Source organism: Maniola hyperantus, chromosome 18 (genome assembly GCF_902806685.2).
Source record: "Maniola hyperantus chromosome 18, iAphHyp1.2, whole genome shotgun sequence".
Taxonomy (NCBI): domain Eukaryota; kingdom Metazoa; phylum Arthropoda; class Insecta; order Lepidoptera; family Nymphalidae; genus Maniola; species Maniola hyperantus.
Genome location: NC_048553.1, coordinates 10,842,436 through 10,914,524, shown reverse-complemented (window position 1 = coordinate 10,914,524; position 72,089 = coordinate 10,842,436). Strand labels below are relative to the sequence as shown.

The 72,089-nt window shown below is 36.8% G+C and overlaps 1 protein-coding gene and 1 long non-coding RNA gene across 3 annotated transcripts in view; one reads left to right on the top strand and one right to left on the bottom strand.

The window, feature by feature from the left end:
* The window catches only part of l(3)L1231 (lethal (3) L1231), a 20,407-nt gene extending 14,978 nt beyond the window's left edge, over window positions 1-5,429 (top strand). For both annotated transcript variants that reach the window (XM_034977801.2, XM_069504781.1), the window contains one exon: window positions 57-5,429. In XM_034977801.2, coding sequence (XP_034833692.1) covers window positions 57-110 — 54 coding nt within the window. In that variant the 3' untranslated portion in view covers window positions 111-5,429. The remainder of the gene's footprint in view (window positions 1-56) is intronic.
* Window positions 5,430-14,501: 9,072 nt separating this feature from the next.
* Window positions 14,502-69,616, bottom strand: LOC138403565 (uncharacterized). Its single transcript, XR_011237825.1, has 3 exons — window positions 69,343-69,616; window positions 52,460-52,495; window positions 14,502-15,807 (listed from the first exon to the last, which is right to left on the bottom strand). It is a non-coding gene; the product is annotated as an uncharacterized lncRNA (long non-coding RNA).
* Between the last annotated feature and the right edge of the window lie 2,473 nt (window positions 69,617-72,089).

The window sequence follows — 72,089 nt, the reverse complement described above, 5'->3', positions numbered from 1 at the left end:
ACGTTGGGAAACTTTTTTTTTTTTAAGTGGAACATGAAGTTTTTATCCCTTCACAGATGCAGGTACCGGCCGCGGTCACTATGGAGATATCCTCGAGCGCGCCTTCATAACATAATAACTCATACATCTTATGCTAAGCTAAAACAAACCTTATGTACTATATACTTAGGAACAAATTCGTTAATCGTAGTCTCAAGTTTCTTCATGCTTTAAGTTCTCGTGTGTATGTCTAGTGAATAGGATTTTGGTGAGTGAAGTTTCAAAAGTCGAGTGTTTTACCGCCGCACTCAGAGTCGCTAATCGTTACTTAAGATTGAGTTAAAACGAGACAGATTTATGTGAAAGATATAGCTCTGTCTCGTTTAGTAACGGTTAAGCTAATCTGAGTACGGCAGTTAGTATGAAATTGTAGATAAGGGAGCCCCGATAAATTATTTTGGAAAATAATATCGATTTTATTTTATTTATATGAAATCCATGAATCAATGTGTTAGATTTTTAGATTAATTTTTAAAGGTAAAATTTAATTGGCATTTAAATTAATGTTAGTTTTTGAATAAGTAATTACGTCAGTATTAATAATAATTATTACTATTTTTTTATTAATACTATACTGAGCACGCGTCATTTTGCAGCCTTGCATAACAACTGCAATACTCTATCTGCGGAGACGAGTAAGTATAGCGCTCTCTCTAATACGTTATCCCATACAAAATAAATGATAGAGGCATAAAAAACCCATTTTGATTCACCAACCAACCACAAACGAATCTGTTTTTTTTAATTGAATTACGAAATACATTTTCGAATTGAATTTTGAATGTTTATTGAAAACATTTTCAAGTTGGATTTCGAATGTTTATTGAAAACATGTGTGTGATCGTTGGTGCCTCAAAATGGTTAATGCCCACTAAGATTTTTGGTTCTGTCATTTGTATGGGATCACGTACAACTTCTTTCCGCGGATAGGGTTATATTCCTTTATGAATGTTATGTAAACAATAAAAAAAATACTCTGTTTTTAAATTGTAATTTCTTAATAGATTTGTCGGTTCTCACTTATTCTAGTTAGCTAAAGTCTAAATGAGCTTGTGCACAATATATATAATATTTTAATTTTCCTAAACGCATGGTATTTGAGAAGTAGAAATTTTCTTTTCAAAATTAACTAAAGACTAAAAACAATTTAATTTTACTAACGGTTCAATTCCCATGCAATAATTTTTGGCATTAATTTCAAATCATGGCTATAGATACAATATTAATGAACAGTATAAGTCCCGCAAATTGCTATTGCGCTGGAACCATGTCACATTAACATCGAAATGACATCATTTTGGCGTCAGCCAAAATAAAAATATACCATCGGCCCGAAACTTCAGTCTAGTGCTGACGTCACTGTAATGGTGGCCAAGCGCATTAGCAATTTGCGTGACGTTTATCCGCATTAAGCGTGTCAAGGTAGTGTAATTCTGTGATTGCAATACATTTAATAAGATAACGGAACTGCTTGCTTTAGACTGTTCTCAAGGTGTGACTGGTGTTTGATGAATGATTATGGTGTTGAAATATTCCAGCAATTCTAAGTTAATACATGTATGTAGGCGCCTTAAGGGTGAGATCTATAGAGCGCACTCTGACTTAGCTTAAGAGAGACAAAACAAGACAGAGCTATATTTCTCGCATAAATCTGTCTCGTTTTAACACAATCTTAAGTCTGAGCAAAGTCAAAGTTTTTCCCCAAAGGCGCCATTATGTAATTAATTTTAAAACTCCATTTTTATTTATAAACATTTTAATATTATTGATTTCATGTTGTAAAATATATTCGTAGACTAACACTACTCATATGAAATAGAAATACCCGCTTCTTTATTATAATTTAAAACATTCTATAAACCTGTTGAATGTAGAAAAAAAATTGTTTTGCTCTGTCATAAGACAGAAACGCATATATAGTTAGTGCTACGTTACAAAAAGAGATAGAAATAACCCATAATATTTTCCGTTGGGCCCGGGTTAGTAAATTATAAATCAGATTTAGATAATTACTTAATTTGAACCCTATGTCTCTTATAATAAAGCTTATCTGGATGTACCTAATAATTCATGTATCCACATTTGATAGTTTTGTCCTGTTTTGTCGTGTGTTATTTTAAACCAGTGCGAGCTAGACAAAACATTGTTACTGTCGCAGGTTTATAGAACGTTTTTAATATTAATGAATGAAGGCAATAGTGTATAAACAAAAACCAAATGAATGAAATGAAATACATATTTTTGTAAAAATGTTTATGTTCCTATAATAGTAGTCGTTCACGCGATTTGTCGGTAGTATTAAATTTTAATTGGTAATTTCTTTTTTTTTAATTGGATGGCTAAATGCAAAAAAGGCACATGTCACTTCATACCCAAATAATTTTATCATTTTTAATCGCTATTTCTATGTTTGGTGTAAGATAGGCACATTCTCGTTTCCATACATTTACGAGATTGTCAAAACATGGTTTAGTGCAAAAAAGGCACTTGTCACTGTCGATTAAAGTGTTGCTAAGCGATTAAATATTCATCATCATCATCATCATCATCATCATCATCATCATCATCAGCCTGTGGACGTCCACTGTCGGACATAAGCCTTCCCTAAACTGCGCCACCACACTCGGTCCTCAGCCTTCCGCATCCAGTCACATCAGGCGTCCCCACACTACACTTATTTATATGCGGTCTCCACTCAAGGATTTTCCGGCTCCAACGGCCATCGCCTCTACGATAGGCATGACCTGCCCACAGCCACTTCAGCTTGCTAATAGTTTGGAATATATCAGTGACCTTAGTTTTCCTGCGGATCTCCTCATTTTGCATTTTGGAGTAAATAATATGTAAAAATATTTAGGTAAAAAAGACAAATTCCCTTTTTGTATTTAGCCATTCGTTTAATCTTGTAATGCCGCGTTGACATGGTAGAGAATGAAACTCAATGAGGAGGTTTCCAGGCAACGTTCTAGAAAATTTTCATAGATGGCGCTGAATATATTACCACCGCTAAAGACGAAAAATTTTACCTGTAATTTATATTATTTAAATTTATATATGATTTATGCTTTAGGTCGTGTCAATCAATGACATAAAAATATGAAGAATTAAGAGTAACTATTTAACCTATGGACATATGCTTATGTCAGTCTTAGATCTGTGGCATAGATAGTATAATTCCTCTTTCGTGGCGACCTATGCGAAATATACAAGAGACATCTATGAAAATTTTATTGAAGCTGTCCCTGAAACTTCCTCATTACCGTGATCACCATAAGATTTATCATAGTAGGTAGATGACAAGTCACGAACAAAATGTCATTGATCAAGTGGTCCCGTTTGCACACATATACATAAAAAAGTCGCTGAGACTCTGCGACTTCACACCACTCTTTGTTTATACTGGGGGGGGGGGGGGGGGGGCGATTCTCGTGTACACAATCTCTAAACTAAACTAAATTAACAGGTCTAAATTTAGTGCTATCCTTTTCCGCATGCAACATTATGAAAGGGATAGCAATAGATTAGAGATTGTGTACAACGGAATTAGCCTCATTGTTTATAAATTTCTTAAAAAATCTTTGTATTGATTCACAAAAAAATGTCTCTATCTGCATAATTTTTCGGTCTCGTAATTAGAGTTAAAAAAAATCTCCGAACTAACCGTGTCAACGCGTGTTTGGGAAACTGGACATTGGGAAGTACATAATAATATAATAAACATAGGGAATTTGCATGCCTTTGTATTGTATGAACAATATAAATACTAAATACTGAGCTCTATAAAGCGTACTTTGACTTTGCTCAGAATTAAGTTTAAGTTAAAACGAGACAGATTTATGCCAGTGTGATATTACGCTATCTCGTTTTAATAATGTCTTAAGTCTGAGCGAAGTCAAAGTGGACTCTATATAGATCTCATCCTAAATGAATTCTGAGTACGCTCAAAGTCAAAGTACGCTGTATAGATCTCAGCCTTAGATATTCACCCACGTCCACGTTATCATAGTTTTATTTATTTAATACCGGATACGCTTAATTCTCCGTAAGCTGTACCTGCACTTTCGTTTGTAACAATATACAGATAGCAATAGTGTTAGAAAACGTGTATAATTAATACCGACAGTATAAGTTTAGATATCGATAAATCTTGATTCTTAGATTATGCTATTTTTAAGACTTACCATACTGCTATAGTTCATTTCTTGGAGCCCGCATGAGATGCGATGCACCAATTTTAAGAGTATTTTATATCCTCCCCGTACAACTTCAAATCGCCCCATTAATCACTTTAAATGCCCACTACTGGAGCTTATACTGTGATTGCATAACTAGTAGTGCTATTTGAGCACGAGACATATGACTGTGCAATGTACAAAACACATTTCAGTGGGGTGTGTGATGTAGTATGATGTAGATGTATCGCAGACCGCGATGTTGCAACTTCAATTCATTGGACTACTTGTTTTGCGATCACTGTAACTTCCCTTCGAGGATAAATCACTCCCAGATTATCCATTTACCCATTTAAACAAATGTTTGAAATTCGCCGGTACCTATTTTTTCCAAATAAAGTAAAAACCAAGTAATCCATTAAAACACAGGCTAAATTGATTTATATACGCACCTTTTTACTGTACATTTTTGTTGAGAGTGTTATCTATTCTATTATCTTACCTTCCAATATTTTGAAAATTTGTGAATACAACAATTGTCTATTTAGTAATTTTTTCTGTTAGATAATAATAATTAATCGTTTGCCCTAGACTATTCAATATAATATACCCCTCTAGGTATATATCAGTGTCAAAACATTTACTGTCGGTTAGTATGTTAACTTGCTAGTTATTTATTTTGTTTGTACTTTTGTAGATGAATTCGAACTGACTGCGTTGAATAGGGAGATCGACATAAAATAATAGTTTAAGTGAACATTGTGCACCCTTAGCTTTATAAGGTTTATAAGTAGAAAATGGTCATGTTATGTAGTTTTCACAGACGATTCAATTTGATTGGAGCCGAATAGCCCGACCAGGTAACGGTCTGGAATTGAAGTCGAGTATCATTACGTAAATAATGATTAGGTTGGGTCTAATAAACGTTTAGAAATTAACAAAATTGGTCTGCCGAACTAAATTGAAGTCGAAATGATTGATATATTTCTATAAACATACTCATGCTCAGATATTTGGAAATGTTTATCAGCCTAATCACAACGCTCCCAAGTTCCGACCTAGTTGTTCCAACCACGTCGGCAGCAATGAGATCGGGTCGTCTGTTAATACTAATAGCGGAGTCCGAGAATGAAACGCGTAAAATCTCATTTTAATGTTGTCTATAGTTAAAATGGGTCGTAAAATTAAAACATTACTTTATTAAATCTTTAGTTTTTTTTTCGTTTTTTGTATTTTTGGTTTCCTATCCTCTTAGCCTAGTATAGTTTAACAGACTTTAGTGTAAATTTTCAAGTAAACAATAATAAAGCTAATCCTGAGATCTATAGAGCGTTCTTTGACTTACTCGTAGCTCAGACTTAAGTTTCAGTTAAAATGACACGGATTCACGTCTATGTGATAGATTTTTCTCATTTTAATTGTAAGCAAAATCTGAACAAAGTCAAAGAACGTTCTACAGATCTCAGCTTAAGGGTGAAATCATAGAACGCACTCTGACTTTACTCAGACTTAAGTCACAGTTAAAACGAGACACTTATGCAGATATAGAAGTCTATCTCGTTTTAACACTGTCTTAAGTCTGAGGGTGAGTTCTATAGAGCGCAGTCTGACTTTGCTTAGACTTGAGACAGAGGTATATCTCTCACATAAATCTGTCTCGTTTTAACTAAATCTTAAGTCAGAGGGCTTATCAATAATCAATCAATAGTCAATCTTAAATAAAGTGCGCTTAATAGATTTGAGCATTAGTGTCTAAGCACTAGCAATTAAACTTACTGAAGTCGGCCGTCATGAATTAATTTCTACAAGTTTAACTACTAAAAGTAAAATGACTTGCTGCGGGCGTTTACATATGCAATTGACTTGCCGGAGCTGATTTCTGTAAGTTTCGTGGCTAGATTGACGTAACACAAGGTTTTTTGTTACTAGAAATCTTACACTCAAGGCTTCTAAACAATATCATTTTCTGTACACGCTAATTAAGCTCGAACTGTAAGAAAAACGTGATATTTTCTTAAGTAAAATTTGCGAAAACTAAATATTCCATACAATTCGGTCTCGTGTTTTTTTTTGCTTAACTTTAGTTTGAATAAGCGTGTATGGAAAAGCATATTTTTGCTTTAAATTGACTGGGCGTAAATACGTCACTTGAAAGAAAGAAAACCGGGATTTGAAATATCCATTCTCCATATCAGTATGGCGAATGGATATTTCGCTATTTCGAGAATGGATATTTATTTACGCTCAGTTATCGTTAACGTGAGAAGTTATACCTACTCATAGCTCTGAATGAAACCCTAACGATTAAGTAGCTTCCTTACTTTATTTGAAATATTTTAACATCACTTTCTGAAGTTCTTTTTTTGTTTTTCAGTATTCTTCCATCTAAATCTCATCAAAGCTCATAACATTTAGGTACTACCTATTTTCAGAATCATTTTAATCATAACGTCATAAAAATCATTAGTCTAATACGCGACAGGACACTAAGCAATCGGGGACGGAACGCACCGCGCTAACCCGGTGCAGGCGCGGGTGACGTGGGACGTCCCTCCGCCTCATACCCCGATTGCCATCTCGACCTGTCGCGAGCTATAAGTACCGGTTTGCGGTTTTGTCGTGGGCTCTTTGAATATGATTGTATTTGTAAAATATTAAAAACAGTGTAATATCGGTGTATTAGAAATGTGTGAGATAGGTAGGTACATGTAAAATAGTACCTTTAATATAAATCAAGCTGCGTTATTACTTTTCAGTATTTGGATGCACACACCACACAACACACTATTGATATTTGCCGCATTTGGTGTGTAAAATCCAATTTATTGTTAAATATTATATTAGATAAGATAGATTTTTTTAAATAATTTATATTATTTGCTACAATTTTAATTGTTGTAATTGGTTCAATTTATGGTATTCTTGCTGCGACTGAGTATTTTACGGTCGATATTATTTATAATCGATCTATTCGTATCTCGATGATCTGTCGATACTCAGCAAAGTTACTTAGGCTGAGATCTACAGGCTGTAACCAGAACGCTAGCAAAATCTTAGCGTTATTGTTATACTATCTAAACACTATCCAGTATCAATAACCATTTGTCTCATTTTGTAGTTTTAGTGATTTAGTATTTTACAAACCCGCAATGTATAGCGTACAAAACTCGGGTCAATGCCCCGACTACGACGCGGCATTGACTCCGAGTGGCCTATTTACGCAACGTTCGTTGACCTCTAGCGTCTGTCAGATGTTTTATTTGCAATACCTATATCGTAAACTTTTACAAAATTATAGGATTTTTAATATTTTTTTTGTAGTCAATAATCATCAGTGCTATCTATCACCTGTCTTCGTTTTTGCCGGCGTTCAACCTGTATAGAGCGCACTTTGACTTTGCTCAGACTGAAGACATTAAAAAGAGACAGCGTTGTACCTACTTATATCGCTGCCATAAATCTGTCTCGTTTTAACTGAAACTTAAGTCAGAGCAAACTATAAAGTACCTACGCTCTATAGTCACAGCCTTAATCACGACTGATTATGAGATTTACTTAGATGCTAAACGACAGTATAAGTACAATACTATAGTAGCCAATGGAGTGCGTAGATATCTAGTATTTTTTATTGGACAGCTAAACCTGAGTTTAGCAATTCAATAAAAAATACAATTTAAACAATTTGAGAAAACATTGAAATTGCTCTGCCGTGTGTCTAGCGTCTGGGAGATTATAGTTGACGCATTTTAACTGAGTCGTCGAGTTATGTATCTGTTTCACTCGCACTTACCTACGACCTGTAAGTGCGAGCGAAACAGACATATAACTCAACGACTCAGTTTAAAATGCGTCTATAGTGTATGTAGGCACCAATTTTATTTTTTTATTTCCCACCAAAGACTGAAAAGTAATAAATAAAAGTTGGAAGATTAATATAGAAAACTGCTACCTCTTTAAATGCCTGATATATTTGTTGACGGTCTTGTCCAATGCGTGTCCTCTGTGAAGTGATGTTGAAATGTGAAATAAACAAAAAATGTTACTCATGAAACGTTCGATTTTTCCATTTTAATGTCTCAAGAAATCCTTCCAAGAAAAGTTTGTAACCTTACCTACCACCTCCTTATCTAATAAGGTTTGTCGCATACTTACCGGCTCTTCTCAATAGAATTTGCTTTCCGAACCGTCATGACGTAGTATTAATAGGAGTCACAACTTGACCTACGGAGTTTGAGTTTGCATACAGACGGAGGGGAGCGCCGAGTGGATCCAAGTATTTTGATGACAACTTAAACTCAGCTTTAGACATAAGTATTAGTGTTTAAACACACTATACCGAAAATACGCAACCGAAGTTCGGCGTGACTACGCCTGCAATCAGTACCTCAGTACCCTTATTATAAATGCGAAAGTGTGTTTGTTTGTTGGTTTGTCCTTCAATCACGTCGCAACGGTGCAACGGATTGAGATTTTTTGCATGGGTATAGATGAAGACCTGGAGAGTGACATAGGCTACTTTTTATTATCCCGGAAAATCAAAGAGTTCCCATGGGATTTTTAAAAACCTAATTCCACGCGGACGAAGTCACGGGCATCAGCTAGTGTATTATAAAATATTACTGACTAGCGACCCGCCCCGGCTTCGCATGGGTGCAGTGTAGATACTAATGTGGTGTCAGTGAGATTTCAATTTTCCTAGGGATCTCTAATTTTTTGAGACTTAAACTATACCTATAAACCTTCCTCTTGAATCACTTTATCTATTGGTGAAAACCGCATTAAAATCCGTTGCGTAGTTTAAAAGATCTACGCGTTCATACATACAAACAGCGGGAAGCGACTTTATTTTATACTATGTAAAGATGACACACAAAACCGAAATTACGTCGCATTATTTCTCTATTAAAATCAGCCACGGAACTTCGGTCGCGTATTTTCGGCATGGTGTGTTAAAACACTTAGGTACTGAAATTGGTACCTACTTATGGGTACTAACCTACACATTGGTTCCACTTCGCCCTACTATACTAAGGCCATTACGAACGTGCGAACTGGGTCATAAATCATTTTTATCAGACCTCTCACTTGCTCGAACCTGATCCTCTGGTGTTGTGTGTAATAGTATAAAATCGATTGGTTGATAGTCGATAGCATGTAATATAAAGCGCCCATACTTTTTACCTGGCCTACTACCTGCATCCGAACGGCATCCTTTTATCGATAACGCTTTCGCACAACCCTATACTCGTAATGATTTATGACCCCGTTCGCACGTTCGTAACGGCCTTGGTATAGTGTGTGTGTTACGCCTAACGCTGCCTGGCCATACACGATCAAGTTTGCAGCGGACTTGAAGTGACACGCTACTTGACGATGTTTGGCTATCAGTGTGCTTGATGTCATGCACACTTGCCGGTGTGTGGCTATCAGTTGACTGAACGTTGTGACGTTAACGCCAGCAACGTGGTGATCTCATACACTGTAGACAATCTTCCATCAACAATAACTTCAGAATAAAATGTACTTTTCTTCTCTATGTTCTTCCCTGCCTGTCTGAATACTTACTATTTTACAACTGCTTTGTTTTTTCAGTAGATTATGCAGGTCAGATGGCAATAGTCTATCAAATGGTGACTGAATTTTTTTTTTTTGTAATGGTGTCAATAAAACACAATTTTTACAGCACTTTACTTTTATTTTTTTTTAATTAACAGCATAGTAAAAATTATCAGGTGTAGAATAGCTGAGAACCTATTATTATAATCTAGATTAAAAATGCTTAATATACCTGATGAAATAGGTAGGTACCTACCTATATTACCGTTCTTGAAAAATATTAAATAGGTACCTACTTAATGGTAAAAACATTATTTTCCTAACGACTTAGGGATGATTTATGCTAACACGTGGCGGGCACGAGCCGTGCCACGTACGAGGCGTGGACGAGGTACGAATCCAAAACATCACGAACATTTTATACATATAAAGCAATAATTATGCTTCACCGCGTGGCGTCCGTGTCTCAGCAACACGGACGCCACTGTGAAGCATAAACTGCTTCATGTAAAATGTTCGTGATTTTTTGAATCCGTGCCTCGTACGTGGCACGGCTCGTGCCCGCCACGTTTCAGCATAAATCATCCCTATGTCGTTAGGAAAATAATGTTTTTATCATTAAGTAGGTACCTCTGAACGCATACGCGACTAGAAATCAAGAACGTATTTTTCAGTACCTACTGAAAATACGAGCATATTATAATGGTTGGTTGGTTGGTTTCCACCGCATTTTAAGAGTATTTTAGGTAAGTACCTAACTACATACCTACTGAAAATTTTGCGTGTGTTATAATGTGCGTTCTGCTTTCTATTTTAACCTGAGTATTTAGCAAAATTTTCTCTAGCAAATATCTCGATTACTTATAGGTACATTTAATTTTCTGAGAAGAAAACTTTGGTCTCATAAGTAATGTACTACCTACACCTAACATAAGTTAGAATCGTCTATAGTTACTCAATACAATATTTTTATAACTTAACTAGATTTTAGTTTTCCTACCCCTATTACCTACTTTCTAAGTTTTGTATAGTAAGTAGGTATGTACTTATACGGTACGCGGCAGAAAGTAATGAACATCGACCTTTAGAAGGAGATAGCAGATTTGTAGAGCATTGTCTCAGTCGTTGAGATCGACAAAACGACATATAGGTATGAGTGCCAGAGACAACGATCTACAAAGCCGAAATGTCATTCTAAAGGCCGATGTCACGATGTACTTAGATTAGGTACTTTCTGCCGCGTATTGTACCTACCTACCTACTAATTTTATTAAGGGAACATAATTTTTTTATTGTAACTTATGTGTAGTGAAATAAAATGATCAATTTACTGTATTGTTGATTTTAATCTTTTTCTTTCCCCGGTTTCCCCATGTTAAGATTCCGTAGACACCGATCGATGGTCCGACCACGAAGGTATCTGAAGATCACAACACATCGACTGTGAGCCTGCGGCCCCAGGTGGGAGCAGGTGCATCCTGAGGGGCGGGCAGCCTGCGCGATGCAGTGCCATACATTCCATGCCCTCCCTGGCGCAGTGGTGAGCGCTGTGGTCTTAATAGTGGGAGGTCCCGGGTTCGATTCCTGGCAGGTGTTTGGAATTTTATAATTTCTAAATTTCTGGTCTGGTCTGGTGGGAGGCTTCGGCCGTGGCTAGTTACCACCCTACCGGCAAAGCCGTGCCGCCAAGCGATTTAGCGTTCCGGTACGATTCCGTGTAGAAACCAAAGGGGTATGGGTTTAGTAAAAAACTGCCATACCCCTTCCAGGTTAGCCCGCTATCATCTTAGACTGCATCATCACTTACCACCAGGTGAGATTGCAGTCAAGGGCTATCTTGTATCTGAATAAATAAATAAATAAATGCCGCGCGGCACCTGCGGGGTGATTGCCTACGTATCTCGCGACAGGCGTAAATCTCGCGATCATTGCTGTCAAACGTCCGACTAGAGAGAGACAGCAATAGCCACAAAGCAAAATAAGAAGAAGAAGAAGAGAGACAGTAAATGGACTGTCGCATTGCTACTGCTGTCGCTACTGCAACGTTTTACGTAATCACCCCTGCTCTGGATTAGGACACGTCCACGCGTCTATCTTACAATTTCTTGTAAATATGTATTAAGTTTGTTTTGTATTAAATTTGTTCTACATATTGGCCGCCCCGTAGGACGAACGCCCTATTCTAACATTTATTCTAAATTTATCAATACGAGTAATTTATTACCTATTTTGAATAAATCATTTGACTTTGACTTTGACTTTAACTTATCAAAATCTGTCTAAGTGAATGCATGGTATGCGTCACGAGTCACGACACCCCATAAATTACATCAACAATAGGATATCGCATAGATTTTCATACTACAATGTATGTATGTATATTCTTTATTGCACTATAAAACAAAAATGACAGGTTGTACCTACTTACAGGTACAAAAGGCGGCCTTATCGCTAAATAGCGATCTCTTCCAGACAACCATGGGAGGTGGTGTATATAATAAACCTAAATACCAATATAATTAATAATACAATGTGCTAATATGGAACAGTACCACAGTCAAGACAGCGCATAAATAAGGATGTCTCTAATTAAAATAGTCGCACGTGTGAGCGGAACGTTTTGGCGAGCGGTCCACTAATGCGCGACTCGCTGCACCTGAAGGCACAGTACCCGGCAGGAAATATTGGCACAGACACCCCTGCCATCGCGCCCTGCTCTGTACCACCGAAACAATCATAGTCTTTCTTGTTTCCAATACCATTGTACTACTCTAAAGTGTATCATGGGTTGCGTAACGACACCCCATAAAATATTACATCAACACTAGGATATTGCATACATTTTCATACTACACTGTGCTAATATGGAACAGTATAGTGCATTAAATATTACCTGGCGTGTTTCCACTTGAGACCGTAATTAGCAATAACAATAGGATTGCATTCGACATGCCACGTAAACAATAGGTGTAATAAACCAAACACTCATGGAGCCCATTCATTTTTAAGGGAGCCGGTTCAACCTTATATATTTTGTTGCAAACCAACCAGTGTTGATACTTTTGAATTCACCCGCCACGACTATTCCTAATGACGGTCTCAAGTGGATACACCCCAGTTAATATTGAATGCACTTATACCAGAGTCAAGACAGCGTATATACTATAAGGATGTCTCTAATTAAAATAGTCGCACGTGTGAGCGGCACGCTTTGGCGAGCGGCCCACTAATGCGATGCGCGACTTGCTGCACCTGAAGGTAATGCGTTTATTTCAGTGCATCACTGGTCGTCAGTGTTACGTGCGACTATTACTCTATTTTCGTTATATCTATTTCTAGGTTATTAGGTGTACCATGTAATAAGTACGGGATGTCTCATAGATTTTTTGATTTTATTTTATTTTATTGGTTTGCCAACAAATACACATCAGTTCCCTTATTATAAATGCGAAAGTGTGTTTGTTGGTTTGTCCTTGAAGGACGTCGCAACGGATTGACGTGATTTTTGCATGGGTATAGATAAAGACCTGCAGAGTGACATGGGCATTTTTTATCCCGGAAAATCAAAAAGTTTCCCACGGAATTTTCCCTGGGATGTAAGCTAACTCTGTACCAAAATTCATCAAAATCGGTTAAACTGGTGGGCTGTGAAAAGCTAGCAGACAGACAGACACACTTTCGCATTTATATTAGTATAATATTAATATGGATATGGATTCTTCTATCTGGATTTGGGTTCGCCCGAATCTCCTTGTCTTCTTTTCTAAGCACAAGTATTTTAATAGGTTACAGTCTACAAGTTTATAAATAAACTTAGTGTTTTTTTTAAATTCATTATACTTAGGTATACGCTTGACCACAATCACACCTGATGGTGATGATGTGGCCTAAGATGGGACGCGTTTACCTAGAAGATGCCTATATTCACTCTTGTTTTAAAGATACCCGGGTTGTAGTTGGTAGGAAACACATATCGTGGAAGAGTATTCCAAACCTTAACCATACGTATGAGGAATGATGACGCAAAACGTTTTGTGCGTGTAGATGGAATGTCGACGACATAAGGATGGAAACTCGCCCGACGTCTTGCGGTTCGGTAGTAAAATGGTGAAGGGGGGACAAGATCGAAAAGTTCCTGAGCACACTTTTCAAAATATATCCTATAAAACACCGATAAGCCGGCGACCTTGCGGCGGTGATCGAGACTTTGTAGTTTCGCCAGTAAAGGGGAGTCTTCGCCTATGAGTCTCCTAGCTCGACGGTCAACAGCATCCAGAGCCGCTAGTTGGTACTTAGCGGAGCCATCGTAGAGGTGACTGACTGCAGTACTCGATGCACGACCTGACTTGGGAAAAAAAGGCAACAATGTATGGCAATATAAGCGGTCTTCTTCGGCGTAAGTAGGCTTTTTTTCCTCTTCTCTTCTCTTCTTTTGTGGATCGCGGAAGCACGCAGAGGCAGTGCCGTCACTGGCTGTTGGTTGCACTAAACAACCAGCTAACCACACTGCCAGTGCGGGCAACCATTCTTCTCTTCTTTTATGATTATCTTCCATCCAGAGAATGCGTGGTGTGATGAGATTACGACGTCAGAAAAGATGGCCAATTTATATTAGTCCTAAACGATGCCCGCTACGCGTGGATTTAGTTTCTCGAAATCCCATGGAAACTCTTTGATTTTCCGGGATAAAAGTAATCCATCTCCGGGAGTTAAGCATCAGCTCGTAGAATATATTTTTACTCTAGTAAACTTTTACAAGTTTTTAAAAACTTAAAATAAAATATAAAAACCTAAATCCATGTGGTCAAAGTTGCGGGCATCAACTAGGCTAGGTACTAATTAGGCACAAAACGATCTAGGGTAGATTGTAAAATCTCTACAATTTTCTGACCCCGTTCTCTTTTCTTCTACCTTTGTTATTTTTTCTTCTCAGAAGACTCCTGCAATGCTTCTTGTAGTAACAAAGGCTGGAAGCCTATACTCAAGACTAAATGACCATGAATGTGTTGTGTACTAGGGTGTACCAATCGGCCCGTCACTCTCGAGTAAGGCTCCCTTGTGAAGAGAGATACCGCAGAAAACTTAGACAACCTGGAAAACTATACAGTATTTGTCAAACGTCTTTGAACCGAAAATAAATAAATGTAGACAGTAGACTGACTGACTGATCTATCAACGCACAGCTCAAACTACTGGACGGATCGGGCTGAAATTTGGCACCCAGATAGCTATTATGACGTAGGCATCCCCTAAGAAAGGATTTTTGAAAATTCAACCTCTAAAGGGGTGAAATAGGGGTTTGAAATTTGTGTAGTCCAACGCGGACAAAGTCGCGAGCATGAGCTAGAAAATCAATAAAACGAAAAGGTGACTGACTGACTGATCTATCAACGCACAGCTCAAACTACTCGACAGATCGAGCTGAAATTTGGCATTCATATAGCTATTATGGACGTAGATATCCGCTAAGAAAAGATATTTTTTGAAAATTCAACCCCTAAGGGGGTAAAATAGGGGTTCAAAATTTGTGAAGACTACGAGGACGAAGTCACGGCCATAAGCTAGTTAAATATACTTAAGTATCACTTGCTTTAACGGAAACATCGTGAGAAAACCTGAATGCCTGAAAGTTATCCATTATGATCTCAAAGGTGTGCGAAATCTGCTAATCCGTACTGGATCAGCGAAAACCTTCTGAGAGGAGACTCGACCTCAGTAGTGGACAATGGGTTGATCATTTTTAGGATACCATACGTCAAAAGGAAAAAGGACCCCCTTGAGGGATGCAAGCTATTCTGTATCAAATTTTGTCAAAATCGGTTAAACGGTTGGGCCGTGAAAAACTAGCAGACAGACAAACTTTCGCATTTATAAAATTAGTATGATGGTGGTGATTTTTCTATTAGATGATAGATGATACTCGTAGGTGTCATTTTCATTTTGCTTTTTTCTATCAGCAGCTTATTTCGTGCCCTTTCTTCATGCTTCGACGCAGCTTATGCTTCGTTTTAAACTCTCGCGTTGGCAGGATTCTCTGGACCTGAAATTAATAAAAGAATAACTTATTTTTTTGTTTTTTTTGCGTTTCTTTGGACGCGTTTTGTGTTTTTTTTTTAATAAGTAGGTAAGTACCTTTTGCCATTATGCTTGGTAAAGAGCCTGATCGACATGCGATCTAAATGATTAGTACAGATAGAACTAGTTTATTTATCTAAATACCTACCTATATAAAAGGAAAAGCCGACTGACTGATATGATCTATCAATGCACAGCTCAAACCACAGGATGGATCGGGCTGAAATTTGACATGCAGATAGCTAAGAAAGGATTCTTGATAATTTAACCCTGAAGGGGGTAAAATAGGGGTAGTAAAATAGGTGTAGTCCACGCGGCCGAAGTCGCGGGCATAAACTAGTCAGATATATTTTCGGAGATGTCTGTTTCAAGCAATTAGGTAAGCATCACTTGCTTTAACGGTGAAGGAAACCTGCATGCCTGAGAGTTCTCCATAATGTTCTCAAAGGTGAGTGAAGTCTACCAATCCACACTTGGCCAGTGTGGTGGACTATGGCCAAATCCTAATCATACTGAGACCCGTGCTCAGTAATGATAGCAGCCGGCGATAAGTTGTTGATGCAGTGGCAGTGCAGTTGACAGAACTGCATCGCCATTATAGAACTTCTTCGCATTCCGTAGGTATGCAGTCAGTGTGCAGTTCACATTTTGTGCCCATACTAGAACTGCACGATGACTGCGCAGGCGGTTCTCGTACGTCATCTACCTCAAAACTGCATTTTTTTAGTCTGATATCATCTGATGAGTCTTAATAAGCAGACCTGCTGTCTAGACCCTTAGGGCGTTTGTGCACTCTAAAAATACGAATCGTATGAGTACCTACGTATTTGTATGACGGCCACTTCGAAGAATCACGGATACGAACAGAATACGGATGAGTGCACAAACGCCCTTAGGGTGTATGCATAAAGAAGCAGGTGCCGACTGCTTGGTACGGGTAAAATCTTATGTTTTCTTATACAGCTACAGTCCGCGACAGGTTCAGATCGCATTCGTACACCCGCACGTCACGAGCGCGCGCCTGCACCGGGTTACGCGGGGGCTGTACGGGGCGTTCCCTCCCCGATTGCCATCTCGACCTTTCGCGTCTATGTCGGATGGTAACTCCAACAAGAGCTTCAAATCTGCAATTTTTCAGCCAACAGACCAAATGCAGCCCGTCTGTCTACTCTTAGGGTGCTTGCATAAAGAAGCCGGTACCGACAGGCGACAGCTCGGATGCGGCTGCGGATCAGTAAAAGTCCCGCAAATTGCTATTGCGCTGCAACCATGTCTCATTAACATCGAAATAACGTCATTTTGACGGCAGCCGAAATAAAATATACCATCAGCCCGAAACTGCAGTCTAGTGCTGACGTCACTAAAATGGCGGCCACGCGCATTAGCAATATGCGGGACTTATACCGGTAGGTAATAATGTTATTAACTTATACCCATAACTACAATATCCCTTCCAGGTTACCTCACTTCCATCTTTGACTACTTACATCATCAGTCGTCACCTACGTACCCAGGTAAGATCGCTATATAAAGAGTTAGGTAACTGGTAAAATTTAAGGGTTTCTTATTTTACTACTGAACCTTCAAAAATAGACGAAACTCTAGTAGCTAGGTTATCCTCATTATTTATTTGCCTAACGAGTAACCAGAGTTATTTGAAAGTGTTATTGATTACTGCATTAGATACTTCAGTAATGTATTAACAGCCGCTGAATTGCTTCCTTTAAGTCGAACTGCTGGGCATCGAGTTATTAGTCCATAGAGATGCACCAGGCGATAAAAACGCGACTACATCCAATTACTACTAGACGATGCCCGCGGTTTCGCCTGCGTTCATAAAGATATTTAAAAATCCCGTGGAAACTCTTTGTTTTCCCAGGATAAAATAGCCTGTGCTATCAGGATGTAAACTATCTTTGTTTTCGTCCGAACTTCGTAAAAATCGGTTGAACGGTTGAGCCGTGAAAAGGTAGCAGACAGACCGACAGACACACTTTCGCAATTATAATATTAAATAATAATTAATAGTAATAGTAGTATGGAGTATGGTTGACGTAGTAGGTGCGCTCTGAGATGCTCGTGGACAGCATGTCAGTTGTGTGAGTGACGTTGAGAGCCTTGATTTTCACGTCAACTTTTCTAACCTGCTGCGAGCTGCCCTACCTTACGAGGGTTTAGGTAATAAATTTGACATTCCTATTGATGCTTAAGTTAATTACGTAACGCTTATCCAAGGTTTAAGTAGTTTATAACACCGTGTAAAAATGTACGCTCGGCGCGGTGAGTCAGCGCCGCGTAGCAACAATGACGTAACAAAAATTTAGCAGTTTTAATAATAATGCATTTTTGCATGTGAAATAAAGGACTACTTAAGTTACGCGTTCGTTACGCGGCACGGTAATAATAAATAATTACTGTATTACTCGTGTATTGAGCATTTAAGTCTATTATAATTATTGCACGGCGTATACTGCCCTCGCGTGCAATAATAGACTGCTTAAGTCATACGTATCCACTGTAGGTACTTATCGTAATTTACTATTTTTTCATTTCTTTCAGGTAAGCTTAGCGCCCAAGTTTTACCGTAACTTCCGCGCTTAAAGTAGCGTGTTTTGCGATGATATTTCCTCCTCTAGAATATTACACCTCTCTGGCTTTAATACTATCAGTAGTAACTAATAAACCTCACGCTTTATTAAAATTAAAATGCCAGTTAGAGTGGTTTCTAATGCAGTCACGCATTGCGTGCGCGGTTGCGTTTCTAATATTCTTGATCGTAACTTTTTTTGACAGGTTATTATCATCAGCTTATTATGATACCTACTCGTAAGTAAATTATCAAAATATATAAAAGGAAAAACTGACTGACTGAATGACTCAGTGATCTATCAACGCACAGCTCAAACTACTGGAGGGATCGGGCTGGGCATGCAGATAGCTATCATGACGTTGGCATCCTCTAAGCAAGGATTTTTGAAAATTCAACCCCTAAAGGGTAATAGGGTTTTGCAATTTGTGTAGTCATGTCACGGACGAAGTCGCGAGCACAAGCTAGTCTAACTTAACTAAAGTATTCTTCTTCTTTTATTTAACCACCCGGTGTTGTTAATTTCCACATTACGGCCTTGCGAAGGACGACACCTAACCAGAGTTAGCAAGATTTCTTGCGTGCAGATACTTACCAGCTTTAGGGCATATGGTATTGGAGTTCAGGCTTGGTAGCTCTACAGATGACAAACTTTTGATCAGAAGACCTTAGAGACCTAGGGTAGGTGCATAAGCTAAATGCTACGATTTATAATCCACCAGATTAAAAGTCGCTACATCTATTGTTGAAGCTGAAGTGGCAATGGGCAGGGCACATACTTCGTAAAACCGATAGACGTTGGGGTCCCAAGGTGCTAGAATGGCGACCTCGCACCGGAAGACGCAGTGCTGGAAGACCTCCCCCCCCCCCCCCCCACTAGGTGGACGGACGACATCAGGGAGGGAGGTCACAGGGAGACGCTGGATTCAGGCGGCGAAAGACCGTGGCGTGTGAAAATCTCTACAAGAGACTTATGTCCAGCAGTGGACGTATATCGGTTGATGATGATGATGACGATGGCATCGATTGCGCGATCGTTGAGTCTATGGTCTGCAGGGGCGCTTAAGAGTGATACCAGGCAATATTAACATAAAGAAAGTACCTGAGACTCGCAAGATGGTCTGTACTACATCAAAACTTGAACGAGGCTTAGTCGAAAGTTAAAGAAACGAAAGCACATAATTGTCGCTTTCTTTCACTTTTTTGAAGCGATTGTTTATAAAATTAACAAATCTGATGTAAGATAACTCTCGTTTGTTAGGAGATTTTTAATGGGTTCATTATTTTAATACCAACGGATGCAATTTAAGGTATCCGTTCTAGCGTTCGATAATTACTATTGAAGAGAAACCTCTTCCTTTGAGAACTGACTGGTCTACAAATTATTTGCTACTTGCTAGTAATTCATCTGACGTTAAAATTTTCTAGACAGTAATTACCTATTGATCTAGTGGGTTCACCTAAAATCTAAATCTTCATCAAGGTATTGAGTATATCTACCGGTCAAATGCGAGCCAGACTCACGCACACAGGGTTCCGTGAAGAAGAAAAACTCACAAACAGAAATATCACAAAAACTATGATAGTTAGAGCATTGATTTTATTTTTCCTGTAAAATATACATAAATTTTTACTGACCATAATTATTTCACATTTTTCAATTGGTAAACGCGGTGATATCCATTAGGATATTAATTGTTGGCAGTGGTTACTCGGGGGTCGAGGGTTCGATTCCGGGCACCTATAGTTAGGCTCTCGCCGCTTTGAAAATGGGAAATTTTATATTGAAAGATTTCAATACCTACAATATATGAAATACCCATCATAATTTAGTTATTATAAACAGATTAAAATTAAGATAAGAATCGTTATGCGCATAATATGATGCATATTACAAATCAATTTATTTTATCTATTCCTATAACCTCTTAACTGTCGGGTTAGAAATAGATAATAACTCGTATTTATACATAAGCGCGGAAATGCAGCCAGTATTCTTGGCACCATTCCACGCGGTCATGATTTATATAGTAATTAGATAAGGCTAGCTTTAAGTTTTATTAATTTTAAAAAAATAATAAAAAAAAAAAAAAAAAAAAACAATTAGATATTATCCTTACTATACCTACCTTGCTTTAACGGTGAAGGAAAACATCGTGAGGAAAACTGCATGCCTGAGAGTTCTCCATAATGTTCTCAAAGGTGTGTGAAGTCTACCAATCCGCACATGGCCAGCGTGGTAGACTATGGCCAAAACCCTTCTCTCTGAGAGGAGACCCGTGCTCTATAGTGAGCCGGCAATGGGTTGATCATGATGATGATGATGGTACCTACCTAGTATTAAATCTAGTACCTATTGTAGTGTCTCTACTCTCTTGACGAACTCTTACTCGTCAGAGATTGGGAGGAACCTAATATAGGTTAACGTTAGGTTAGGTTCTAAACAAAAACTAGGTTATGCTCGCGACTTGATCCGCGTAGACTACACGAATTGCAAATCCTTATTTTACTCCCTGAGGGGTCGAATTTTTAAAAATAGTTTTTTAGCGGATGTTCGCGTCATAATAGCCCAGTAGTTTGATGAGATGTGAGTTGAAAGATCAGTCAGTTACATTTTCATTTTATATATTTAGATATAGATTGTGTTGTTTCATTATTTTATAGCTAGACATAATAACTTTGAGCTTTGATAAAATAACAAAGGTCTGGCCCCTCGCGGGCTAGGACTCCATAAATTTATAACTGGATATGGATGGTAATATGGATGCGTAATGTAACTTAAAAATGAGAAGTGCTAATTCGGTTGTGCGCAAATCTCTCAACTAAGTGTCACGTTCAAGGTCCTTTCCTTATGCTTTGTAAGAAAACTAGCATTTCTTGTAGACCTGTTAATTTTTTTATTTTTTTTAACTTAGTATTTTTTTCTAACTATACCTACAGGGTGTAACCAGAACAATAGCCATTTGCCTCATTTTGTACTTTAGTGACTTAGTATTTTTCAAACCCGCAATGTACCTATAGCGTGCAAAACTTGGGTCAATGCCCCGCCTATGACGCGGCATTGACAATTGTTTGCAATATATTTATATATATTTGCAATATCGTAAACTTTTACAAAATTATAGGATTTTTTTATATTGATTTTATTGAGGTATCATATCAGTAATCATCAGTAGGTACTATCACCTGTCTTCGCTTTTGCCAGCGTTCTGGTTACACCCTGTATGCACTTGACTGTAATCACACCAAGTAGTAGGTGATGATGCAGCCTATGTGGAGTCCAGCTCCTAGAAGGTGCCTATTCACTCTTCTTTTGAATGTAATATGAACATTATTACTGTTCTTTGGTATGAATTTAGTTAATAGATTTGTATAGGTACAACTAAATTAAGTGGGACTGATTCTGTCACACAATCTCTAAACTAAACTGACAGGACTTTTAGAGCTATCCTTTTCTTCAGGCAGCATTATGATTTATGAAAGATATTAAAATACTTTAGACTTTTTTTTAGTTTATAGAATTTATACAACAGAATTAGCCAAATCGTTATAATCGATTTGAGCTAGAAGATTATTATCATAATTTATAGATACTTTTGTAGAAATGTGCGACGAAATGGAAAAATTGCGAAAAAATAAAATAACAAAAAAATATGGAACATTTTATTACAGCATACAAAATAACAAAGTACGGATAAAAATTCATAAAGAATAATAAATTAAATCAAATCATACAATTAAACACAAAATGACATTAAAAACAAATAAGTACAACAATACAGGTAGGTAAATAGTAGAATAAAAAATAACTAAGTATGTAATTCAGTCTTAATGAATAACTGAATGAAAACGGCTTATTAAAAAAATATTTAATACACTTATATATATTTTTTAAATGTTTATTTCAGAGTCCAGTGACTACATAAGTGTCGAAAAAAAAGTAAATAATAGGCCTTATAAGTCCCGCATATAGCTAATGCGCGTGGCCGCCATTTTAGTGACGTCAGCACTAGACTGAAGTTTCAAACTGATGGTATATTTTTATTCCAGCTGACGTCAAAATGACGTCATATCGATGTTATGAGACATGGTTCCAGCGCAATAGCAATTTGCGGGACTTATACCTACTAAGCTATCATCGCGGGGTATTAAATAATTTAACTATAAAGCACCTACTTAATTCATAAATTATTAAAAATCCTTACTTAATTGAAAAAAAAACAGAAAGGATTAATCATTTTCAGATATCTAGGTATAGTTTACAAACCAACACTCAATAAGATTTTATTAAATTCAATTTACAAAAATACATGATAATATCGCCCAGTAACATTCGACGTCTATAACTATAGGTGCCCTATTGAACATCGTTAAACATAATAAATAAGTATTATTAGAGTAGGTACAGTTGTGTACAATAAAATGGGATTACAATGCAAGGCCGAGTAAGGCTTCCCCCGCACTGGTGAACCCACTATACTTGACCTACTAAATGTTTCTTGCATATTCTATTAATATTCAATATCTAGCAACTGTAGCTGCCGCCCGAGGCTCATTCCCGAGCCAGAAAACGTGTATTTCGTTCAAGTATTCAAATCGAAATCAACTCTGAGTGAAGCTAGTTCAAATGAAAAACAAAACGCGATACAGCAATTGCATTATGCTGCCTTTACTATATCAAATCATGACGACGCGACGTCAGTCTGTCCAATATGATTTATGATCTATACTAAGTAGGTATGCTTATTAATGAAAATATATTATTTGATCCTCTAAAATACTAATTGGTATATTACAAATGAGCTCTTAAAAAAATATATATGATCAATTTTTTTTTGACTGAATGACATGACCGGGCATTTGTCCGACCAAAATCTTAGGTTAAAACATAAAATATATTATGCATGTGCACAAAAATATGCCAATAACGAAAATCACCCAAAAATAAAAAACGCATTCATCTATACGTATCGTTATATCTGTATGTATTTATTTACTTTCTTATTTTTTCTTTTCCCGTGTTTTAAAATGTAGATATATAAGTTGTAATATATATAAGAATATTTTAAATAGCCTATTAATTATTACATTTAATAAAGCAGGTCAGTTGCCAGTAAAACACGCAAATTTAAACCTATTACTCAGCTAAGTAGTCCTTCTGTGTAAACGTTGGTTGGTTTCATTGAACGCATGGAATGCAGCCGCATTTATGCACGATAATGAACTATACCTACATTCTGTACATAGTATAGAATATACTTTTTTTTTAAAGAATGTTAGTCAAGCCCTTTCCTCTCCAACTAAGCGTCAAGCTTGTGCTAGGAGTAGGTACGACAATTAATAGTGCAACGGGCAGGGTTTGAACCGTCGACCTTTCGGTTTTCAGTCCACTCCGGTTGAGCTATTGAGGCTCGAATACATACATACAGTACCAAGAGATTAACTATTAGATTATAAGATATTACTTCTAACTATTTATATTAACATAAGTTCATAATTTTTATAACTAAATGTGATTTTGTTTTGAAAATTTCTACCGAAAACAGATGTGCTTTATGAACTAGAATATGGTCTTAAAAGTCTTTATTTTGAGATTGCAGTAAAGTAAATTTCGACTTGGATATTTCAAAAACTAAGCTTAATTACTTTGGCTGTCTGTACTTTAACGTTTTAAAAATTTAATTATTTATTTCGGTGGAAAAATCGATTGAACTTCTTTTAGCTAGAATACAATAAGAATGGAATATAAAATTCTATACCTACTTGATATCGAATGGAAACTTATTAACACAATTTATTGCGAAGCGAAACCGGGGAATTTCCCACGACACGACTTAATAATATCTACAGAATACCGACTCAATTACATCGGAACGTTTTCCATTTGTAAGAATATAGAATACCGAACTGCGAATTTCGAAATCAATTTAACATTCATTAAACTACCATTGAATAATACCATTGAATCAATGCATCGATTCGTACAAGAAATAGGGTTGTGAGTTATGACATCAATTTACAAAATGCAATTTATCGATAAATTATTGTTTCAACTACCTACTTAGATGTAACATTTTTTGAACTATTTTATTGTTGATTTATTGTTATGGCGATATTATTGTACACATTAATAAGTTTTGCGATTATAAGAATCATGTTTTTATCCTCTTGTTGAAAAAAAAAGTGCTATGAAAAGGATATAACATATTGAGTGTAGGTACGTAATCATGACATCCTTTCCTAGAAAACACAATGAATCGGACGCGTTGCTTGGTAAGATTTTCAAGGTCATACGAGAATAGTGCGGATGTGTGAATAGGAGGGAGCACCGAAAGGCCTGGTCACACACAACGCATGACAGGCGACAGCAGCACGTAATACTGAACGTGCGACAGTGATATATCGTGGAAGCAGCTCTTAGATTTGGAACTAAACGAAGCACTGAAAATAAGAAAGTAAATAACACTAGACTGAAAAGTCAGCAGCACGGGAACCACCACCTAAACGCCTTCAAATATTTCCTTGCTATATAACTTATATTAAACTACATTCCTAACATATTATTATCCTATCTATCCTGATAATTAAGACTTCAGCAGTCTCTTCGTAGGTTCTGAAGTTCGATCCCGTACACACATCGTTAACTTTTCGGTTTAAAGGCAATCAACAATTACTTACATAACGATTGCTTTATTAGTGAAGGAAAACATCGTGAAGAAACATGCATGCCTGAGTTCTCCATAATGTTCTCAAAGGTATGTAAAGTCTACTAAGCTACATTTGGCTAGAAACGTATACTATGGTCTAAATCTGTCTCATTCTGATAGGACTCCCCTGCTGAGTTCTCTACTCAGCAGGGGAGTCCTATCAGAAGGCAGGGGGGTTGAGATGATGATGATGAATCAGTTTTTACACAGCATTGTTCCGGGTTGCTAAACCGCTTGGCAGTACGTCTATCCGTGGTCTGGTATAAGTCCCGCAAACTGCTAATGCGCCATTTTAGTGACGTCAGCACTAGACTGAAGTTTCGAGCTACAGTATATTTTTACATAAATATAAGTCAAATGACGTCCAAATTACGTCATTTTGATGTTAATGAGACATGGTTCCAGCGCAATAGCAATTTGCAGGACTTATAACAGAAGCTTCTTTGGTGTCGTTGCTGTCGCCTGTCACGCGTCGCTGCCGTCGAACGTTGTTTATGATCAAGGCAGTGTAGGTGTGGCTTTACAGAGTATCGCTAATTATATCCGCGCCAGTATTATGCTTCTAGGTATAGTGTTGTGTGTTGTTGGTCTCGTAGATGTCAGCCATCAAACTAGCTTCATGAATCTAGGCCAGTGGTTTTCTAGAATAAACAATATCTATCCACCATTAAGTAACTGGCTAGGGTTATATTCAAAATACCAGCATAATCTTTAAACTCAACTCTAATATTTTGAAAGATGGTAGATATTAAAAAATACAATTACTTTACAATTACAAATTCCGTATATTTTTCTTGTTACATATAAAAAACAATAACTACTCTTGAAGTTACCTTTAATAAAACCAATGTTCTGACTCTACACTTCGAATAGCCTCCGTAGTATTTTTAATAATAAATTTTAAAATAACTAAAAGAAAATAAATTACATGAAAAATATTTTATCGTAAAAAGTTCACTCCTAAAAATAGAGTGGTTATTTAAAGAAAATTGTAAATATTTACTTGTTGTTTAAAATTAATATCATTGTTACGGCTAAGTTTTAGAGTGCAGCAGTAAAAACTATTTCTATAGGTCGTGGCAGTGGCCTCTATTACGTAAACATCGAGTTATTTTACGTCCGCTGATTCATAAGTTCTAACGATTCCATCACTTGGCAGCATTTATGCAGCTGGTGATAGATTTGTGGAATTTAAATAAACCTACAAATTACAATAAAACGAAAAAGAAATTCATAATATCATTGACACCTGAACATACTTAGTTCATAGAAATACAGGTAGGATTTTCGAAGCGGAGTCTTTAATAGATATAAAAAACCCTCTTTCGTAATTGTACTTTTTTGGTATCGCTTAGTCTTGATTTACTAAAAGTACAAATAATGTAGCTTGCAATACAAACTATAAATGCGTTGCTAACGAGAGAGTTGAAGAAAATTTATCGGTGAAGGCTAACTGAAGCAAACAAGACCACAACGGCAGGCATTAGTTATAAATGTTATCGTTGCTTTAATGATAAATTGCACATCGCTACAAATGATTCCCTAGATATTTAACTATTTCTGCCACTGTCTATTATAAGAATTAGATGCCCGATAATTTGCTTAAATCAATAAAATTATATATTAAATAATCAGAAAAAAATTAAAGAAACATTACAAACTAACTACCTATATAAAGCAAAGTTGTCATTTTAAAATAAACATCACTGAATACATAGTAAAGGTTACAATACATGAAGTATAACTAAAGTAAAACTTCTCAAAAGTACATGATCAAACAAATAGTTCCTTACAAATAATTAAACAATAATAAACATAAATAAAGCACAGTAAAATGAGATATCTTATTGAAAATACTATGCATAGACTTTGCTTTGATACAATAATGTTGAATGAAAACATAATTAGATGTATAATAAAATAATAGCAATTTTGCATAAAATAATCTCAAATTCGTGCACAAAACTACATAACAATCAGATATAAAAAGATAAATTTACCAAATAAAACAGAAGAGAGTTAAAAAATAAACTATAAAAAGCACTTTAATGTTCAATAATTAAGTAACTGAAAGTTTTTTAACAATCCGAGTGGCAGCTCAGAAGCGTCGTTACACATCCCGGGGTGTCGTACCAGATAGTGCATTTACAGTGTCAACGTTGCCATCAAGCAAATTCGTCGCGTGCTTTGCAAACGCACTCCTGGCACGCATCCCGAGACGTACTCAAAACGGCGATATCGATATTTCACGTATGTAAAGTCACGTCACTATCGTTTATTAGCACGGATCGTCTTTGGCCGCTATCACGAAACTTAACGTCCCCAGAGATACTTATGTTATATTAATGTGACCAATAAATAGTGAAGCATTTGTTAGTAAGTGAAGAATTAGAGGTAACTCACACGTAAAACTTTCAAATATCTTATATATCTAGCTATTACAACGTAGGCATCCGCTAAGAAAGGATTTTTGAAAATTTAACCCCTAAAGAGGTAAAATAGGGGTTTGAATTCGTTCGCATGGAATAAGCTAGTTTTTTAATAAGTCTAAACAATCAATACTATCAATGTATTTTTCACACTATGTTAGTTTGGTTTGTGCCTCGTGGTAAATCTAAGACTGCATGCCGGATAAACTGTGGTAAGTTTGTGCAATAGCGTGACCACAAAACAACATTTCTTTCATTCATTTCATCACTGCTTTCTGAATTGAGTTGAGGTTTGACATAGCATATTGTGCCACAAGTCTACATGATATAGAGATATAATATATAATAATATGTATTTTTTTTCTAAATATCGTATATTTAATCAGGCCTTCTTTACAGAATAGTTTGAATCGTCAAGTCTGTCTGTATGGAGTGATTCTACCATCGTCGATCTAAGTAAAAAATACAAAGAAGTTTTAATTTTTTGCAATAAAAACTTCTTGTTGTACGTGTGAGTCAAGTTTTAGGAGTCAGAAGTGTTATTTTACAATGATTATCACGTACCCGCTACCATTTGTATTTGACTGGATTTCTAAGTGTCATTAATTAATATTTCATGGGCTCAACGACTGTCACAAACTGATTGGCACCGTCCATTTTGTATTCGTAATGTAGCATTGGATTAACCATAAGTAGTGTTGTGTTGTTTGTTTCCATTTAAATAAAGAAACGTCATACAATTTTAATTCATGCTTATTATGTAAAGTTATCCATTTTTGGAATACTGAGTCATCGCTGAAGACTTTGTTATCAAAAATGGCTTAGATACGAAATGGAAAGTTGGTGAAAGTACGAAATTTAAATATTAAAAAGCGTACAAATGTAAGAAGAAGCTGTTACTCCCATTGAATTAGCATTTTTATGTATATTGTTGTTTCTGTTGTCATTATCTCTTAATGTTATGGGCTTGTCGATGTCGATTTTTATGACAATATGTAATAAATGTAGTATTTTACTTACTATAATGCAGCTATAGCTTTGATATGGTGTATTTTAAAAGGAAATTTTTGGCAATAAGTTTTAAATATCTTTATAGTTATATTCTTCTTATTTTTACAATCAAGTCGCTTAAATTTTTGCATTATGATTTTGTGTATTGTGTATAAATATATCGTTTGAAATTTAATCCTAATCCTAATAATCTTAATATTATAAATGTAAAAGTGTGGATGATTGGATATTTGGATGTTTGTTACTCAATCACGCAAAAACGTCTGAACGGATTTGGATGAAATTTGGAATGGAGATAGAATGATGATACCCTGGATTAACACATAGGCTACTTTTACCCTGGAAAATCAAAGAGTTCCCGCGGGATTTTGAAAAATGTAAATCCACGCGGACGAAGTCGCTAGTAGATAATAATTAATAACAAACTAGTCTTATACTTAATGAATTATTGTGTATTCATTCTGTTGTTTGTTCATCGGCCACTAGATGTCGTCATTCCGGACTAGCATAGATCAAGGTAAGAAATAGAAAATCAGTGTCAGTTTCCATTGTTTGAATTCATTTCTAGTCAACAATGTAAAATGGTGTAATGTTAAGTACTTACGTTATAAAATAAAACAAAACGTAATAAAAACGTGATCATTTAAAACTTTTAAATAATTGGCGTCAAATTAAAAGTGTTTTCTTTCTATCTATATTTTGTTTTGTTTTGTAATAAATAAGCCGGTTTAGTGAAATTATATTTATTTGGTGTAGGTATATATATATACACCTACGCAATACGCATAATATTACTGTAAATTTTCACGTAATTTATGAATGTAATTTTATATTGCAAAGTATTTAAAACCTGTTCTTTCTTTGTAGTATGAACACACTTGAAACAACTTCGTAACGATACAATTAATATTCAACGACATTATGTCGTGACGTGTCTGTATAAAGGAACACAACATAGTTGGTTGGCACGTGTAAAATATTACGTACTATATAAATGCAGTATTATGTATTTTACTGATAATATAAAATGGCAATGGCGGACGATAAATTTCTTTGCTACGAGTACAATGGTCACTGTGTTTTGATAGTTATAAATAAAAGGAGAATAATATAAATTAATTAAATTCAGTTTTAGTTTTTAAGATAGTTTTACATAATGTGATTTCCAAGCGCTCTATATCGCTTGAAGAAGAAAATTAAGTTTAACAAAATCAGCCAAGTGCGAGTCAGACTCGCGCACCGAGGGTTCCGTACTCGGGTACCTATTTTATTCAACATTTTGCACGATAAACAAAAAATATTATGCATAAAAACAAATAAAAATTTGTTTTAGAAAGTAAAGCCTTTTCTTATGAAAAGCCACTTGAATTTTAATTTTTTTTTTTTGGTGATAGGTATAACCAAAATTCACGGCTTTCGGATGTTTTCCTTTACTTGTGCTATAAGTAAAACCTACCTATCTGCCAAATTTCACGATTCTAGTACCCTTTAGGTTTTCTTGACAGACACGACGGACAGACAGACAACAAAGTGATCCAGTAAGGGTTCCTTTTTCCTTTTGAGGTACGGAACCCTAAAAATCACGACTTAATCGATAACTGTGAAATTAACAATAGGTAGTTGGTGATTGTATTTATAATTTCATTAATTTATTTTATTTATACATATACTTAGTTTCATTTTTACTAAATAAAGGTTGTTATTTTTGCAATACTAAAGTTTCTTTCGCATTCAATGAAAACCCCTTGATCGTGTGAAAACCGCGCTGCAGCATTGTGTAGACAACTATAGTTACATTAGCGTCAATTGTTAGTAATTATTGTTCGTCATTAGAGACGAGAATCGCGGTGAACAGACGCAGAGGTGAGCGTAAAGTGGGTCAGGCCGGCCTTGCCTTCTAACTGACAGGGCCCTCCATCCGTCCGAGTGAGGCAATGGGATAGAAGGATGGAAATATATCATCGATTTCATCGGTTTAAATTGATAGGTGCCTATCTCGATATTAAAGTCTCTAATTTACATAACTACCTAAATGTATTGTCATGCATATTTTTCATATTTAGTTCCATGCGATTAGTTATTTCATGTGTTTATGTAGTAAAGGATAACTAAAATAACGATAATTTATTAAAATAATGATGATTATGTTCATAATTTATTATGAGTTTTTTTAGCATTCATCGATAATTTCATTTTTCGATGAGTAACATCACTAAATGAAAATCTAAGTTTACACTTTTACATTTTGTGCTCAAACTATTATTCAGGCATGAAATAACTATGATTTTTCAATTGACGAGGAACATAAAAAAATGTAGAGATGAGTTTTATTGAAATTGTATGATTTACTTTTACACAAATAACTTTCACGAAATTGTATAATGCCACTGAATTATTACGGCTTCATATTATTGTTATGTAGTAAGTAATTATTCAGTAGAAGGACTTAATAAATAATAGTTGCACGTGTATGTAAGTACATATTCTCGGTGTGACATCAGTACTTGGTATTCCCCGATGAATTAACGCTCGTACCGCAGTTCTTTGAGTCATAATATTGGATCATCGTGCCCATTGGCTTACGACTTTACTGGAGAAAAAAATGCATCCGGCAGTTCTTTATTCAATGCGTTCACAGAAAACTAAGTTCATAAAATTATTATTTCCTTTTTTTGATTAGGTATTATTCCATGACTGCAAAATATGATCTTATAGGTTATTTTGTTTTCGTTTAGGAGCGATTTTTAAATCTCAAAATAAAGTGTATCTGACGAATAAATTTGAAATTTGGAAAGATTTCCAGAACAAAAACGGTCAAAACGTTAAAATTAAATATTACAATTCCTCAGATAAATATTATAAGATTAATTATCATTCACGATTGTTTGTTTATTAAATGATAATTTTATGCAATTTCGTTTTAAGTGTAGGTAACTGGATACATACTTATTATTTTAATTTGGTAAATTGATAATAAATCTTTGTTTGAGATTGTGTGAGAATTTTAGATAATATTATAATCAGTTTTTATATTTGCTTTCATAGATCGTATCTAAGTATTTTTATGTTTACGACATTATTCCCTAAATGCCAAATATGGCTAATTATTTTAATGCCAAAAATTTGCGTTAAAAATTGGTATGTGTGATATGTATAATAAGTTAAAAGTGCACTGAATAAAAAGCACCTAAGCAAAAAATATTTTAGCATGACTACAGAATGACTACTCTATGACTCCTCTGTTCCTTTTCAGTATGCGAGTAGAGTAGCGTGACCGCTGCATTCCAGTAGGTGTGCACGCAGCCTTAATGCCTGCCTACGCGCTGTACTCGATGCAACGTGACGTAATCTGCGCTATGCACATTAGCTGCAGTAATGGATACGAAACATGCAGAAAATATTCTTTACTAGCTGCCCCGGCGAACTTCGTACCGCCTAACAGACGATTCTATTTTTTTAAATTTTTCTCTCCGTAAGAACCGTCCTCGTACTTCAAGGAATATTATAAAAAAGAATTAGCGAAATCGGTTCAGCTGTTCTCAAGATTTGCGATCAGCAACACATTTAGCGATTCATTTTTATATATAGAGATAAAGATAAGTATTATGTCACATGGCATTATTTAAAAGTGCGCCATAATCGTGTTATAGGCAAGAAAGTAGGGCACACAATTATCTAGACATATGATACCTATGTAGATTGCATTGTGCAATGAATATGGCACATGATATATTATGCTTCATTGCGAGTCCACTATTGATATGTCCTTGGATGCATGGGCCGTATTAAGAGAGTTACCGGTTAGAATGTTAGCTATTTAGTATCTAATAAACTAGTAAAGTACCCAATAAACTGTTATATCCACTCCTTTTCAATAAAAAACCGTCCAAGTGCGCGTCAGGCTCGCGCACCGAGGGTTTTTCGACATTTTGCACGATATAAATCAAAAACTATGATTCATAAAAATAAATAAAATCTGTTTTAGAATACACAAGTGAAGCCCTTTCATATGATACCCCACTTGATATAGTTATCTTACTTTGATAATTGAAAATACTAATTATGAGTTCATGACCACAATTTAATTTTGTTTGTGTAACCACAAATTCACGGTTTTCAGATTTTTTCCCTAATGTCTGCTATAAGACTTACCTACCTGCCAAATTTCATGATTCTAAGTCAACGGGAAGTACCCTGTAGGTTTCTTGACAGATCGACAGACAGACAGACAACAAAGTGATCCTATAATGGTTCCGTTTTTCCTTTTGAGGTACGGAACCCTAGAAAATAAAAACACACGATATTTTTATAGGTGTCTTCAATTTCCCAGTGGTTCTCAACCTTGCGCTTACCCCCTAAAGCGTAAATAGATGACCCGCGGGCCTTTTAATTTTTTGTTTATCAATTTTTTTACTGAATGGTTTTATTAAGGTTAGGTAGGTATGTTACTAATGTAGTTTGAATAGAGTGACAATAAAGATGTTGACACTATTCCCATAACTAGAGACTAATTATCATTGCGATTGAAAAGTAAATGATAATTGTGTGAAGCTACCAACTAATATTGAAACTAATACCAACCATTATTGTTTTAACATTGTTATAAGTACAAATTATGTACTTACTTTATAGTGTTTTGAAACTGTATTGTGTAAAAAAATTCGAAAAAAGACCTTTGCCTTATACGACCTTTATATTACATCAAATCATAATATTCAAATTGGGTACCATTGTACAGTTTTTGATTGTCAATTATTGTGGAATTTGTAAGATAATGATGTAAGTAATGGTGCTACGAAATGCGCCTGTTCTGTTATGCAGAATGTATGTCTGTGCAGACGTAGTTGCAAGTATCTGTTAGTGAATTACAAAGCTATGGGTACTTTTACTTGTCGGCGGCTGCGAGGCGAGCGGCGAGGAAGAAACGCTCTAATGAATACTTTCCCTCTCGACGTCACATCCCCCAGTCTTAACATTTCGTAACACATTTCAAACTATTCCTGTGTGTATTTTATGAGTAAGTGTTTTATAAAATTAAATACGTGATATAAAATTTAGCGGATCGTTTTTGATTGCATGATCATATTAGTCGAGTCGAGTTATAAGATTGAATAGGAGCAAACTATATTTGTGACAAAATATTTTAGTCGGTTCATGTCCCATTAAAACACAACCCACAGATTAGAAAGGGATACTTTGAGGCCCTAGAGGCGGTCAGACCCCACAGCGCAGCGTCACGATTGACTCGATTAATGTCTGCACTCGCCTGTAAGTTTCTTGGAACCACTTTCCGTTTAAATGTCACAGTGCCAATGTAGTTAACATTCCGTGCGACCCACACTTTATCATATTTTATGCAAACACCCAAGCAAAGCCCCTCCAGATGAATAGAAGGATAAACAGAAGCATGAACAGTTCGCATGCATAAAGAGTCAATCGAAATGATAATGCGGTAAGCGCACGTGACGGCCACAGTGCAGCGCTGCACGTGTCAGCTATGCTACTTATGTACAGGTAGGGGGTTGCAAGTCGCGAGTCGAGTGCGACGAGGTCGTCTAATTATCTAGTTTAAAATAATCCCGCTGTAGGCGGAGACTTGCGCAACACAAAAACGTTCTAGAAGCGACACTACACGACACTAGGCACTTCACTGGAGTCCGCGGAACGTGTAGAGGCGGCGCGCGCGGCCGTACCACTGCGACGCGTTCCACTTTTCCTTCCGGCGGGCGTGCGAGCGGCTGCGAGTTGGCAGCGAGGAGCCTTGCATAACCATCGGTTTCGCAAAGCCGGTGCAGCGAGCGGCCCGGCTTGAAATACGCCGCGTCGTTGGCGCAACCGAGCAGCGGCCGCCCGTCCGCCGTCGTTCACCGCGCCACCGTGTACCCCTCACACCTGTTGCACCCCACCATTTCTTCTGATTTCACGTATATCACTTTCGCCTGCGTGCTCGCTTTCATCCTCCAACGCACAGCATACGTGTGAATTTACGTAGAGAGCGTATTATATTTGCACAGTGTATGGTACGAGTGAGATAAGCGCGCGTTGCCAGATGCACCATTTAACTAGGCCACGACACTCTGCCTCTTGTTTGTGTGATTTGGAAATTTATTATTGTTTTGTGATACATTGTTTGGATGTGTCTATAACAAATAGGTTCGGATCGCAGGTTTCAGCTGGTGAACACAGTTTAACCGCATAGGCTCAATATTCTCGGCACTCGGTTACAGTAATGTCGTCGCGGGCCTCGCGCCACAAATAGATGCTCCATTTCAACGGCCGCGATAAGCGAAAACATTGCTGATTTACTATTTTATATTTAGGACTTAACCGTTTACTATTTGCACAGATTGAGTTAAAAGTAATTATTACTTACATCATATTCACTATGAAAATACGCTACCAAATCTATTTTAAGTTGAAAACAGTCTTCGTATTCCGTTCGGTTTACGTAAATATTTTTGTATAGCTTTCTAATGAAATTATAGAGAAGACATTTGGCAGCAGCGTTTATTTTTGTTCACGAAAATGAGTTTAGGTGAATGCCACCAGGAATACAATGTTTTTGGTTTTGTACGGATCTTTAGGTTTAATTACTAAATACTTGAAATTATACATGAAGGCGAAACAGGCTTTACTCACGTATTTAGTCGATGTTAGCCCGACTAGTTTCAAACCCATCTAAATAAAAATAAAATAAAAATCTTTTTTATTCGTATAAACTTTTACAAGTACTTACGAATAGGCTGGGATCTGGGATCTTACATCCTTAGTTTAAAAATTAAAAATTCGCAATTTACCTTAAATATAAAAGTAAACGAAGAGAAGCAGGGTCACTAAAGATGAGATGGAAACTTTTTTTTAATTAACCAAAATGAATAATAGGATCAAAATTTAACCTTCTTTATGGGTACATGGGTAGGGATTTAGGGTAGAGGTACTCGTAATTAAAAAATGTCCGATATACAATATGAGAAATGTTGTCAACTAGACCTAAAATTGTTTTCATGTGAGTGAAACAGCCTCGGACGGCCGTCGTCTGCTAGTGGACGAATAAAATAATATTATTTTAGTGGTCAGCGGCCTACTACACTCCAAGGTTGCCTTACTCACGCTTATACTCAATATTTCATGATAGACTAGCATCAACATTCCTAAATTCATGCTGCTACTGCTGCAATAAATCTGCTGCAATATCTAAAAATGCAAGTGAGTTGGCCTCCATTGGCGTGCCTACGTTGGATGATAGATGCATTGAACATAATTAATTAGCTTGTTACAATAATATTATGCCAAGGGTATCTGATTATCTAACTCACGCCTATCCACTATGCCAATTATACACGTAGACTATAAATTGCCAGACTTACTGGCAAAGTGTGGAATCTTGGATAGTACTCTTTCAAGTAAATGGTCGAAAAGGGCAATATTGCAGTTTAATTCATCAGATTATTTATTAGAAACCAAGTAGTACTCGTGACTGGCTTTACCTAGTTGAAAGTGTCAAAAATGGAAATATAGGTGGTGATGATAAATTAACTAATCAGAATGAGTTAAGGTTGCTTTACACCAAAGCAAAACATGGAACAATGCGACATGTTGCAGCAGTCTATCAGTAGAATTGGAATGTTACGGTACGGTCTGCCACATATAGACAAGATATTGCTCATGCCTGATGCCGCACGATTTTTGCTACCATAGGCGTTTTTGTACCATGCAGTCATGTGGCATGCCGCTATATTATTCTGGCCTGAGTGAAGCTTAGCCTAAAAGAATAGATTCTTGGACTGTTTTTTTTAATAGATATAGCGAGCAAACGAGCAGGCGGGTCACCTGATGTTAAGTGATTACCGCCGCCCATGAACATTTGCAGCACCAGAGGAGCCGCCGATGCGTTGCCGGCCTTTAATTGTAATAATAAAATGAGATTAATTAAAAAAATATATGATTTTTAGGTTTTTAACATGAATGTCACGCTGTACGGAAGGTGAATAATGGTACTGTTTCTGAGCACAGGTGCCAATGACGTCACAATTCGTAACCGACAATTTTTCCAATATTTTAAAAAATAGAGCAATTTCTGCGGGAAAATATTTATTATGTTAAGAAATTTAAAAAATATTAATTGCCGTTTACGCCTTGTGACGTCATTAATCGGTCCGTACAACATTAATAATTAATTATTTTAAAAATAAATAAAAATCATGATTTTTTAATTTATTCTCTTTAATAATGGATTCTAGCTCCATAAACTACCGCTATACAAAAAAATCACGTCATTAATTATTACTACAGTTCAAGACCCTATTGTGTCTGTTAGCTAGTTAATACAAGTATTGATAAAATTACTTTTAGTTTTATATTTGCTTATGTCATTTACTAACGAGGAAATATGCATTGAACATGTAGATTTTATGAGTTTGATGTTAGATTCAAGTGTACTATATGATTGAATCTGCTTTAGCTATGACTCACACAGGATCATACAACGACGATTGGAGTTAATACTGCACATGTTAACTGCTCGTTCTATTTCCTTTATTGAATGAACTTTACATGGGAGTGAAGTGGCCTCGAGCGTCTCATAGTCCAATAAAACAATATTTTAGATGCTCGCGGCTTATATACTAGCGACAAGGTCGTGTGATTCACGCCTTGTGTCTCTTTATATCATACATCATTTACTTAGTGCATAAGCAACATAATCTTGCACTTATAAACGTGTCTCTTTTAATACCTAACTGTTTTAATTATTATTTGAAGCATCAGATTTTCTTTAAATATTGAAATAGAGAGCTACTTGTATATTTTATTGGAGCATTGACCAAAAATTATGGAAAAAAATTGCCATAAATAAAAAATATCTTTATAAAAGATAATCAATTTTTAGGCTGATAAATAACAAAAAATGTAGATAGGTAAGGTAGCTAAACAAAACCAAAGGTTTTTTTGACCCTAAAAATCTTGTTTAAAATGACTTTTTTAGTTTTAAATAAGTAGAAGAAGTGATTTTAAACTTTCCTGTAGTCAAGGACGAGTTATCTCGGTGCATTATTGCAAGTCGTTGCTATCGATATAGCAAATAGATAACGCGCTCTGATTCCAGCTACTGCATTCTATTATCACTGTGCTCTATTTACTCGCTTGTAATGGAATATAAATCATTAGGTACAATTATTATTAAATGGCCTAGACTCTAGAACATCTTTCCTCGATCTGGGGACCACGCCATTCATAGGGATACTTAGAACAATATAACTTTATACTAAATTGGTTAATTATTATGAAGGCAGGCGGTCGTAATATTAAAAAAAATACTTATAGACATCCCATCAATAAAGTCGCATGCATTATTTTACTTTTTACAAGGTACTTTTATAATTTTTATGAAAGTATTTAACCTACATTAATTAATCTTATTAAAATTATCTTGTACTTAAGTAATATGAACGATAAGGTTTTTAAAAATCCCATATGAACTCTTTGATTTTCCGGGATAAAAAGTAGCCTATGTCCTTCACCGGGATCCAAGCTATCTCTGCACCAAATTTCATCAAAATCGGTTAAACGGATGGGCCGTGGAACGCTAGCAGACAGACAGACAGACACACTTTCGCATTAATAATATTAGTATGGATTAATGACGTTCATTAATATGTTACCAATTGTGATATAATTAAAATATAGGTAGATACTTACGTATAAAATGATAGAAGGTAACAAAACAAGATTTTGGGTTTCAGGGAAAATTTTGGGGGAAAATTTCGGCTCTACGGGGGTCGCCACACAGTTTGAGAAACTATGTTAAGGCTTGACTGTAAATATTTTCTTTTTTATTATTAATCATACATTCTAAAAGCAAAAGTTTAAAACCTTTAAGCATTTTAATGTTGCCGGGCGACTCGACTCACGAGAGGGCGATACGAAGGTGTATTTTAGGAGCCCTGGCTCATACTGCGGCCCAGATATCTTCTAAAGTATGTACCTATTTAAACTTCAGTGAGACAATTTGATTGAGTTGTGGCAAACATGTTTTATACCTGCTTAAAATACTTACCTAATTTAATATCACGTACTAACTACAGGTAGGTATCTACCTTGGTATCTACTTTGATTGCTGTTTCAAAATTTTTAAATCAATCATTTTTATTTCGATATTTTCGCAATAGCTACGTGATCTAGTAGTTTTGCGTCTATTCATCCAGTAGTTAATAATTTAGAAATTATGTTTTGAATTTATTACAATAAAACCTTAAGCTAGCGGCTAGCCTTATCTGATTACTATACAACAAATCACGCCCGCGTGAAATGGTGCCAAGAACACTGGCTGCATTGCGCTAAAAATGAGCCAGCCCTTCTGTCACCAGATGAGCCAGATGATCGCGGTGAAATGATTTTGTATTTATTAATTAATTATTACCAAATAATATTTAATTTTGATTAAATATTTGCTTTTTATCGTGCGGTAGGTTAGGTTAGAAATTATAATTTTACGTTTGATTCCATATTTAAAAAAACTACCTACGTAACTATCAAGTTAGGTTTTAACATAATATGTACCTACATACATTTATCTATACTCTGACTTATTATAGACTACTATAAACTAATAGTCAGGAAAAATTGAGGAGTTGGCTAGCAAAAAGGGGTAACAGCAATGAACATAATTTTACAGTAACTACTAACTAACTAGGGAGATATAAAACGAATAAAATTGTCGTTATCAGGAACACATTAAAAAGCCAAAATGCGGATAACCGGGACAACTCCGAACGGAAAAAGACATTATCTAATGCAATAGGTACAGCCATTGCAGCCAATAATTGGAGCATCTCGATAATTGATGGAATACCTATCGCAGCTCTATTGGCAATATCGCTGACTTCCTGCACCGCGCCCCGGACGAGCTGGCGCAGCGCCCAAGGATAAGTCTAGCCGACCTAGGACATAAGGTCAGGGTCGGGTCGCACTGAGATTTGTAGCGGTTTCTGTTAAACGACAATTGAATTATTTAAAAGTAATTTTAAATAAGTTATTTAAAAAAGAAGCGCTAGTTAAAAAATGTAACCTTAAATATCCAGCTTTTCCGTTTAACTTACGTAAAGTAATGGCCCTCAAGTAAAGCAACTTACTTCTATCAAGCCTAATGGCTTCATAGAAGTAATTTGCTTTTCCGTTAATAGAATAGAAAAGATTTTATTCAAATAAGTCATTTTTTACAAAGTGCATTTGAATCTTCAAGTCTACCGAGAAGAACCAGCAAGCGGCAGTTGTGGAGATTTTTTTTGTAATAAGAACAAACCGACAGACAACAAGGGTTTCATTTTTCGCGCAATTTTTAATAATTTAGAACCGAATTCTATAATTTAGAAATTTTATATTTCTTTCAAAAGAAATTGAAATATCCTTAAAGTAGCCTCTCAATTCATACTAAAAATGTTTTGTCTTAGAAAAATAAAGTAAGTAGGTAGGTACCTACTTAAGTTTGTACAAATATATTTTTTCCAAAATGTTATTTGCAAAATAGTATTTCTATTCTAGTTTTATTCTGTTCAAGAACTTGGTAGCCACTATATTTTTTGTATAATAAAACTCGTAATGTAATAACACTTTGAAAAATTATGAGTAAGGACAGTACTTACTGCCGTAGTCAGAGTCGCTAATCGTTACTTAAGATTGAGTTAAAACGAGATAGATTTATATGAGAGATACCTATAGCTCTATCTCGTTTTAACTAAACTTAAGTAACGATTAAGCTACTCTGAGTAGGTACGGCAGTAAGTTTCTAGCCGGACTTTTTCTAAGAAAATTGCAATTTGAAACTGAAGATAAAACACGATTCCAATGATAGAGTGACTCTTATGCACTTACATCATGACAATCCTAAAGAACTTTTAAAGTTCTCTTGATATAAAATATTTGCAGTTTTGGATAAATTTTATAAGGTTGACTTAAACTACCAACCGCTTCGAAGCTGGAATAGTTCGCACGGATAGAGCAAGGCTGGGAAATGGTATTTGTTATTCAAGTTTCAACTATAATAAACTGGTATTAAAGTTTAATATCACTTACTGTGGATAAAGAAAGGCACGTCGCAACTGCCGGGCTAGCCCCATTGCCAAGCTGAGTAACTTAGGGCTGCCTCCCGTACTACATTATAAAGTTTCCGGCAGAGAAAAACCATGAAAAAAGGATTAAAATTCTGAATCAAAATTTCGGGCCTTGATTTGAATTGATAAAAATATAAGCATAAAGTAATGCTATACCTACCTATACGCTTTATTTTTATATATTTTTGAACAAAATAGGTAGGTACCTTCTTCTACAAAAATTATAACACAGACTGACAGATAACAGGTAAATAAATAATAAAAATCTGGATATCTTAGTCTCCAATTATTGTAAAGTTTGCCTAGTGCCTACTACAATATTGAACAGAGACAAACGAAAAAACTTGTAACTATTTAGCAATTTGTCAATGTAAATCTGAATTTCATTCATTAAATTGAAAGATAGGCTTGCGTTTGAAGACAATAATGCATACTGTAAAATACTGGTGACGTCTAGGTTGCAGAGCGTGCTTGCCTAAACTCTTGCCTTGAAGTGAAGGTTCTGCAGTTTTACCTAACGTGACAAGAACGCCAGGAAGCGTGTCTCGCACCTCAATTGTTCGTGTCAAAAACATTTAGGTGGCAACCCTAGATCCGAGGTACTTGAAAAGCGGAGGTCTGTCGCCATTCATTACATTCCACAGGTGGGTTAGCAAAGATGTTAGACGATTTGCAACATCGTATGCTACAAATTTCTTTTTTAAACGACTTTTTCATGTCATGCAAAAATACTTGAAGTGAAGCTTCTTTACAGACGTTTGGCAATTCATTGGCTGGGCAGCATGTATTGCTACCCATATGCAAGACAGTATAAGCCTTCGCTTTTGTGGGTCTTCTGGTGGTCCCAAGACACCCATGCAATATGTGTCTACACAAAACTCGTTCACTGAGTTGAGAGGTGTTCAATATGGTATGTGAAAGTGAACATCGCTTTAATGGTTAGCTTACATGAACAGTACTGCTAAACTTTGCTCTCTCTCTCTCTCACTCTTCAACTCTCTCCACACTCCTGCCATAACTTGAATACCACCCAAGTGCCAGGCAAGAGTGACCAGGCATATTCTAATTAAGCGCTCATTCTCCTTTTCCTCATCATTGTTTTCTATCAGTCAATATTGTTTTCAAGCACAAGCATATTTCACAGTAAAAATGTCGCAAATCTAACCTAAGTAGATATTAACACAAGCATTCAATAGCATCTTTAAAAAAGTGATCGTAATAGGAAAATAATCGCCGCAGTGCAATCGTCAAGCGCTAAGGGAATTCTGAAATGCAGACTGCAGTGTGCACATAAACGTTTTATTACAAGCGGTGTGCAATAGGGTATTTTTCGTCGTAACTTGTAATCTACACATCGTGGGTTGACATGACGACGAGACGAATGTATTTTGTAACAGGGAAAAATTTAGTTGAGATTTGCATTCGACACTTTCTACGGATAAGTGATTTTTTTTACAAAAATTACATATATAACTCAGGCATATTTAACTCACTTTTAGGACTTCTAGAACGATCTGGGTGCTTTTTTGGAGGGACAAGTGAGATATAATAATTAATTATTATGACTTATGCCAAAACAATTATCAGAAATCAGTTTTGGTAGTAGAAAGCTGCTGGAAACAAGCGGCACAAGACCATTGAATTATTATGTACTAACGTAAGGCGTAGGTACCACACCACAAGATCTGTGGATACTTGCAAGGGACGTAAAGGCTGGGCGTCTATTGGTTGTTGTAAACAGGAAAAGATCGTTCAATAATTAAGTGTTTATTTAAGTTGCAAGTTGCAATCCACACTTTCTACGGATTTGCGAAAATGTTACAAAAACCGCTGGTAATGACATCGCGTGTCTCGTTGAGGCGTATCGTGAATTACAATTCGCCTGCCGGGCGCGGGGCGATCACCGACGTAAAACGTTACGAAATCGTTTAGAAAGTCGGGCCACGGTCAATGGTCCCGTCAGCGAAAGTTTCGTATGGTGTGATCAGGGATGGCGAGAGTTGTTTGACGAAAAAATACGAAAAAGGAAACTGAGAAGGAAAGTTAAATGAAAAAAGTTTTAAATTTTTTTTAATTCCTTTTGTTACCAGTAAATAGTAACTGCATTTCCAATACGTTTTGATAGAATTTCTCTTGGAAAACTACAAAAAAAAACGGAAAAGGAAAGTGAAATTAGAAGAGGGTTTCCAACATATTTTTTTAGTTTTCTTACCATTTATAGCATGGTTACTATATTTACCTACAACATGTTTTCCGGTATGGTGTATTTTTAGACATTTGAAGAATTTTTTTTTTGCCATGTGGAAAATTATTGTTTGGTAGGTAGTAGGTACTACATAATATTTCTCAGTGATTATTGAATCTTCCAAAATAAGTAAAATCCACGTCCTTTGTTAGTTTTGAGTGTAATAAACATTTTAAATTATCGATTAAACTAAAAAAATAAGTCATTATGTTGTGACGTCACATTCCAGTATTTCATAGAATCTCGCATACTAAGCGCGCGTTTTGACATTTGATAAAAAGTCGTTGACTAGTTGTCAAATACCGTATTGTTTTTAAACTAATCTATACCACTGGTCCGGAATGTTTTCTTCTAAAATCTAAAGGAACCAACAAGAAACTTGATTTAAAAGTCAAAAGTAAATGGTTGACAGCCCTAGGCGTTAACGCGTGTTTCGCAATACGATATGCATGCTCATAGCAGTTTTGAGAGAGATGAAAGTGATAAGTTGCGTTTAAGAAGAGGTAACCATTTTGAGTGTTGTGATGTGACCTTTAGAAAGGTAATTTGACGATGGTTTAACGTTGCGATATTAACAATGAAATGTCTTAATTTAATTGGGATTTCTAGAGATAATAGACCGAAAAATATGGGAAACTAGCTTATGCCCGCGACTTCGTCCGCGTGGAATTAGGTTTTTTAAAAATCTCGTGGGAACTCTTTGATTTTGCGCGATAAAAAGTAGCCTATCACTCTCCAGGTCTTTATAACAAGAACAAAGGGGACACTTGACGGCAACGTTAGTTCCGATTTTCGCCACGCGCCAAGATGCCTTGTCGCACTGTAAAGGTATAATAAACTATACTTTTGACATGCCAGTTGACACATAGAGCAAATACCGTGCGACAAGGCTATCTTAACGCGTGGCGAAAATCGGAACTAACGTTGCCGTCAAGTGCCCCCTTTGTTCTTGTTTCAATATTCTACTTTGTTCTCCAACAGCGCCCCCCTGTTAATGTCATTCAAGTGCCAAGAGAGTCTTGTCGCACTGTACGGCAAGTGCGTTCTCAAAATTTATGCTTTATACATAATCTTTAAACTAAACTGAAAAGTCTACTAAATATATTGATGTCTCTTTCATAATGCTCCTTGTGAAAAAGGATAGCACTAGATTAAGACCTGTCCGTCCTGGTAACGCAGGTCTGAAGCGGGGGTGTAACTGGTGTGTGTGGGCGGATGCCCGGGATGTGGATTGTGGAGGTCCGGCTGCACCTGCGCGTTTCACTCGTAAACGATTGCACTCTCCTTCCACCTCCCACCACCTAGCGACCTTCAGTGTTGCATCCCTGGCCGAACGCCAGATGCAAGCATACCTCTTCGTTACATTTCATAACATCTTAAATTATACCAACAATCTTCACTAACCGATTATTTAGTTCATACAGTTGCATACCGTGTATTTAGTATTACACAACTGTGTAGTCAGTATTTATCTAAATATAATGAAAAAAGGTGACTGACTGACTGATTGTTCTATTACTGCACAGCTCAAACTATTGGACGGATTAAATTTGGCATGCAGATAGCTATTATGACGTAGGCATCCGCTAAGAAAGGATTTTTGAAAATTCAACCCCTAAGGGGGTGAAATAGGGGTTTGAAAGTGTAGTCTACGCAGACGAAGCGAACATAAGCTAGTATTATGTACTTCCAAAAGGATACTCAACATATGGTATCATTTATATTTAAAAAAATTACTGACAAAAAAAAATGCAATACAAAAGCAAGAACTAGACTTGGACTATTACCAAATTGTATTAAATTCCCAAATAGATACTTTTCAGTAAAAAAACTTATTGGTCTTAAAATATTTACTTACAGTTAAAATATTATGAGCAATAGAACTGTTAAAATTAACTAGATAAGTGTTGAAAAGTTGTTATCAAAGGGGTTCGGGTGGCGGGAGGGGCGTCGAGGCTGTCTGCATCAGATATAAGATTTCCCTTCCATTGTTCAAGAAAAATACAGATTAACAAACCAAACAATATACCTTTATAAATAGTTAATTAATTGGAAAATTATCACTGAGTCTAATTCTTACACGCAAGTACAAATTTGTACTAGGAGAACATACATTGCGACAGGTTTGCACCGCGGAATGTGAACAGTGAAAGTAGTCTCGTCCGCTAAGAAAAAGAGTTTTCCACACGGTTTCACCATGCAACAGGTGCGATTAGGGCTCTTTATAACTCTTTACAACACGTGACACTGCTGGCCGTTTAATTGGAAGACCTTATTTTAATTTTATATTTATAAAAAAAAAATGTAATGACGTTTGAATATGGAAGCGTTTAAAAGGCAGAGTACACGGGGGCGTCAACGTTGCATCGGGCGGAAAACGCGCGCACTATCGGAGGCGCGGCGAACGACTGAGCTGCACCGAAATAACTGCTCGGTGCAGCCGGGCCGTTCGATGCATTCCCCCCTCCCCCCTCCAGGTCATGGCTGCAGGTCGTCATGGCGATGGAAGCTGCCTCTATCGATCCAGCTGTTGCTTCGGGGTCCCAGATGTCCTTGAACTTCAGACCTTTGTGGCGCGAGATAATCGGGGCGTTTTCCTCGTGTAACTGTAATTTTCGCTTTTACTCATAAAACGTGGGATATAAAACATTGATAAAGAAAAATGATTAAAAATTACACAGTAAAGAAACACTGAGACACTGTTTTCAGGAATTCAATTAATATAAATAACGCAAAAATATTATTTGTTTGTAGAATTTGTTTGAAGAATATTTGAATAAGTAGTCTGTGCTGATTCAAACATTCTTCAAACAAATAAAATATAGTCTAATCGTAATATTAATGCAATTATTATACTTACCTACTTACGATCAACTTCCGCTCTCCAAAAGCAGTATAAAAGCCATTTATTTTATTATCATTTCCTTTGCTAATTAATAATTATGTAATTTAAACATGTATTTTACGATTATTTTAGTGTCATAAAATAAACTTTAATATTTTATGTTGTGAATTTTAATGAAATTCAAGACAAATATTTGTTTTACAACACCTACCTAAGTATTATAAGGCATGAATGTGACGCATTTACTTAATTAAGTTATTAAACAAAGTATATTATGTCGTAATCTAAGGAATATTTAGATACTTAGGTAGGCAGGTACCACTTCTTACAGTACCTACGTGGTGGTAGAAAACAATGTACATCGACCTTTAGAAAGAGGTAGTTTTGTAGAGCGTTGTCTCTGTCGTTGAGACCGACAAAACGTCACATAGGCATGAATGACAGAGACAACGTTCTACAAAGCTGAAGTTTCATTCTAAAGGAGGTAAAGGTGATTATTTTTTGCCGCGTCCTGTACATGATTTTCTCGGAAAATTGTATTTCTCAATTTTCCAAATTTTCGAAACGTGCAATACGATTTCAGTACGATTGTTCACAGAACAAGACGTCTTCGTTGAGACACCCAGTTTAAGTTAAGTTACGGTTACGATTAAATTTTGGCTGGCAGTAAAAGAGAAATGGGTTGCACAAGGCTGTGATAAGCTGTGAAGCTGTGATAGCCTAGTGGTTAGGACGTCCGCCTTCTAATCGGAGTGATGTAACGACAAATTCACGGTTTTCAGATTTTCCCCCGAATGTCTGCTATAAGACCTACCTACCTACCTGCCAAATTTCATGATTCTAGGTCAACGGGAAGTACCCTGTAGGTTTCTTGAGACACCGACAGATAGACAACAAAGTGATCCTAGAAGGGTTCCGTTTTTCCTTTTGAGGAACGGAACCCAAAAAAACATCCCTATTCCAGCAGTGGACGTCTATCGGTTGATAATGATGATGAATTCAAACGTTACACGTGTTTAGCCGTTAGCGAAATATTTTTTCGTTGCACTATTTGTACCACGGAGTTGCCCTTGCGGTATATATCTGTTCAAGCAAGGGATGTGCCAGAGACAGTTGGCATGGTCCGTTGGCCGTGCTCCGCGAGTCCCCGGCCAAAGCTATTTAGACTCGAAGGCGCCAAGACCATCTTCACCAAATACCAATTTTGTTACATGGTTCATCTAAATATATATAAGAAACCAGCCAAGTGCGAATCAGACTCGCGCACTGAGGGTTCCGTACTACAATCATATTTTATCGACTGAGAAGTGACTTCTCCAACCAATTTTAGTTTTATCATTCTCTTATTTTAGAAGTTACAGGGGGGAGGGGGGGTTTCACACATTTTACCACTTTGGAAGTCTGTCAAACTACTGGACAGATCGGGCTGAAATTTGGCATACCCCTTTAGGGGTTGAATTTTCAAACTAAAAAAAAAAAAATGCTTTCTTAGGAGATGCCTACGTCGTAAAAGCTATCTGCATGCCAAATTTCAGCCCGATCCGTCCAGTAGTTTGAGCTGTGCGTTGATAGATCAGTCAGTCAGTTAGTCAGTCAGTCAGTCAGTCACCTTTTTATTTTATATATTTAGATTACTTACAATCCACTTTCACCGAGCGTTATCAAGGACCTTACTTCCTATCTGCTTTATTTGCATCAAATCTAGATAAACTCAAGTGTCGGTCGGTACCTACCTACGTGAGATCGCGGCAGCTTTCTCTGTAAGGTACTTTTTAGTTATTCTTACATTTGTATCTTGGAAGAGCAAAACGTTACTGCAACTTCATAATTTTGCTTTTTAAAATTTATAATTTTAACAATTTTTGTAAGTATGTTTATGTTAGTTTGTACTCGTAGTTTAATTAGTGTTATTGGCTTTATGGCCGTTCTAATTAAATAATAAATAAATAAATAATAATAATAATAAATAATGGCTTTTTTATGGTTCCGCACCTTAAAAGGAAAAACGGAACCCTATAAGGGTTCCGATCACTTCGTTGTTTGTCTGTCCGTCTGTCCGTTGTACCTGTTAAGAAAAGGGTACTTCCCGTTGATCTAGAATCATGATATTTGGTAAATAGGTAGGTCTTATAACACAAGTAAAGGAATAAATCCGAAAAGCGTGAATTTGGTTGGTTGGTTACAGCACAATAAAAAATTACCTAGTAGGTAATTTTCAAAGTAAGATTACTATACCAAGTGGGCTATCATATTATGAAAGGGCTTTACCTGTATATTCAGACAGATTTTTATTTATTTTTATGCATAATAGTTTGTTGACGATTTATCGTGCAAAATGTCGAAAAAACACCCACTAGCCACAGGGGTAAGCACAAATTCCTTCTACATCAATGTGCCTGCCTAATTTAAAATTTTCATTTAAAATTACCGTAATAATTAAGGTAATTTGAAATGAAAAATTTAATAACTTATGCATTGTAGGTAATCGTAAGTTTTTATACGCAGACGCACACATAGCTGAATTTCTCGATAAGCGAGAGAAAGTCATGTACAAGTACAACCTGTTCGCAGAAGCTTCTGCCTGAGATGCAGGTTTACTGAGGCGGCCCTTTTAGGTCACTGTGACAAACTTTTTAAAGACAAAGAGCCTGTGAGGGCCAGACCTTCGCTATTTTATAAAATCTGAAAGTTTGTCTGCGATTGTGCCCAACACAGGGAGGAACGATCAGCGACTAATATGAAGTTTGGGCAATGGTGACTTACATGGTGTTTGGCAGGGTGTTGCCACGATCAATCAATCAAATTATTTATTGCTTATTTGGATTTACAGATGGTTCTTAGTCATATTGTGATGGTACAGCCAAACACTGTGTCTGGCAATATATGACGTGATTTCTAATCCATCCACACTAATATTATAAATGCGAAAGTGTGTCTGTCTGTCTGTCTGCCCAACAGTTTAAAACCGATTTTGATGAAGTTTGGTACAGAGCTAGCTTACATCCTGGATCCTGGGGAAGGACATAGGCTACTTTTTATCCCGGAAATAATTTTTCGGGATAAAAGTAGCCTATGTATGAGGTTTTTAAAAATTCTTTAATAAGAGTTCCCACGGAATTTTTAGTCCACGCAATCCACGCGGACGAACTCGCGGGCTTCATCTAGTACTATTAAAAAAATAGACTTTATACTTTGACGAAAGATTTCATTACGGCTTTGTCACCTGTTATCTGCCAAAGCCACCATGATCCAAACTCCATAGTCACAGATCGTTCCTCCCTGTGTCGGGGACTATGCGCATATAAACTTTCAGCTTTTATAAAATAACGAAGGTTTGGCCCTCACGGGCTCTTGGTCCATTATTCAAGTACAGATTTTGTCTTATGCCTTGGGTCTTATGATATCATGGATTTTACGACTTTTATTGAGGAGCTGGCCAACAAAACGGTGCAGGAACTTGAAGTTCTGATAATTTTTTTTTCTTTAGGACGTGTTTTGCCCACTGAATACAATTGCGAACTTATTTCCAAATAAAACTGTCTAAAACTATACTGAAATTGAGTCCAACGTTCGTGATTTCAATCACTGAATACAAACATGAAATCATTTTTAAGCAAAATGGCCTAAAACTATACTTAGTTGGTCAATGATCAAAACGGTATAACTAAATACAGTCGTTTCAACAGTTTTTGCTTCTTTCTTTTGTTTTTCATTAGATACTAGTTTACCAACATTATTAGCAGGTAAGACGAATTTTTATATCTATGAATCATCATCATCATCGTGATCAACCCATTGCCGGCTCACTACAGCTCAGAATGAGAAGGGGTTTGGCTATAGTCTACCACGCTGGCCAAGTGCGGATTGGCGGACTTCACACACCTTTGAGAACATTATGGAGAACTCTCAGATGTGCAGATTCTTTTCCTCACGAGGTTTGCTTCATAAAACGCACATAGCTTCCAAGAATTAGAGGTGCGTGCCCGGGATCGAACCTCTGATCTCCGATTTCCTAATCGGAGGTCCGGGGTTCGATCCCGCGCGGATGTTTTAACCACTATCACAGCTGCAATGTCTGCAATACTGTACGTAATCTATACTATTTTTATAATAATAGGAAAAACTAACTGACTGGCAATATCAACGTACAGCTCAAAGCGCTTTATTCTGGTTTGAAGTTTTGCACGTCCTACTAAGAAAAGATTTTTAGAAATTCCGCCCGCACGAAGCCGGGACGTATAGCTAGTCTATTTTAAGAAGTCTTAAACTTATCTATTTCTTCTCTCTGTCTTCTAGGTTTCTAGGTTTCAAAACTTCGATCTCTTCCAGCTTCTATGCTTCACCCGTCCGTAGCCCGTAGCGCGTAGCTCGTAGCCCGTAGAGCGTAGATCGTGAGAACTAGGGAACAACTGAGATACCACCAGCTGTGTTCACTCATCTCATATCCCGAGAGAGCACAGCGTGGCACCCGGTCGTTCGATAGCCCGGAGACGCTGCAACTTCACTCTGGTCACCTTGCAATTTGCGTTTTCATCTTCGTCAACTTCAGCGTGGTCAATCGTAAACTGATGTAACTTTTTGTTTTTCATAACATACAGCTTCAAGATACCTCTCTACCTAAAGCCTGACCAGTAAAATAAAATACCTCGCCATATTGCGGAAAACCCGTGGAACTAATTTAGAAGAACGTATACAGTATACTAAGTGACCATAATACTAGTGGCGCCCCCAGAGCAAGTTTTTTTTTATATTTCTGGGCAGGCTTTACACTCAGGAGTTCATAGGTAGGTACTGGTACCTTCTTTAGATAATTAGCATATCTACAATGTTTAGTGATGCAATGAATAACACTTTTACGAATATTTTTAATTCATCCATACTAATAATAATTCATACTTATCCATTCTAATAATATAAATGCGAAAGTGTGTCTGTCTGTCTGTCTGTCTGCTAGCTTTTCACGGCTTTAACCGTTCAACCGATTTTGACGAAATTTGGTACAGAGGTAGCTTGCAACCCGGGGAAGGACATAGGCTACTTTTTATCCCGGAAAATTCCCACAGGATTTATAAAAACCTAAATCCACGCGTACGAAGTCGCGGGCATCAGCTAGTGTTAAATACTTAAATACCAAAAATTATACTACAAAATTGTAGGTAAGTACAAAGATCTAATTCGGTTTGATAATCCTAAAATAATAAATCAAACTAGAATGTCAACAAAACTATTATGTTCGGTTACATGAATCGTAGCTTAGCTATTTATGGCTAGGTAGGTATCTATCTGCCGCTATCTATGTTCCGCTTCACTCAAAATTTTCTCAAATGATATTATTTTCACCAAAGTTAAACTTTATTCGGCGAATATTAGGTAGGTCAGAGGCGTCTCTAGCCCTTGTGGCGCCCGTGTACAACCAGTACCCTGGCGCCCTCTAGTCTAGTAGGAGCAGGGTCAAAATTGAATACTAACAGTTATATTTTCAAACGGAAATTCGCAAATGGTGCAATTTTAAATGATGACGGCGTCGGCCATAACACGAGCGCAGGGTCTTTGAGAGCGCCGCCATCGACGCATCTTTGGAGGTGTCGCAAGAGGGCGCTCGGCGCCCCCTTAGACCCGGCGCCCGTGTGCGCCGCACACCCTGCACCATAGGTAAAGACGCCTCTGAGGTAGGTATTTGCATTACTATTATTGTATTGTAAAATATCTGTAGATCAAGAATCTGTAGGTAACATTTTAAAACAGAAATAAAATAATATTATAATTTTTAAATAAATCTTAGAAACCATCCATTCTTGAAAAATTAAATGTAGGCTCTATCAGAATCAGGAAAACACAAAAAAGATAAATAAAGCTTTTATAAATAACAACACCATCTATCGGAAATTCTGTTAACCGCTATTCCTGAAGTTATAGAGCCATCTGTCTCTTTGTATCGAAACTACGTCCACTTGACACATCGAGCTATTTTAAGTAACCAATAGATGGCGCTGCTATTCGTTACATACAATGACTTTTTGCGAATTGAACCGAGACAGAAATAACTAAAACTAAACATTTGTAAATTCTAAAAATAAATTCACTATTTTCTTTGTTTATTTTTTTAATTTTTGTTTATTAAAAATGTTACAATATAAGTTATTACTTATAGCGAACCTAATTACAGTACAAAATCATGTCCGCGTGGAAAGGTACCAAATACATAGAAGTCATTGAATGGTGCCAAGAATACTGGCTGCATTTCCACGCTAAACAGCCGCGCTGACCCTTTGCGCAAAAAAATGCGGTGAAATGTCTCATAACGTTTTCTTTTTCAATAAATGTTAAAAAAATCTATAGAAAACCAACCCTGAGAAAAGCCTGAGAGTTCTCCATAATGTTCTCAAAGGTGTGTGAAGTCTGCTAATCCACACATGGCCAGCGTGGTAGACAATGGCCAAAACCCTTGATGATGATGAATTCAAATTCAATAGCTTTCATTCAGTTTTCACCGCTCTGTGTAGTTTTATTTCGCATAATTACACCGTTTTGCCACACGAGTAGATACGTGTGGTTTTGCTCGCCAGCTCCTCATTATCGCAGTGGTATACGACCTTACTACTACGAGTTTGAAGTCTCAATAGTTCAACAATGAAAGGTGGATTGGAATCCGAATGGTCACATGGTTTATAGTGAAAAATACTTACACAAGTAATTTTTTCAGCTGCGTGGATTGTGTTTTCCTGAAAAAGAAAAAATCATTTTAATAAGATGTACATTTATATGCATTGTACTTACTTACAAAGAGAATCGGATAATCGATAACTGGCTTTTTATTTTCGTTGATCTGCTATCATACCGATATCTAGGTAAAATCAATGAGTTCATATCAAGAACTCTACTGCTTAATTCATCATGATCAACCCATCGCCGGCTCACTACAGAGCACGGGTCTCCTCTCAGAGTGAGAAGGGTTTTGGCCATAGTCTACCACGCTGGCCAAGTGCGGATTGGCAGACTTCACACACCTTTGAGAACATTATGGAGAACTCTCAGGCATGCAGGTTTCCTCACGATGTTTTCCTTCACCGTTAAAGCAAGTGATATTTTAATTACTTAAAAACGCACATAACTCCGAAAAGTTAGAGGTGCGTGCCCGGGATCGAACCCCCGACCTCCGATTGGAAGGCGGACGTCCTAACCACTAGGCTACCACAGCTTCATTGTAGGTAACTAAATATAATAGAAATCCGTAGGAGAACCAGAGTGACCGACACAGCCCACGAATTAGCCAGCTGAAGTGGCAGTGGGCAGGCCACGTCTGCCGCAGAACCGATGGCCGATGGGGCAGACGTGTTCTGGAGTGGAGACCGCGTATCAGCAAGCGCAGTGTGGGACGACCTCCAACCCGCTGGACTGACGACCTTAAGAAGATAGCGGGATGTGGGTGGATGAGGAAGGCGGAGGATCGTGTGTGGTGGCGTGCTCTTGGGAAGGCCTATGTCCAGCAGTGGACGCAAACAGGTTGATTGATTGATTGATTGAAATATAATTGATGTGGCAAGTGTTAATAATACCTATCGGTAATTATTAACATTTACCTCATGATTTGGTAAATGTACTTAATACAATCTGTGAAATTCATCACTTTTGCTGGTTGTTATTAATAATATAATTATTACATCTTATAATAATTACATCTTACTTTTGGTAAATTTAATAATATTTAGGGTTCCGTACCTCAGAAGGAAAAAGGAACCCTAATAGGATCACTTCTGTCCTGTCCGTTCTGTCCGTGCACGTTTGTCGGTCTGTCGTGTCTGTAAAGAAAACCTATAGGGGAACTTCCCGTTGACCTAGAATCATGAAATTTGGCAGGTAGGTAGGTTTTATGGCACAAGTAAAGGAAAAAATCCGAAAACCGTGAATTTGTGGTCACATAACAAAATAAAATAAAATGTGTTCATGAACAATTAATCAGTATTTTCAATTTTCAAAGTAAGATAACTATATCGCGGGTTCCTTTTTTGTTTTTGAGGCACGGAACCATCAAAACAGTCAGGCAGGTGGTATTATTTTGCGTATGCGAGCCTATACAATCTCTATCACCATCACGTGAGTTTGTAGGTACCTAGTCATTCGCAAAGCTTGTCGACGACGGCTAAAATAAGGGAATTCTGTACACGACAAACCCGTTTGTCTGTGTCACATTATCACAATAAATAAAATGCCTTGATGACTACAGGCCCTTTTAAAAGTTTAAAATAAAACCTGAGATGCATTAAGATAAACAAAACGAATCTTCACGTCTCTGACATGAATGCTTAACTTTGCGATCGCGAAGACAGTGTCCACAGAGTACTTTTTAGGGTTCCGTACCCTAAGGGTGCCAACGAGACTCTATTTATTACTAAGCCTGTCCGTACGTCAGTCCGTCTGTTTGTCAGCGGGCTTTATCTCGTGAACCGTAATGCTCCTAAAAACGCTTATTTTACATTCGAAGACTATGTAAATGATAAAAAAGCTTGGATTTGACTCGCTCCAGAAATGCACGGTGCTGCAATTGCTTTTACAGTATGGTACATATTAATATTGTAAATTGATCACTTGAAAAGAGCAACCGCCGAGTTTCTTGCTGGTTCTTCTCGCTAGGAACGGCATTCCGTACCAGTGGTACATTAAACTGGTTGACGATTAAAAAGCACTTGTAAAAGTTTACTTGAATAAAAATAATGTATTCTATTCTATTTTATTCTACTCTAGATGCGTTATTATTAAACTTTTAATAGTAGTAGTAACTATTAAAAAAAAAACTATTGTCGTCAGAATCGGTAGCAACTAGTACCTACCTACTACTTGTAAGATATAAAACATACAAAAAAAACCGGCCAAGTGCGAGTCAGGCTCGCGCAATGAGGGTTCCGAACTACAGTCGTATTTTTTCGACATTTTGCACGATAATTCAAAAACTATGATGCATAAAAATAAATAAAAATCTGTTTAGAATGACCAGGTGAAGACCTTTCATATGATACCCCACTTGATATAGTCACTCACTTCGAAAGTTGAAAATACTAATTATTAGTTCATGACCACAATTTAATTTTTTTTGTGTGATCTAACCCTAAATTCACGGTTTTCAGATTTCTCCCCAAATGTCAGCTATAAGATCTATCTACCTGCCAAATTTCATGATTCTAGGTGAACGGGAAGTACCCTGTAGGTTGCTTGACAGACAGACGGACAGACAGACAGACAGACAGACAGACAACAAAGTGATCCTATAAGGGTTCCGTTTTTCCTTTTGAGGTACGGAACCCTAAAAACTATAAAATATAGGTAATTACAATAACAAGCGGATATACTAGTTTATCAGTATGATGAAATCTACACAGCACTTAAGTTAGCATTGACTCATGTCTTGTGACCAAGCTTGTGACGTACGGACCTAGGTGGGAATACTTACTCAATACACCAATCTATCATCTTCTTCTTAAATAAATGGAAAAGCTGACTGACTGACTTATCCATCAACGTACAGCTCAAACTACTGGACGAAAAAATATTATGACGTACCTATAGTCTTCCGCTAAGAAAGGATTTTTGAAAATTCAACCCCTAAGGGAGTAAAATAGGGGTTTGAAATTTGTGTAGTCCACGCGGACGAAGTCGCGAGCAAGCTAGTTGATTATTAACACTGATATAGAAAATGCATTATGCATGTAATAAATAATAATGCATGGACGGATGCATCCAAACGACTTGCTGGGGTGATGTCATCCGTCATCCGTGTTAATAGATGATGCCCTTGAGGCATTTTGTCCCGGCGGTCTTAACAATTATAGATGACTAGCTTATGCTCGCGACTTCGTCCGCCACGTGGACTACACAATTTTCAAACCCCTGTTTCACCTCCTTTGAATTTTCAAAAATCCTTTCTTAGCGGATGCCTACGTCATAATATCTATGTGCGCGCATCTATTGGAAACCATCTATTCGTAAAATTCTGGTAAACCGTAGGTAATAGTCTTACCTTACCCCTATACTTTCGTCCAGTCCGTCTTCCATTTATATTTACCCACTGTATTTCAACAGCTACGATAGGAGAGTGGCTAAAGAAGTTAGCGTTTCATCTGATAAAAGTTTAGATTCGATGGAGATGGTCTTGGACTGTATATTTATTGTTAATATGAACATCATGCTGTACCAACAGCAAATAATGACGACACAAGGCGTAATCGACGTAAAAAAATCATGTTTTTTTTTAAATTATTCTCTTTAATAATGAATTCTAGCCCCATAAACTACCGCTATACAAAAAATCGCTTTATTTTATTACTACAGGCCAAGACCTTATTGGCCAGCATAGCAGACTATAGCCTAACCCTTTTCATTCTGAGATTAGACCCGTTCTTAGAGCCGGCCAAAGGTGTTCATGATGACGATAACTATTGATGTCTTTTATCTGTGATGAACACTATTGAGTATCCTGTTCATGTTCCAAGGAAATGCTATCGTCCTATAATTATATAGCATCCCAGGGTTTTGCGTCATCTGCCCACGCGAGCTGTAGGGAGTAGGACGTACGTAATACGCATGCGCTTCCTGACGCCCACGGAAATGTCAAAGGGCAGGCCCGGGCGAGCTAACTTCTAGGGCTCAAACTTAATTGATTTGTCGACATTGAGCCAAACATAGCTTTCAAGTTATGATAAGGTACCTAACTAGGTAGGTACCAACTACCTATTAGCTAGAAAAGACTTGTGTCTACAAACTTCCTTTACCTGGCGGTGCTAGCCTAATGGTTAAGTCTTAGCCTCCTATTTGGTGGGGAGGGGGGAAGGAGTCCAGGATTCGATGTCAGACATGCACCTCTAACTTTTCGGGGCTACCTATGTGCATTGAATTATTATGTAACGTGGGAGGCATCGACCGTGGCTAGCCACCCTATCGGCAAAGTCGTGCCGCCAAGCGATTTAGCGTTCCGGTACGATGCCGTGTAGAAACCAAAGGGGCATGGGTTTAATAAAAACTGCCATACGCCCTCCAGGTTAGCCCGCATCATCACTTACCACCAGGTAAGATTGCAGTCTAGAGATAACTTGTACCTACCTAAATTAAAAAAAAATAGCAGTCAGCACAAGCTAGAAGATATGCGTACGTTAATAATACATACTAACACTACTCTATCCCACAAATTTTGTGTCTTAGAAAAAAAATAGTAACGTCTGGCGGTCCTGGGATCTCGCTCTATTATCTCGCGAGCATCTCGCGAGTAATTTGCAAAGGAACAAAAGGAGTCGTGAGGCGACATTGATGACAATCCATCCCGGCTCCCAACTGCAGGGCTGGCCATCTCACAAAATGTGCACAAAAGGTCAAATTCCCTACTGTCTCCTTAGGGTTGCGACAAACATCCAAGATGGCCCTTTCACATTATTCTTCTAAACCTTCGTGTTTTTTTTTTGCAGGGTCTAAAGCGGACTTGTTAAACATTATTTATGTTGATAATTAAAAAAAATAAAAACATACTTAGTAACATGTTCACATGGTAATCGGGGTATGAGGCGAGGGGACACCCCGCACACCCGTATACGTCACCCGCGCTATCCCGCACCGGTGGCCCTATCGCGGTTGTTGGACAGCTACAATGTCACGATCGCAATCATCTCTGATTGGTTAATGCTCGCTCACTATTGGCCACAATGCATTGTTGCTCATTGTTGCAACAAGAATCGCACAAATTCAGCCAATCAGAACAATTGAGATTGTAATAATGATTGATGCAAGTTTTAGACAATCGCCCCGCGGGTTAGCGTGGGGACTGTGGGGTGTACGGGGCGTTTCCACCCCTTATTGCCGTCCTCAACCGGTCCCGTACTCGGTACTATACCTACATCCGTATATCATATAAGGACATCCGTCAAAGATGATTTTGTTAAGAACCAATAGATATAGGTACCTACCTAAACCGAATCGTAATTTAATAAAATTTCGTCAAAAGGAGTTTGGACGTTTCGTGATAAAAAATGATCCGCATTTTTTATAGCAATTTTACTGTCCAAAAAAGGTGACATATTTTTTTTGGTTTTCATTTCTTTGAAGCCTCGTATCTCAGTTTGATTATTTTGGATTTAATGACTTTTCGCTCTACGAGGACGATAATGAGATGACAAATGAGACGACGAAGTCTTTATGTGTTCTTCCAAGACATGCTAACTTTATAAGAACTCCTCCATTTGACAACCCTATAAAAACTCCATAAAACGTTTAAAAATTGCCAGCTAACGTGCAGACGGGTAAAACAGAAATAAATAAACAAGCGCTGGCAGCGGTGTTGCTAGGCGCGTTCAAGGTCTCCTACTGCCTCCCCCCTCCTTCCTCCCCACCACTGGCGCATGTGCAAGCTGCACTCACACCGCATGCATGGCGCACACATGCAAACGTGGAATAGTGTAAGAGCTCGTAACAAAAATGGCGAGGTTACAGAGACAAAGATTTCGATGTTAAAGTTGGCTAATTACGTACATTCTACAATGTTAGCTGACACGTGTAATCTACTTAAGGAAAAAGTGTATCAATAATATCTTTGAATATGTCATTCTTTATAAGGCTGAGATCTAGACTATAGAGTAGGTATACTTTGACTTCGCTCAGCCTGAAGACAGCGTTATAATGAGACAGATTTTTGTCAGAGATATAAATCTGTCTCAATTCAACTCTAAATAAAGTCTGAGCAGAATCATAAAGGTACACTATGTACTTATAGCATCAGTCTAAGGTACACAAGTTATAGAACCAACATTATATTATTTTACAATACTTAATGATGTGCTAAGTATAGAATAATGTAATTTTTAAATTTAATATTTTCCGCCAACAAAATCATCTTTTCCGTTTTGACTTTTGGCCTACAAATGTACCTAACGTTTCGATTTTGAGGTTCTTGCTATAAATAAATTCAATTTACAACTTCGCAGTAACAAAGCAATGATTACACATAACATGATCAACCCATCGCCGCGCGCGCCGGCTCAATGCAGAGCACGGGTCTCCTCTCAGAGTGAGAAAGGTTTGGCCATAGTCTATCACGCTGGCCTTGTGCGGATTGGTAGACTTCACACACCTTTGAGAACATTATGGAGAACTCTCAGGCATGCAGGTTTCCTCACGATGTTTGCCTTCACCGTTAAAGGAAGTGATATAACTCCGAAAAGTTACAGGTGCGTGCCCGGGTTCGAACCTCAGCTCCGATTTAAAGGCGGACGTCCTAACCACTAGGCTATCAACGCTGAACAAAGCAATGAATGTAATTAATTATTATTTATTCATTCAATTAAGATAAAGCAACAAATTGATTACATGTTATGGAATTTATTGAACATTGTATTACTTACGTCTTGAGTTGCCAACTCCCGTCCTATGTGTGACACAATGAATTTGAAACACGTGCAAGCTTGAAGGGTTGATGTCTAATTAATGTAGTATTTTTAGCATTTTGTGAGTGATTATAAGTATTAATATTATTTTTCACTAGCTGATGCCTATGACTTCGTCCGCGTGGAATTAGGTTTTTTAAAAATCCTTATAAAAGGAACTCTTTGATTTTCCGGGATAAAAGTAGCCTATGTGACCAGTGGCGTGCATAGGAGTTCAAGCCAGGGTATGCATTTAAGTATGAACTTATTTTACTTATTTGAAAAATAAGCATTGATTTCTTACAATGAGGGTAAGCAGTGCGTTTATGCCTCTATGAGCTGCACGCCACTGCCTATGTCACTCTCTTATATATACCACAGCGTAGGTATATATTTACCACAGCGTAGGTATAGTACGCGGCAGAAAGTAATGTACAGCAGCCTTTAGAATGACATTTCGTCTTAGAAGAGCGTTGTCTTTGTCACTTATACATATATGACGTTTTGTAGGTCTCAGCGACAGGGACAGCGCTCTACAAATCTGCTATCCCCTTTTAAAGGTCGATGTACATTACTTTCGGCCGCGTTTTCAAATTAATTGACATAATCGTGTAATGAATAACGCTACGAGCTACGAATATGTAGGCTACGAGCTTAGCTACAAGGGGTTCCAAACCCATCGAGAAGAAGCCCGCAACAAATAGCAAATATTTGTAGTGATTAGGTACTAAAAATAGATTAGGCGTCGAGTTTGGTAAAAGATTTATTAGTAGGAGCAGAGATTATATATTAACAAGTACAGATCGCTCACTTTACAATTTTCTATTAAAATTTGTAACTATTTCAAGGCTATTACTAGATGACGTTACTTGGCTCGTATGAAATAAAAGTTAGATGGATTCGATGAAATATCATATTATTTTACTCCTCTGGTTTACCAAATTTATTTATATTTAGTAATAAAATACAATATTTTCAGAACATCACCATTGAAAATAGCAATTTCATAATTTTAATTAATATAATATGGAACTTTATGAAATCCGTTTATAGTTTTATTTTAGTATGCTTTGGATAGCTGAAGGAGTTTTGTGAAATTCCAATAGATGGCGTGACCAAAATTGACACTTTAAAATAAAATTACGCTTTTGTTATCCTCTTGTGTTTATTATTTTATTTATTTTATTTTGTTTATTTGAAAGTAATCAACAGCGTAAATACATAATTATTATTTAAATTTAAATCTAGGTATAACAGAAGGCCAAAAGAGATTACTTAAAATTATAATTAAACTATTTTAACAGAATAGAGTTAGAATAAATAAACGGTAACCTTTAGAATGTAAGTACCCGTAGTATAAGATTTTACTCCACATCAAACGTTGCTAGAGGTCTTGGCTTTGGCTTCGATGGATCTTCCGATAATATATAAGATAATTCAAAAAAGCTGGTATACGGCCACAACCTACAGCTATTACAAAAAAAACAAAGTAGCTAATTAAGTTATTTATATCTACAACAGAATATTATAATAATTAGTTTAATACCTACTAGGTAGTTATATAAAGTGTACTGACGCAAATGTTTCCTTGCGGTTATACATTGTCTTATAGTAAGCAAGTATTATGTAAAGTAATGAGGAGGTTTCCAGGCAACGTTCGAGAAAATTTTCATAGACGGCGCTGAACTACAACCACTAAAGATAAAAAATAATACCTATATCTATATGAATCCCGTGGGAACTCTTAGATTTTCCGGGATAAAAATTCCCCGAGATGCAAGCTATGCCTGTACCAATTTTCGTCAAAATCAGTTGAACGGATGGGCCGAGAAAAGCTAGCAGACACACTTTCGCATTTATAATAATATTAGTATGGATTACAATTCACATTTATATTATGGACTAAAATCGTACATTTGACATGATGGCGAGTGAGATCTCAAAATGTATGCATTATAACAATAGTTCATTATTTATACGGTTTGTAAATAAACATAAAACATTAACAAACATAAAACATTAAACGATCAGCCATCTTGTCCGCCATATTGGATGTTAGTATGTCAGCGCGTGACGCGTCCGTCAGCTGATATTGTTGATAGCGCATGCTCGGTGCCGACTGCCGTACCGCACTATGGAATACAAAGTTATTTTATTTTCCTCGTGAAGGTCGCTTGCGATAAGTAGCCACTAAACAGCAAATCATCGGTTTTCAGCATACTGGTTGTGTAAGAAAAACGTTTTCATCATAATCGTAATTCTGCCCCTTGATTGGTTACCGATTACGATTCCGATAAACAGGTTTTTCTTCACAATCGATCGTGGGGCAGATACTACCAACGCAAACCTATATTTTCTTTTAGTAGGTACATTAAAAAGCTTTGATTTAAAAATATTTTTATACAATGTAGGTACCTATAGAATAGAATAGAATATATTTTTATTCAAGTAAACTTTCACAAGTGCTTTTGAATCGTCAAATAGTTTAATTGACCACTGGTTATGACTGGTTCGGACTTCGGAATGCAAAATAAAAAGCTCCTAAGAAAATGTAGAACTACAATTATTAATGTCTCATTTTATGCTACCCCTGGGACTCGACCACGAAAAAAGAAAAGGAAATTATCTCCTTTCAAAAGAACTATACGATATTTCCTAGCTAAAATCTAGTAGCTACGGGTGAAATATCATTTTGGAGATTCGTTTATCCATTAATTTCGTTTCACATTGATTAGAATTTACAAAATAATCTAAATATATAAAAGGAAAAGGTGACTGTCTGATCTATCAACGCTGCACAGCTCAAACTAATGGACGGGCTGAAATTTGGCATTCACATAGATAGCTATTATAACGTAGGCATCCGCTAAGAAAGGATTTTTGAAAATATAACTCCTAAGGGGGTGAAATAGGGGTTTGAAATTTCGGACGAAGTCGTGAGCTGTGAATATAAGCTAGTGAACGTTAAAATCGATGAAAATGTTAGCTGTACTTTAAGACGGCCAGCGCCCAGCATCGATATGAATCAACTCTATACCGAGCGACGTCCGATCCGGTTTTAGATCAAATAATGAACAATTGTAGGTATGGTTTTCGTATACAAGAGGCTTGTTGTTGATTTCAATAACAACCCAAGCAATGGAAGCGATTTCTTAAATAACAATTCTTAATAACCGCAATTCTTAATAAACGGTGAAGGAAAAGATCGTGAGGAAACCTGCATGCCTGAGAGTTCTCTATAATGTTCTCAAAGGTGTGTGAAGTCTACCAATCCGCACATGGCCAGCGTGGTAGACTATGGCCAAACCCTTCTCACTCTGAGAGGAGACCCGTGCTCTGCAGTGAGCCGGCGGCGATGGGTTGATCATGGATAACCGCAATGTTGATTAGTCATTTCCCGCGAATTATACGTTGTTCTTAAGGGCCCATATGAAAAATTTAGCTATTTTTGGAAGCTTTTGATTTGAAAACTACAAACCTACAAACAATAACTTTGATACTTCAATATGTGCTCTTTGGGTCTTTAACCTAATTTCGTCGGGAAATAGAAATACGATAGAATATATTTTTCGATAGAAAAAATCCGAAAACTGCTCCAAACGTCTAGATTTTTTAGTTTTAATCAAAAGCGGCAAGTAATTTATTTTACTTACAGTTTTTGATTATATCTAAATATATATAAAAAGAAAAGCTGACTGACTGACTGGCCGATCTAGTTTAAACTACTGGACGGATCGGGCTGAAATTTGGCATGCAGATACGCTATTATGACGTAGGCATCCGCTAAGAAAGGATTTTTGGAAATTCTATCCCTAAGGGGGTGAAATAGGGGTTTGAAATATGTGTAGTCCACGCGGACGAAGTCGCGGGCACAAGCTAGTCATTATAATATAGGTAATAAGGGCAATTTTCAAAAACATCAAGATTTCTTGGTCAGGGCCCTCTTTCCCACTGGGCACTCTGGGCACGTAAGATATGGGCCCACTAGTCGCTGTGGTGGCAGCGACTAGTGGGCCCAACCAGCAAACTATAAACGACCAACCGATATTTTATTGCCGAAAAACCTATTTAATATTTATTTCTATAAAATCAAAGGTCAAAAGGCTCTCTCAAACATAGGACCATAGAGATTGTTAACCAGTCAAGACTGACTTATATCCAAGCCTTCTTGTTTTTACCTACTCTGTCAAGATCATAGGGGCCCCGTTATTCTAATGTGCCCAGGGCCTCCAATAGGTTAAAGACGGCTCTGTTCTTGGTCCCGTCACCGCCAACATTGCTTTATTGGCCTCTTTTTCTCAGTACGCTACAGTTTATGAATCAAACCGTCGCGTCTGTCTCACTTATATTTTGTTTCTTAAAAGATATTTTTCACGAAACAAATCTATAAGAAGAAACAAAACTTTTATAACATGTCTGTGAAGCTCAAGGAAATTACCGACATAAAATCTTCACAACATACTATTATTAATATTAAAACTTAAAAGTATAGTTAGACAGCCGCCGCCGCCCGCGCCGTCTGCCGCGTCTTGGTAAAAGCGCTTACTAGATTCAAATTAGATTTTTAATTAGGTAATTAACATGTCCAACTGTAGACGTAATTGGGCTGATGATAATGACGGTATATTGTACTAAGTACATCGTTTTAAATAGTTTATTTTAATGTTATAAGATAAAGGTAGTTTAAATTAGTTAAGCTAGTGGGATAAACATATTATGGCAATCCGAATAAAGCCGTAAAATCACTTAGTACATTTTTAATAAATAAAATATCAAACAATAATAATTTAGCTACGTTCAAGAAAAATAAATATTTGAAACAACAGAATTAAAGAATCAAAATAATATCATCACATTAGTAGATTTTAAGCACAGAAATGGCACCGATTCCGTTCTTTCTCTAAACGAAATTTAGAGTATCTGCATCCTCTTCTTTTTAACAATGCTGAAAAGGGACAGAACATGAACTTACTTAAATGTAATAATATTAATAGTGTAATAATAGTAATATGTAGCCAGTATTCTTGGCACCATTCCACGCGGTCATGATTTATATAGTAATTAGATAAGGCTAGCTTTAAGTTTTATTGTATTAAAAAAAAAAAAAAAAAAAAATGTAGTAATAATAATAATAGTCACGTTTTGGTTCTTTAATTTCAAGTTTCAAGGCAACCACGGGTTCAAGGTAATCGTGTGGGAGGCCCTGGGCTAAGCTGTTGTGTGTTTCGATTAAGATTTTGTTCCCCTGATCAGGTGAACAGTTAGTCTGTCTGGCACCTTGTGTCTAATAGATATTCAAATAGCTACAAAAAACAGTATAAAGAATACCTACCTGAAAGGTGAAACAGTTGGTTCTAATTCGATATTTGCATTTGATAATTAATTATTATTGAAAATCTTACTCAAGTTAGTTTCTTACTTACTTAGTTTATGGTTTTATTTCTTTGCTTTAATCTACACTAATAATATTATAAAGAGGAAAACTTTGTTTGTTTGTTTGTTTGTTTGTTTGTTTGTTAGTTTGTACTGAATAGGCTCAAAAACTACTGGACCGATTTTAAAAATTCTTTCACCATTCGAAAGCTACATTATCCACGAGTAACATAGGCTATATTTTATTTTGGAAAAAAATAGGGTTCCGTAAGATATTTGGGTTTTTCGGACACAAGGTGTAAAAAATCAACCAGAAAAGTTACTTATTTTGCGTACGCTGCCTAATCTACACTTCTACACTAATATTATAAAGAGGAAAACTTTGTTTGTTTGTTTGTTTGTTTGTTAGTTTGTACTGAATAGGCTCAAAAACTACTGGACCGATTTTAAAAATTCTTTCACCATTCGAAAGCTACATTATCCACGAGTAACATAGGCTATATTTTATTTTGGAAAAAAATAGGGTTCCGTAAGATATTTGGGTTTTTCGGACACAAGGTGTAAAAAATCAACCAGAAAAGTTACTTATTTTGCGTACGCTGCCTAAACTATAAAAGATAGAACCATAAAATGTTCTAATTAATTGTAGATCTTATAAATATCTACAAAAAAGTCCGCGACACACTATACCCATCTATGTCGAGTGAGGCACAGCAACCATTTTTTTATTTAAAAATCTTGAATTTTTTTTGGACTACATTTAAACGCGTTTATTTTACTCATGCTATTAATCCTTATCAAAATAAATGATTTCATCACTAAGAACAGTTTATGGAGATAATATTTGGTCTTTGAATGATTAAAATTGGACGTTTGGTTTTGAAGTTATGGCGAAATTAAAATATTACGATTTCTGCTGCACGGCCCGTTGTATTATTATTATTATTATATAAAGAGGTAATGTCGTTAAGTTTGTTTGTAGGGGGTAATCTTTAGAACTACTGAACCGATTTTAAAAATTCTTTCACCAGTAGAAAGCTACATGATTCCTGAGTGACATAGGCTATACGGGATCTTTAAAAACCTAAATCTACGCGGGCGAAGCCGCGGGGATCAGCTAGTAATATTATAAAGAGGAAAACTTTGTTTGTATGTTTGTTTGTTTGTACTGAATAGGCTCAAAAACTACTGGACCGATTTTAAAAATTCTTTCACCATTCGAAAGCTACATTATCCACGAGTAACATAGGCTATACTTTATTTTGGAAAAAAATAGGGTTCCGTAAGATATTTGGGTTTTTCGGACACAAGGTAATGTCGTTAAGTTTGTTTGTAGGGGGTAATCTTTAGAACTACTGAACCGATTTTAAAAATTCTTTCACCAGTAGAAAGCTACATTATTCCTGAGTGACATAGGCTATACGGGATCTTTAAAAACCTAAATCTACGCGGGCGAAGCCGCGGGGATCAGCTAGTCTAAATATATAAAAGGAAAAGGTGACTGACTGACTGATTGACTGATCTATCAACGCACATCTCAAACTAATGGACGGATCGGGCTGAAATTCGGCATGCAGATAGCTATTATACACCCTAATGTTCATTTTGCAGCCTTGACCTTGCCAGTCTTGGCAGTCGCTTGCTGTGCTTTGAGGACCTTCACAATCTTCTGTTCCTCGATGAGGAAAGCTCTGACAATGCGCTGTTTAACACACTTGTGGCAGAGGACACCTCCGTACACACGTTTCACTGTCTATTATGATCTAGGCATCCGCTAAGAAAGGTTCAACCCCTAGAGGGATTAAATAGGGGTTTGAAATTTGAGTAGTCCACGCGGACTAAGTCGCGAGCATATGCTAGTCTTCGATAAAAGTATTATTTTATTGTTTACAAAAATCACAACTAAATAGCTACCAGGAGGCTACTAGATGCATGAATATTGAATAGTGATGTCAGTTGTTATATAGAGAGATGCAAATTAGCATTCAATAAATTTTGACAGCAGCAAATAATAGAGATTAATGTTGGAATTGAAATTAGAATTGATGTTACGGTCATATTATCACCTTTAATACCTTGTAATTAAATTAAATTAATTATTTATTGATTAGGTCATTGATAACTAACAGGTTGGTGCTCAGTCGCGGCTATATTAATTAGATTTTAACCCTCTAACAAATAAACCTGGAATAGCGGTGGAATAGTTATACTCTGTTTTGTCTTTCTCTGTCATCAATAATTTGACATTTGAAGGAAAAAGACAAAACAGAGTATAACTATTCCACCGCTATTTCAGGTTTATTTGTTAGAGGGAAAGTGTTTCATATGATTGGAAGATAGCAACAGAAAATTATTGTATACCTACTAATAAATAGAAAAATAACATGACAAGGTTAAAATAAGTAGTAGTAGTGATAATCATAAGTTGAGGATGTTTCCTCTTATTCAAATTAGCGTTTTCTCACCGAAGTAATTGCAAGCATTCCAGTATTAAATGAGAACTATGTATCTAGTATGTATAAATAATGTTCTTCTTGAGGAAATATCTGAAAATTATAGATAAAGATACAAATTTTCATGAATTACGCGTAGAGACTTTAAATAGGTAAGTATGGTCAGTAAAAAAACTCCTGTGTCAGATATTATATTTGTCTAGTTCGCATGTAAAGGCATGCCGACAACGATATAATGTGACTTTAATGCGCTTTTGAAATCATTACGTAATAAAAAGACAAAGTGATTTTAATTAAGTAATTTCCTCATAGATAGTTGTGAATGGACTTTGATCGCATAATGATGTTTTCTTTTCTCTGTAGATATTGAATGAAAATCTGATTTCTAATCTTCTATAATATAAAAATTATAAAAATGAATCACTAAATGTGTTGCTCATCGCAAATCTCGAGAACCGCTGAACCGATTTCGCTAAGTCTTATTTTATAATATTCCTTGAAGTACGAGGATGGTTCTTATACGGTGAGAAAAATTTAAAAAATTGAATTGACTGCTATTGGCGGAACGAAGTTCGCCAGGGCAGCTAGTGTACAATATTTATATATCACATTAAAATAATGAATAAAACTTGATTATGACCTAGTCGATTTTCATCAAGAATAATCAAGATCTTTAGAAGAATATGGACAAGCACAGCTAATACTAGCCCTAAGTACTACTACTAATATAAATTATTGTACATTACATAATTTGATATACATAGTATTTTTAGGGTAGTGTTTTTACCTACACTTAACCGGGAACCGTGGCTTAGCAGTCAGAGCGTCCTAGGAGACGCAGGTTTGAATCCTGCCGGTTCCGCAATTTTTGATATGTATTTAAAAATTATTTAGAGAATTTGATATTTTGTACAATCATTTATAAAAATAAGAAACTTATGCTTAAGATTACTTACTTATAGAATAAGATTATAAAGAAAGTACCGAATAAAATAAAAACAAAAGTAAAGTTTTAAGTTGTTCTAAACATTGACATTTTCAACTACTGAAATAGCTTAAAAGCAAGTATAATAATAATAGCACAGCAAGCGTAATTTTAATACCTAGGTATATCTTGTCGGTCAATGATACACGTGCACATATCTACCTGTCTGTTGTAAATTGTAATAATATCATTTTTATCAGATAAACAATACACGAGTAAAATTTATTTGATAAATAATTCAAACATTACAATACAATAAAGCCGATTTCGAAGTCATCTCATTCAAAACCTTTATTGCCTTACTTCAAATAACCTTGCTTAAATATTCTAACTTCTTGCCGTAATAAATAATACTCATGCGTCTAAGCGTACCTACTTACATGCTGGCTAGTAACTAATAATTGTTTAAATAATTGTCTGCTTTACGTTCGAATACGAGTAGTGTTCATTCGAGTCAGTCTACCAAAGCTAGCGTCGTCGTCTGGGATCACCCGATTGCCTTGAACTTGTATGTTCGACATTTTTTGCCAACTCCACAACAGGATACGAAGCGATGTATCAGTCTTTTAGCCCTTATTCTTGATGCCCTTGAGGCCTTGATGGGCTTTGAAAAATTTCGGCTGCCATTTTGAAAACGAAACTTGAAATAGTTTTCTCGGCATTCCAGTGATAATAAAGTCTTTTTGTCCTAAAATTATATCAAAAATAGGTGTTCCTTTTCACCGTAAACTATGTATTAGACACCTACATCGTTTTTACAATCTATTTTTTGTCATCTGCTTTTTTTTACCCATCCATGGTTTAACGATACCTACTGGCACAGAATAAGGTTACAGAAACTCGTTATAGCCTCCTAAAAAAACTGTGTAATTTAAAATTAAGTAGGTATATAGTCAGCATTAAAGTATTTTCCGGGCGTGACCATAGCTCATTCACTTACAAATAATATGCTTGTATATTTTGCAAAACAATATGAAATATAGATAAGGGACACGTTTGCATAGAATTCATAAACTGACTGCCACGAATACAAAACTGTTGGCTTGGTAGACTTGAGCTATGTCTAATGTCTAAAACAAATATGGCTACGATTAGCACGATGTCTTCCAATGTTTTGCATTAAAATAACCTTGTCTATCCTAAAACACATAAAACCCCTTCGTTACATAGATAATTGAAGGTTGAAAAGTCAAGAGTGTAAGTGTAACTCAATTAGACAACTTCCAATAGTTTTCCAATTTGTTTAGATTGCATTGATGTAAATGAGTGGGGTATCATGCGGTACGAAAAAGGTCGCAAGTCACAAACGGAACAAGTGCACTTACGATACGTTACGATAGTTTTTAAACAGTTTAGCTTACCGGCGAAATGTCAGATTGCATAACTGGAGCCGGTCTTCCTGTCTTGAATGCACATGGTGGTCACAGGAATTCCGTTTGCTTACGGATGTTTAACACACGTTCCCAGTCGTTTTGACGGGACAATCAGAACCCGAGTTTTATCGGCGTGGGTTTAGGGACTTCTTGGGAGTGTATGGCGGTTTAGTGACAATATGGAGGGTCTAAGACGGTTCCGCGGTGCGGTATGCGGCGTCGTCGTTTAGGTACTGAGAGTGACGGCGGGCCGCGTCGCCGGCCGCTCCTGCATTGCGGCGCGCAGTCGCACAGCGCACTCGCTCGCGCATGACCTTGGCATTGAACTTGGCAATGGGCCGGTGCGGGGCGGGCCGGGCTGGGGGAGGGTGGCCCCCTGACCCCCCCCGCCTCACGGTCCGCGATGCACCGGCAGCTGCACCCCCCCTTCCCGCCGCCGTCCTTCCGTTATGCCGAGATCAACTCCACCAACCCTTCTTCATTCTCCATCCTCCCATTTTAAAAATGGACATGGCGTATTTCGGAATTTATTATTAAGCGTAAATAAAACAGTGATATTTACCTACCTAGTAGTACCCACTACCCACATTCCACTGATATAAATGACTTATTTGGCGAGGTCGTTGCTGTAAAACCATTTGTTGGAAATTGCTTCTACAATGGTCAATATAACCTAGTTTTCTCCGATTTTAAAGTTATGATCTTGAAAATTATATGCCTTAGCGAGATCATATTCACCAAACCTTCTTTCCTTACCCCAACTTGGCAGCACAAAATAAATAGACAAGTAATAATATACCAGGAAATGTATACTTAGGCCATATTTTGCAGGCTGGTCATGTGCGGATTGGCAGACTCCACACACTCCCTTCTCATTCTAAGCGAAGATTAGAATTGCCGTCTCACAGACGGCAATTGGTAGAGATGATGCCGAATATAAGGGTAGATCATTTAAATTTGGCAAAGTAAAATACTTGAATTTTATAGAATGGCATAATGGATTTCAAAAGCATTATAGATGACGAATCAATGATTTCTAATTGAGTTTTTTACTCACGGGATGAGCCCAAATAAATGTTCTCCCCTTTAATTTACACTCCAACCTTAGGCTTTAACTTTAACATCACACGTTTAGTGTTCTTTACATTATGTAAACATGCATTGATACTCTGGTTAAACAATAGTGCCTAACTAAGCACTCGTAGCATAGATTCTGCGAGGGAACATTAAGAAAACGGGTCTCATATTAGCTCGTGTAGAAACCCGATTACTTCTCAAAAATAATAAACTACCACAGTAATATCATCATCATCCGATAGATGTCCACTGCTGGACACAGGTTTCTTGTAGGGACTTCCACACGCCACGGTCTTGCGCTGCCTGAATCCAGCGGCTCCCTGTGACTCATCTGATGCCGTCCGTTCACCTAGTGGGGGATCTTCCAAACGCTGCGTCTTTCGGTGTGACGTCGCCATTCCAGCACCTTGGGTTGGGACCCCAACGTCTATCGACTTTACGAACTATGTGCCCTGCCCATTACCACTTCAGCTTCGCAACCCGTAGAGCTATGTCGGTTACTCTAGTTCTTCTACAGATCTCCTCATTTCTGATTTACCTGACTGCGCAAATACCTACCGGGAAAAATTAGGTCAATAATTGACAGAAGATTTACGAGTCATCGAGTACCATCAGCGGTTATTTTCCATTGAGCAACGGAATGAATTATTCGGGCGATGTGGCGTCTTCCTACACGAGGCAGTCGAGGTTGGGGGCTCAGATCGATGCTGACGCATGCGCAGGTCTGTAAAGCCTGGAAGCCTAGCTCGTGGCAAGCTCAGGGCTACATCTGTACCTAGCCTATGTAGTCTTAGTACTTAGAATGTGCCTATATACATATCCTTATATCCATGCATACTATCCATACTAATATTAGGTATAAATGCGAAAGTGTGTCTGTCTGTCTGCTAGCTTTTCACGGCTTAACCGTTCAACCGATTTTGACGAAATTTGGTACAGGAATAGCTTGCATTCCGGGGAAAGATCTTTTTTCTACTTTTTATCCCGGAAAATTGAAGAGTTCCCACAGGATTTTTAAAAACCTAAATCCACGCGGACGAAGTCGCAGGCATCATTTAGTTACAAATATTGTACAGTACCTAGTACAATACGCAGCAAAAAGTAATGTGCATCGGCCTTTAGAATGACATTTCGGCTTTGTAGAGCGTTGTCTCTGTCATTCATACATTATGACGTTTTGTCGGTCTCAACAACAGAGAGAATGCTCTACAAATCTGCTATCTCATCATCATCGAAAGGTCGATGTACTTACATTACTTTCTGCCGCGTACTGTATAGGATATGCGAAAGTGTGACTTTAAAAATGTGAGAAGGATAGATTTATTTAATGCGGGTGCCGAGAAAGAGATAGGTAATAAAGTAGCGTGGCCGTTGAATTTTGATGAAATTTGGTGCATAGTTAGCATACATCCCGGGGACGGACATAGGCTACTTTTTATCCCGAAAAATCTAAGAGTTCCAACTGGATTTAAAAAAAACGTAAATCCAAGCATACAAAGTCGCAGACATCATCAAATACATAATAAAATACCCTTAAAATATCGTGTCGTAGGTAAAGTTTATTACATTTTGTAATTAATTTTAATGTATTCGGCCATTTCTAAACGTACAGACTTTACTGTTCCATTTCATTGTCAAGGGGGAAACCTGAACACGTA